Below are 71,438 nucleotides of genomic sequence, written 5' to 3' on the forward strand. Positions count from 1 at the left end.
GCCGCCCGTCAGCCAGGGGCCGCCAGTGCCGCCAGTCAGCCAGGGGCCGCCAGTGCCGCCAGTCAGCCAGGGGCCGCCAGTGCCGCCAGTCAGCCCAGCGCCAGCGCCGCCAGTCAACCAGGGGCCGCCAGTGCCGCCAGTCAGCCAGGTGCCGCCAGTCAGCCAGGGGCCGCTAGAGCCCCTCCGCCCGGAGCAGCTGTCCCTCTGTCCCGAGCAGCTGTCCCTCTGTCCCGAGCAGCTGTCCCTCTGTCCCGAGCTGTCTCTTAGGAGGGTCACCTATCTAGGGACGCTAAGGAGGTGGACAAAGACTATTATGGAGTGGGGTCCACGTCCAGCGCCAGAGCCGCCTCCGCGGACAGATGCCCACCCAGACCCTCCCCTATAGGTTCAGGTTTTGCGGCCGGAGTCCGCACCTTGGGGGGGGGGTACTGTCACACCCTGACCATAGTTTACTTTGTATATTTCTATGTTGTGGTTGGTCAGGGTGTGATCTGAGTGGGCATTCTATGTTTCATGTCTAGTTTGTCTAGTTCTATGTTCGGCCTGATATGGTTCTCAATCAGAGGCAGGTGTTCGTCATTGTCTCTGATTGGGAACCATATTTAGGTAGCCTGGGTTTCACTGTGTGTTTGTGGGTGATTGTTCCTGTTTTTGTGTTTGCACCAGACAGGGCTGTTTTGAGTTCTCACGTTTCTTGTTTTTTCGTTAGTTTGTTCTTGTATAGTGTCGTAAATAAAGTACAATGAACAACCACCACGCTGCGCTTTGGTCCGCCTCTACTTCACAAGAAGAGAATCGTTACAGTAGATAGTATTACAGAGTATTTTGTGTAGATAGTATTACAGAGTATTTTGTGTATATCGGTGACAAAAAGTTACAATTAAATCAATTTGACTACAATATTGTAACACAACAAAGTGTGGAAAATGTCAAGAGGTGTGAATACTTTCTGAAGGCGGGTTGACTCATAACCGTAGTCCCCGCGATATATAGCCTATCATTCTCATATTCTACATTGAGGTTTTCTTTCATTATTTTAGGCTATCTGCTATTTGGTGCGAAATGTAGAGTTGAAAATAAAGAGAAGGGAGGGACAGAAAAGTAATGTTTGGGAAATAGTTGGTGAAGTGGTAGAAGAGGATGCTAGCAGTGCCAGCTATAGCCTACAGATTCGACTGTCACAAGACAATGACTTCAAATAGGTTTCTGGCACGTCAAGGGAACTGTAACCTACTGTTCAGATGGGTTAAATGAAAACAGAAATCTGAACACTGAGAGTAGGTCTATCACCTATCACATAGCCTTAACATTAACTCTTGCAGAATTAAGCATTTCTTGCAATAAAATGATACATCAAATGTAGTCAACATTTTTTACTCGCGAACAGGAGTGGAAAAAGACGATTTCTTTATTTCATCATCTTGAGAGAATGCGAATGCGCAGTCCTCTGTAGAGGGGCTATCTTTATCAGCATTGTCATGACGTTGCCCTCTTTGGGTACAGCAAGCCCCATACCCCTCTCCCTGTCTCCCGCTTGCCTCCTTCAACTAGGCTGCTGTGGTCAGAGTGAAGTTTCATAGAGAACAAAGGAATTTCTTCCACCTCACAGAACTTGAGGTCCGAGCAACGCTTACGTTCCGGAGAAGGTATAAAAGATTGGTGAAGAATCCAGCTACGAACTGGTCCGTTTGTTACAACTTGGGGAAGCTCATGGGAGACGGTGCGGCCACATTACCATAACGCTGTTTATATAATAGCCTCAGATATGAGGTTTACATTTAATTGTTGTATAAGATGAATAAGTGAGTATGATACTGTTTGTAAAATTGTGTAATGTGATTTTGGACTGTTTAATTAAGGAAACTCCAATTTCCTTTTGAGTTTAACTAAATTAGGGGATCACCCATGAGCCCAGTTAGGGTCAGGCATCCTGGGACAGCCCTTTTCTGCAATTTCGAATAAAACCCACCTTTAAAAAATTCTAATCAGACCATGTTTTCCTCCATTACGAGGGGACAAAGGTTGTAGACCATTGCTGAGTTTTTTAACCATACCACGTGGTTAAACTCTTAGACTATCGATACCGACAGAATAAGAACAAGTCTTTGATATGAATTACTAGTCTGCAGCTAGGAATTCGGTATCATTGAACGCGAAGAACGACAACCGCCAAAACATCCATTCTATGGAGAGAGAGCGAGAGAGAGCGAGAGCGAGAGAGAGAGAGAGAGAGAGAGAGAGAGAGAGAGAGAGAGAGAGAGCGAGAGAGAGAGAGAGAGAGAGAGAGAGAGAGAGAGCGAGAGAGAGAGAGAGAGAGAGAGAGAGAGAGAGAGATTCTATGGAGAGAGAGCGAGAGAGAGAGAGAGAGAGAGAGAGAGAGAGAGAGAGAGAGAGAGAGAGAGAGAGAGAGAGAGAGAGAGGACAAACTCTCAAACAGAAACAAACGTTTAAAGTTATTTTAGGAAATGATAACTTTGAAATCTGAATATTTTCTGAATGAGTGAGCGTTCATGTACAAAGGATTAGCATTTCAATTGTTATAATTATCAACTTTGTAGTGTCTCATCTTAGTCGACCCCCACTTTAGCCCACTAGGGCACATTCTCCTATCATTCCTTGTAACTATCTACTGTTTGTTTATGCATTTCTGTGATTGTGTAGTTAGTTAATAAATAAATGATTTAAGACAATGGATCTATGGATGACTCATAGTGAAGACTGGGTTCATGCAGATAACCAACAATTTACTATGTTTGGAATGAGACTAACGTGAGGTAAAGTAAATACTTCATTAATCAGAAGACTATTTGATCAGATATAAAATATCTGAAAAGTTATTTTAGGAGATGATAACTTTGTAATCTGAACATTTTCCTTGGTGCCCCGACCTCCTAGTTAATTACAGTTACATGATTAATCAGTTTGATCGGGAAATACTAATTACAGAGAATCTTTGATAAAACTGAGTCTTCGATTTAATGATAGTAAAGACACGACAGCAAAATATCTGATATTGATAGTATTTCAACTACAATAAATATGCATCCAACCCGAACTGAAATCTTATCATAAACAAGTTAGGTCGTTTCACAGCTTTATATATCCTTAGAACCGGTCAAACTGAAGTCATTTGGCAATCGTTCTCGTTTTTTTTGTTAGGCTACTGCATCTTCTCTCCGGTCCGTCTTTGCTCGGTGAAAGAAGCAAATATTACAGAAAAAACTTCGGCGATGGCAATTAGATTCATTCTATCTATTTATGATGCTTTTCTGCTTCTCAGTGGTTTATTTAGTATTTTAGGGCAACATACTGTAAAATGACAGAAAATAAGCTGCGTGTATCTACTAATAGACTAGTTGTCTAACAAAACCCCCATCAAAATGTCATAAATTACAAGCAGAAATCATAATATAAGCAGAAATCACAACAGCAACAAAAAACGGTCAAAAAATCATTCTGCCATTTCTGACTGCAGCCTACACCACATTTTCTATATTAGCGGGTTAGGTTTGGGTACGGGCCTCCGATTTTCACTTTGTCACATATAGTTGCAGATGGGTTATTATCAATTGCGGGCGGGGTGCGGGTGAACGAACAGCTGATCTGCGCACCACTACTGTAGGCCTACATATAGCCTTTGCTCATGTATGGTTGAGTGGCGTAAAAAGTGGCGTTTCTGCCGTGCACAAGGAGGGGCGTGTCTGGGTTGTGTGTGGTTACAGCTGATAGTCGCATCCGCCGCTTCCTCCATCATCATCGATACAACACCGACAGTGGCTGAAGTCGATAATATCGAGAGAGAAAAAAAAATCCACTGACCACATCCTAGGGTCCTTCATAACCGACCGGAAAGAGGCCAAGGTTGTTTTCTAACGGACAAACGACTGTGGTGCTGAAAAGAGTACGTATCTTGTAGACAGGGCATACGGGTTTGCTGGGGGATACGGTATCCCAGGCTACATCAATGCGGCTCGGTCTATGACAAATACATGTCCGTTTGAGAAGGATAACAATTCCAATCTAATAACCGTGAGTGTTTCGGATTCAGTCTTGGTGCGATTCGAATGCTGATATAGTCGCGTTGGGATGGAGGGAGGAGTGAGAGAGTTGGATAGAATCGTGAAGTGCGGGAGTGAGAGGAGAGATCAGATCAGTAGAGAGACAGTGTGTTAGGCTGCTACTACAACTCACCACTGGAAGTAAATATTGTAACACATTGACACGGGAGGGGATTATGCCTGTGGCAAGAGCAACTCTCTCTCTCTCTCTCTTTTTTTTTCTCTCTGTCTCTCTCTTCCTCTCATATCAAGGCATTGAGGGCACCCGGGGTAGTGTGCTGTATGCCAACAAACACACATTATGTAGTAGGAGAGAGTTAGTGAGAAGGGCTGCACTCCTGCTTCCTTTTGCAGCAATCACTCCATCTAGAATGCATAGTAGATTGAGAGGTGCAATCGTAGCCAGCTGTAACCTGATGTAGCTGTCAACATCTGTAGACCTATACACAGACACAGACACACACACACACACACACACACACACACACACACAGACACACACACACACACACACACACACACACACACACACACACACACACACACACACACACACACACACACACACGTGTTGCACACATAAGTAACATAAACTCAGAAACAATTGTAATGGTAACTGTGTAAAATTGGATGTTGCATACTACAACACTATTTGACTGGAGCTACACTGCATTTCACTGTGTATAATTGTTCAGATGATCCAACTCCATTCATTGTGTAAATATTACTGCCCCTGCCTTCTTCTTCCATCTGGATGAACATTGTGTGTGAGGGTACTTATGAACAGAACATGTTTAACTACTCTCTCTCTCTCTCCCTTTCTCTTCAGTGTGTGTGCATCCGGTTCCCCCTTTAACCCATGATGACCGACACTGCTTCCCAGTGTGTGAGGCAGAGTGACTCTCTGTCCCCCTTAACTTCTCACCTCTGACCCCTGACCCCTCGCCATGGGCAGTGTGGGTAGCGGAGTGGCAGGGGAGCAGGAGTTTGCCATGAAATCAGTGGGCACTAGGACCACCCTGCCCCACTCCCCGGCCCTGTCTTGCCATTGCACCGCTGACCGTAGCTGCAGGACCGAACGACTCCCCCCAGAGACAGTCTCAGAGGGAACCGCTTCTAGTGACGAAAGAGGAAGTGTTAGTATTGGTACCGGGACTGGAACTGGGACTGGGACTGGAACAGACCGGCCACCGGACTCTGACACAGACCATACCACTACAAAGGCATCCAACTGTGACCAGGAGGATCCATGGGTGGGATATGGGAACGGAGCAGGAAGGAGGGAGAAGGAATGGGAGAGGGAGAGTAGAGGGAGGGAAATGGAGAGCAAAGAGATGGAGAGAGAAAGAGTATGGGAGAGAAAAAGGGAGAGGACAGAGAGGGATAGAGACAGGGTAGAGAGGGAGAGAGAGCGGGAGAGGGTTGAGAGAGAGAGGGAAAGAGAGAGGGTAGAGAGGGATGGAGAGCGGGAGAGGGTTGAGATAGAGAGGGAAAGAGAGAGGGTGGAGAGAGAGACACAAGGAGGTTTTGTGAGTCTGGATGTATGCAGTAACTTGGTGGGACTGGGGGGGAATGACAGTGGTACCGGGATGACTCCCCACCAACACAGAGAAACTGGAGAGAACAAAACCGACAATCACAACAACCCTCCAACCCACAACCCACCCAAAATCCTGCCTGTCTCTGGCAAACTAGAGCAGGTATGTTCCTCTTCTCAAACAAGTACTGTATGTGTGTAGCTATAGGGTCCTGTGGCTTATTGGCATATTGGGTTAGCTCACAATTACATCACATCGACACGTATACGCTGCTGTATCATTATATCATTGCAGTTACATTATGACTTCATAATTACACAGTTACATAAATACTTTTTTTTCTTATAACAACTGATGAAATAGAATGGTGAAAAGGTCTTACAAATAATTATTGGCATAGCATTTGACAATGATTTATATTGTCTACTGATTCAAGACAGTAATGTAAAGGCTTTAAAGTGTTGTATGCTAACAGTTTCCTTTCCAGTTTCTTTAGAACGTTCTTTACTGATATCCCTCTACGCAAACCGTTTTTCTCCCCTTTTATCTCCCTTTCTCTCTCTGCCTCTTCCTGGCCTTCAACCCTCCAGAAGAACTCGGGGCTGGTTCGTCCCTCTGCATTCAAACCAGTGGTTCCCAAGAGCTTTCATTCCATGCAGAACCTCCTTGACCCAACCAGTGGGGGTGGATGTGAGGGTAGGGGTGCGGGGGGGCAGAGAGAAGAAGGAGCAGGGGGAGGAGAACTAGTGGCAGTTCCAGAGGCCCTCCTCCTAGACCAGGACAGCCCAGGGATGGGCAGATGCCTGGCAGAGAGAGCAGGAGGGGGTAAGAGTAACAGAGGGGTCCATGGAGGGATGTCAGCTTCGGGGAGGAACTCTCTAACCAGCCTGCCCACATATGCAGGCTCTGGTTTGTGCTATGGGCCTCAAGAGGCCCTGGGGTCTCTCAGTGCTTCTACCAGCAATATCAACAGACTAGGGACCACAGCTGGAGCTGCAGTGGCTCTGGAAAAGCTGGAGCAACCAGGCTACCAGGTGGGTGCATTGCTTGCTGCTACGCAAATGGGATTTTTTAAACGTAATGAAAGCCACTGCAGTCGACTCCTGATGAGTGCTAACATCCTTTTAGTGCAGTGCAGCTCACCAGCAGCAATTCATGTACATTTGTTTTACTTTGTCTGGGTATCTGCATCTATCCAGTTTGGTACACTATCATACCAAAGCCACAGCAGGAGTGGATTGTATATAAATGTATGCAACTATTCCAGAATGGGCTGAGTGCCTCGTACAGTGACCGCTCCTCTTTAGTAAAGAGCTCCTCGTCCTATCAGCAGCTGAACCACCTGGGCGACACCCCAGCACCCCAACGTCCCACTCCTTCCTCTGATGATGTCATCCAAGACCTGGAGAACCGGCTCTGGGAGAAGGAGCAAGAGGTGAGAGCTGAAAGATAATTTTGGGGTCAATGTTCATGCGTGATATATTTTCATAGATTTCATGAACGTAGCAATTGTCATTGCTTTGGGTTAGTCCCAAAAATCCTGTCCTCCTCTTCTGTCCTCTTTTTCACCTCTCCTCCACTTTCCCAGGTGCAACACATGTGTCGTAACTTGGAGCAGAGCGAGGCCGCCATCGTCCAGGTGTTTGAGGAGAAGCAGCGTGTGTGGGAGAGACAGATGGATGAGCTGGGGCAGAACTACGCCTCTCGTCTGCAGCAGGTGACCACACATTCCACAGCAGCGGTAACCAATAACAGTCTACCAAATGTTGATACTCTCTTCCTCTGTGTGCAGGTGACCCGTCGCGCCCAGCGCTCCCAGAATGCCCTGCAGGCCCAGATCACCCGTCTGTCGCAGGACAAGCGACGTCTGCAGGAGGAGATGGCTGCCCTGCTGGCCCAGAGAGAGGATCTGGAGAGGAAGTGTCTGCACTTCAGGATGGAACAGACTGACATACTGCCACGCCTGGATGAGACCAAGTGGGAGGTGTGTTTGTGTGTGTGTGAGTGTGTGTGTGTGTGTGTGTGTGTGTGTGTGTGCGACTTTGTGAACAGCCTCATCATAACACTGACCTACTATGTGTGGTCCAGGTGTGTCAGAAGGCAGGGGAGATCTCCCTGCTGAAGCAGCAGCTAAGGGAGAGCCAGGTGGAGCTGACCCAGCGGGCGGCGGAGATGGTGGCCCTCAGGGGCCAGCTGAAGGAGGCCAATTCCCAGCTTAGGGACCGGGAGGAGGCCATGCTGGGCCTCAAGAACTCATATAGTTCCAAGAGCCTGGAGCTGGAGAGCTGCCAAGGAGAGCTGAGGAGGACGCTGACCGAGGTACCTATACCCTGTTAGGTTCTTATTTTTCAGTAAATAACCCACGGACACTAGAGAAGCTTTAACCAAGTTTAATTCTTCCCAAAGGTGCTGTACAGCTGTAATCAGACTGCAAAAATTTCTCTCCATCACAGTTATATACATCCTACTTAAAACACGCCCTCTTTCCAATCCTTACAGTTTATGCCCAACTGGAAGAAGGTAACCAGATACTAAACCCTGATTACTCCCTTAAGGGGAACTGACCTCACCCCTCACCTCCTGACCGTAACCCCTCCTTCACCTAATCCACAGATATCCATCTGTCTTCCCTATATCAACACGTCGCTCGCCTCTCCTCCATCGAACACATTCCAAAGCCTTCTGGCTTTCTACAGAGGACACTTAACTTCTGACATAAAACCCATTCTTTTCCACTCTTTCTATTCAAGGCTTCTTCTCTATCATTTATTTAATATCTCAATGTTCAAAGTTTAGCCGATTCCAACAACCCATACACATAGAAACCTGTAAGTCACCTATCTGATGACACTAACGTGTACACTACAGTAGATGAGTTATCCTGTCCGTTCAGAGTTAGGGATGGAAGTGAAACTGAACCATGCACACACATATTGACAGACTCATACTATTCCTCATTCCCTTTGTCAGGTGTCTATCCTGAGGGAGAAGCTGGGTGTGTTTGAGGCTGAGGTGCTGGGTCTTCAACAAGCTCTGTGGGAGATGGGCGGAGGGGTTGATCCTGCCATAACCCAAACCCTAGGAGCTGTGGGGCTACTCCCACCCTGGGGGGCTCTCTACTGCCCCCGCACTCCCCCAGAGCCCTCGTCCACCCCTCTCACCCCCACCTCAGATTCCCTGCTCAGCCTCCAGAGTGACGAGGCAAAAGCCCAGAGGCAAGAGGTGCAGAGAAAAGAGAGGCAGCAGCGTGAAGAGGCCCAGTGGCATGACATGCAACAGCGCCAGGAGGCCCACCAGCGCCTGAAAGCCCATCTATATCAGGAGGCTCATCTCCACCAGGAAGCCCAACTGCGCAAGGAAGCTCGACTTCATCAGGGGGCCCACTTGTGTCAGGAGGCCCACTTCCACCAGGAGGCCCAGCATAAGTGCCAAGAGACCCAGGTGGAATCAGGGAACCTGCGTGAGCAGCTGGATCAGCTCCAGGGGACTTTACGTCTAGAACGTCAACAGAGAGAGTGCCAGGCCCTTAGTTTCGACCAGGAACGAGACAGCTGGATTGACGAGAAGGAGCATGTGCTGAAATACCAGGCACAGCTTCAGGTCAGCTATGTGGAGACTCTACAGAAGAACCAGGCTCTGGAGCAACAGGTGGGACAGCTGGGGTCCAAACCCACCCCCACCTCCTCATCCTCCAGCTCCCCTCCCCCACCACCGGCCCTGTCAATTTTCCCTCCCATGCACTCAGTCCCTCTCCCTGCTCCCCTTGCCCTAACCCCCTCCCCACCGCCTTGTGAGGACATGAAAGGTTCCCCTTCCCTCCTCCAACTGCCCACCCCCTGGGCCGGACCCTCACGTCTAGAGAGGATAGAGTCCACTGAGATTTAGAGAGGCTCCATTTTATTTAATATCAACTTGATTACAAACTACACAATTGGATAGGCTGCAAGACAGATTAAACTACAACGCAGAACTGCACAATATATAGTGAAAACAACCAATGCAAACTGAACAGCAGAGAACCATACAATTGAGTTTAGACTATGAACACAAACTATAAAGAGCATAGAACTACAAAAAAAACATAAACTGAACTGCTACACTGTAGAATGCAATACAAACTGTCATTGACATGGTTTAGGTTAAATATTGAAATTCTTTGCCTTTAATGTAAAGTATCCAGGCAGTCTTGGTGGGAAGCAGTGACACTTAAAGGGAAGCAAGGATGGCACCAAAAGTTGCAAGACAATAACATTGTAGCTTGATAACGTTATTCCTCTGGAAGGTTTAGTGCCAACCTGGAGGGTAGTTTGCCAAATCGCATGTCTATGGTAATGAGACATTAGGTCAGGAGATAAGAAAATCATATTTTAAGAAGATTTTAGATGATAATCAAGAGTGATGTTTTGGAGAATGTGTTTGTCTTTGGCATTTCTGGGGTGATGATACTCAGGTGTGTGAGGGGATGTTTTGGAGAATGTGCTTGTCTTTGGCATTTCTGGGGTGATGATACTCAGGTGTGTGAGGGGATGTTTTGGAGAATGTGCTTGTCTTTGGCATTTCTGGGGTGATGATACTCAGGTGTGTGAGGGGATGTTTTGGAGAATGTGCTTGTCTTTGGCATTTCTGGGGTGATGATACTCAGGTGTGTGAGGGGATGTTTTTGGAGACAGTGGTTAAAATTGGGGATGAAGACTCACAAGTATTTTTTAATATGAGGAAATTAGGAAAATAATGGTAAAGTTGATTGGTAGTTGGTTGGTTCCGTTTCAGAAAATATCCTCAAATGGCTTGAGATTAAATGTAATTGACTTTGAATGGTTCTTAGTGTGGGGTAATTGGAGAGCCTGGCTCTCTGACACTGCAAACCGTCTGCGGTACCTAAAGATGAACACAAGGGGTCAGCATTAAGTTGTGTCAGGGCTAGAGCCCAACTGATTATATAGGTTCACTGATATTATCTGCCAATAGTGGCCTTTTAACACTATATTGGTATTGTCCGATAACTCCAACGATAACCGATATTCAAGAAATAGTGTGAAAGAAAAGGGAATCTAATGCATATCTGTTCACTTGCAGCCATTCTCATGGTGTGTCATTATTGTCACAATGTATGAAATCAACATTTAGGAGAATTCAGTGTGGAAAAATTACACTTTTTCATATTGTATCGGCATGTTTTGCAGCCCCCAAGCTCTTGTCAGGGCTCCCCACCATCAGAGAAAATGACTTGAAAATGACTTTATCCCATGGTCTGGGAAAGAGACATGGCAGCACGCTGGCTTTACTCTGATATTGTTGTTATTTATACTTTCAGATAATGCTTTTATGACCAAAAGTGGGATGAGAAAGTGACAATAGTGAGCAGAAAGAGAAAAGACAGAGGTCAAACTGCCTTCACATGTAAAGATAGACGAGTGAGAGGACTGTGTCCAGGCCTTTTAAATCAGCAAGGCTGGGTGCACATTTTTCAAAGTGGGATTCAGCTCATAGAGTTAGAGAGCCAGACAAAGAAAGACATTGCCTTCCCTAGATATGGTTCAGATTTACTGCACTATGTCCTGCTGAGGAGGTCAGACAGAATGTGGACATGTTTATTCCAGTATACCAAGATAGTAAGACACTACCTGTGAATTTTTTAAAAGATAATTGTGACTATTATCATCGTTATTATTCTTGTGAATCGGCAGAGTGTTACAAGCTTTTCTTTAATGTTTTTTTTACTGTATATATGAATGCTATATGACTCTACTACATGGTACAACCACATCAACCATCTCCAAAGCCATTGTTTGTTGACTTTTAATGTTGTTGATATCAGTGTAATTAATATATTGTTTTAGAGAGCGAATTGTTATTTACATTTTTTATATTTATGTTACTGTAATGGCTTGACAAAAGTCTTTCCTGGCTAAATCAAACTGAATCAATAAAGATGCAAGTAAATCAACATTATTTAGTCTCCAGTGCTTGTCTGTAATGGTTAGAATATCAATACAAAGGAAATAAAATGCTTCTCTCTTAAATATATACAGTACTTACATAAATATGGATGTGATATATCAGCCGGTATATATCAGTCAATATGCTTGTGGAAGGCTACCCGAAACGTTTGACCAAAGTTAAACAATTTCAAGGCAATGCCACCAAATACTAATTGAGTGTATGAAAACTTCTGACCCACTGGGAATGTGATGAAAGAAATAAAAGCTGAAATGAATCATTCTCTCTACTATTATTCTGACATTTCACATTCTTAAAATAAAGTAGTGATCCTACCTGACCTAAGGCACGGAATCTTTCATGGGATTGAATGTCAGGAATTGTGAAAAACTGAGTTCAAATGTATTTGGCAAAGGTGTATGTAAACTTCCAACTTCAACTGTATGTAGCTATAAAATATGAAACATCTTAATTAATGGGTGTCATTTGGCTCTGTACTTGTGCCCTCTGCAATGTCTCCAGTGCACCGGGAGCTGGTCTCCTGAGCCATCGTGCTCCCATTCCCTTTGTGGACTTCTGTTGCCTGGCTAGCCAGAGAGGCTACGTTTCTTGCCAGCGATGACGTTACAGCCTTGAAAGTGCAAGCTGTGCTCTGGCTGTCAGTGATGGGAGCCATCAGCTGTGATAGCCCTACATCCAGCAGAGCAGAGCTGTCTTTATACACAGCGATCACTATGGCACCCAGGGCTTTCTCCCCTCTGAAAACGTTGCTTTCTTGATGAAAGCAGATGACTGTAAGTTCCTTGTATGTGGCCAGAGGCTGCAGCAACTGATCATAGATTGTTACCGAGACCAGAATATGGCTGGGGAACTTCGACCTGAAAATTACGATTAGGATCTTTCTAATGATCTTGCGTAAAGTCTCTTGACTCATGACACTGGAGCTGTCCTCCTCTGATCCGCTCTGTGTGCTTGATCCTGGGGCCTTCACCCCATACCTATCTAGGTTTAGCCTGCACTGCGATGAAGTCCTCCATGTCTGGGAATATTGGCAGGTCCGCTACTGCCTCTGCTGCACAGCTAAGGGAGCTGGAGCTGCTCTCTACAGAAAGGTCAACGCTTCCTATCTGCTCTACTGTGGTAGAGTACAGCTGAGGTGTCGCCTAGATAGCCAGATATGCATTGTTTCTTGCCAGGGATGATGTTATGGTTTTCATAATGCTGGTTATCTTTTTGCTGTCAGAGATGGGAGCCTCCAACTGCTCCAGCCCCAGCCCAAGCAGGGCTGAGTTGTCCATATCAACAGCAGTGATAATGGTGTCAAAAACTCTGTCCCCTCCTAACACTTTGTCCTCAAAGGTTAAACTAGTCATTTTTCCTGACCACACAGTAAAACTCTAGTTGGGTCACATGTTTTTCCTGGTCAGGTCACGTGGTCAGAAACAACTCATGGGCTGCGGTCCAAACACTTAAAATACACACCATATCCCCTCAGCAGTGAAACCAAACATGAAGATATCCCGTGCTTGATATAGTGGACTGATATAGATGCCATTAGGCTATTCATTTTGGGTACCGTTAGGGATTATTTTTAGGTCCCAGAACCCAGCAATATTATAAAGCCAATATTCTATAAGAGGTGTTGGAACTCAAGCAGAAGAACATTTGAGGTGCCCAAGTCAAGCACTGATGATAGTCTATCTAATAAAGTTAAGGCACTGCTGCTCTTTCTGATTTAATCTCCTCCGTTTGTTACAACAAAACGATTAATTATGATCATTATTTTTATTTTACTGTTATTTTACCAGGTAAGTTGACTGAGAACACTTTTTCATTTACAGCAACAACCTGGGGAATAGTTACAGGGAGAGGAGGGGGATGAAGTAGCCAATTGTAAGCTGGGGATGATTAGATGACCATGATGGTATGAGGGACAGCTTGGGAATTTATCCAGGACACTGAGGTTAACACCCCTTCTCTTAAGATAAGTTCCATGGGATCTTTAATGACCTCAGAGAGTCAGGACACCCGTTTAACATCCCATCCGAAAGACAGCACCCTACACAGAGCAGTGTCCCCAATCACTGCCCTGGGGCATTGGAATATGTTTTTAGACCAGAGGAAAGAGTGCCTCCTACTGGCCCTCCAACACCACTTCCAGCAGCATCTGGTCTCCCATCCAGGGACAGACCAGGACCAACACTGCTTAGCTTCAGAAGCAAGCCAGCAGTGGGATGCAGTGGGATTTATCCATAGCAATGAAACAATGTGAAGAGGGCACGACAAAACCTATTCCCCCTCAGGAGACAAAAAAAGATTTGGCATGGGTCCTCAGATCCTCAAAAGGTTCTACAGCTGCACCATCAAGAGCATCCTAATGGGTTACATCACTGCCTGGTATGGCAACTGCTCGGCCTCTGACCGCAAGGCACCACAGAGGGTAGTAGGAATGGCCCAGTACATCACTGTGGCCAAGCTTCCTGCCATCCAGGACCTTTATACCGGGCGATGTCAGAGGAAGCCCTAAAAATGGTCAAAGACTCCAGCCACCCTAGTCATAGACTGTTCTCTTTGCTACCGCACGTCAAGCAGTACTGGAGCGCCAAGTCTCAGTCCAAGAGGCTTCTAAACAGCTTCTACCCCCAAGCCATAAGACGCCTGAACATCCACACACACACACACACCACTGCTACTCTCTGTTGTCATCTACGCATACTCACTTTAATAACTCTACCTACATGTACATACTACCTCAATTAACCAGTACCCCCGCACATTGACTCTGTATCGGTACCCCCCTGTATATAGTCTCCCTATAGTTATTTTACTGCTGCTCTTTAATTACTTGTTACTTTTATCTCTTATTCTTATCTACATATTTTTTAAACTGCATTGTTGGTTATGGGCTCGCCAGTAAGCATTTCACTGTAAGATCTACAACTGTTGCATTTGGCACATGACTAATACAATTTGATTTGATTTGACATATGTAACCCCCAAGCGCTACACCAAAGAGAATTAGCTTAAATAGTGTTTACAATATGTGTGTTTGTTTTAAGTTGATCACTTCTGTCAGATAGGTTGCCTACAGATAAATGAAACAACTAGGAGAGAGGCGTTACACAGTTTAATTGCAATATTTTTTTATTTGAGAAAAAAAATTGGGGTGAAAAACAAAAAGCCATACATTAGATAATAGTGAATAATAATGCCAAGACAAGTGTTATGATATGGTAGCCTAACCAACCTGATGGTGAATACCTATCTATAGCATACCATCACACTTTAGCTCCTTTGGGCAAGTTCTGTAGTACCATGGAGAGGCAAGTTCTGTAATACCATGGAGAGCTCCCGTGGTGCTTAATTTATCTATGAGCTTGCATTCCAGCCAGCTTCCTGGTCATCACTTGTTACTACAGCCACAAATGTCTAAACCCCGCCTATTTCAACTATTTATTTTCTTGAAATGCGATTTTAAACCTAACTCTAACCTTAACCCTAACATTAACCACACTGCTAACCTTATCCCTAACCCTAACATTTAATTAAGACCAAAAAAGCAAATTTTCATGAATTTCATGAATTTTGTTTCATGAATTTCGGGGATTTAGACCATTTTGACATTGTGGCTGTGGTAACAAGTGACAACTCACGTTCCTCGATCGTGTTTTATGCACTGTTCCCATTGGTTAAAGAGAGCACAGGTAACACCCCATGCCGTACCTAATTCTAAACAGAAACTGTCACTCATTGGGATTCCTATGTTGCGAGCTGGCTGGTGGGGAAGCGAAGTGGCAATAGTCATCTGTGACAACGCTACAGGGGAAAATACGTGTTATTTCGGGGATTTTGCACATACGCTCGTTGAATCACCGTCTGCATGTTGTCCAGTCAGAAAGGTAAGGGGATATGGGTGTTTCGTTGTGTCTTATGCAAGTGCATATATGACAGGTTGTCCAACAGGCTTATGTAGCCTATGCAAATTGAATAGCAATATTCTGGGGAATGCATTCTCACGATGTTTATGTCTAGATGACACCGCTTCTGGCTGGTTGGTTGCCTATACACTACTGGGAATTTAGCAAAAGCCAGAAGTTAGGCCTATGTAATAGCATTGACTTGAGGCACACTGTGCCTTAGATAACGAAGATTAACTGAGCATTACTGATTAGACTGATGCTCTAATGTGGAGGGAGACTTTGTGTGTAAAAATATGATGATGGGAATATTTGATTCAAACCTACCTCATGTGGAATCAGGAATGAGGATGGGGTAAATTATTTGTGTGGTCTTTATACCTGATTTGTGAACAAAATAGTGCAACTGCCCTGGTAGAAAACATGGGTTGTCTGAGACATCTAAGAATGTCTTATTCATCCTGCTTAGCTAAAGCTTAGTTGTTAGGTCTGTGGGTTAAAAAGATGCTTCTGATCCACCCCATTATAAATACATAACCACTGCAGTGAATAGGACTACTATAAACACTAACACGTAGGTAACCTATACTGTCGTGTGACGTAGAGGGAAATTGTCCAGCAGACTGTGTGTACTGTTGTGTGTCTGTTAGGCAAACTGTCGGCTGTTTCCTTTGCCTTTGATGCTTCATCAGTCGGAGCACATTAAACATTTCTCTGACATGTCTTGGATAAAAGCTGCTTTGAAGTGTTCAGATTAGATAATAGAGGAGGCACAATGCAGCGGAAATGGCTCTTGTCACTGTTCAAAGAACGTAATGGGCCAAACGTCGGCTTCATCCTGGATTCATCTTTTATCCAGACGCAAAGCACTATGAAATCAAGGCACTTCATCATTTCTTAATCCTTTTTCATTTTTTATATTTTGTAGATCATTGCATTTATTCAAAAATACACCCCAACGAGATTCATGATGAGGTATAGACCATAGAGCTGAATAGAACATGTGTAACAGTATAACTTCAGTCCGTCCCCTCGCCGGGTGCGAACCAGGGACCCTCTGCACACATCAACAACTGACACCCAGGAAACATTGTTACCCATCGCTCTACGGCCCTTGCAGAGCAAGGGGAACCACTACTTCAAGGTCTCAGAGCAAGTGACGTCACCGATTGAAAAGCTATTAGCACACACCACCGCTAACTAGCTAGCCATTTCACATCCGTTACATATGCTAAATGTAATGTAGAATATCATCTTCTTTAATCTGTTTTCATTGCCCTGGCTGGAACTCACTACCGAATGTATGCTTTGATGAGGCATCATGTATAGGATACTGATTATTGGACTTACTTGGTACTTGGTACTTAGTGATATCTCGTCCAAGTGATTTTATTTGGTGTGTGTGTGCTCCCCGGAGTAATTATAGCGGTGTGAAAACACCTCTCTCCATGTGTACAGCGTCATGGTAACTTATTTGGCGCCCTGAGGATATGTGTGTGTGTGTGTGTGTGTGTCTGTGTGTGTGTGTGTGTGTGTGTGTGTGTGTGTGTGTGTGTGTGTGTGTGTACACATATGTAGGCCAGAATAACAGACTCGCCTCTTACAGAGGGCTTTTTCTTTCTCTTCCATCACAAACAGGGCACAAAACCAGTGTTTCCCCTAGGAGTTTCCAGCAGTGGTAGCAGAGTTAGGCTACTAAATGTATATTTGGGAAACACTGAAAGAACATTTGTATTTGTATTTATTAAGGATTTCTATTAGCAGCTACTCTTCCAACATTTAGGCAGTTATATACAACTTCAAATATTACATGGCATTACAATTCAGAAAACTTTACCCAATACATTTAGAATGTTCCTTTTAGGCCATTACTCCACTATCACATATTTACAATACAACATTTATGTATATGTGTGTGAATAGCGAGTGTCTTATCATGTGTAGCGTAGCACCCCGTATTATCGGCATATTCGGCATATTCAACTACATTGTTGGTTAAGGGCTTGTAAATAAGCATTTCACTGTAAGGTCTATCTATACCTGTTGTATTCGGCGCATGTGACAAATACAATTTTATTTGATTTGTTTAAGAAATATATTACCTTCAACAGTGTTATCTTGTGATCAAGCCATCAATGTTTTGTGATTATTGGTATTATCGATTCATATTAGTGATTATTGGTTAAAATGTTAGCTAACGGGTTAGTAATTAGCATGTTTGACATTTCAGTGGAAATACTACTACTATCAGCTTTTTGATAAGCGGTTTAGCAAAAAAGATAAGTCCCGTATTATCGGCATATGGTCACCATTTATTGGCCACCTTACTATTTTGTTCAATTACAAGATATACCCGTTTAATTATGTTACCAACCTCGTATCCGAAGTGTTTACTGGATAGTTGACTAGTTGGCTAGTCTTCTGGTAAAAAAAAAAAAATACTTGCCTAAAATCCTATATTTCAGAGGTAAAAAGTTGGATATTAAATGATGTGTGGTCTGTCGCACAGTCGATTTTTACAATATAGAGTGTGTCCCACAAAATGTGTATATATATAACTTTTTGAAAACTCTCAAAACCTAATTTTGCAATAAAAATTGATGGTCAGCTAGCTAGAAGGGTTTATTTAGTCACAAAACTTACTGTTATTTTCCAGTCCATTTAAATGTTGAACTCGAGGTGATTTAATCCTCTAATCGCTACAGAGGGTCTTTTTTTTAAAAAATTTTTTAATTTTACCAGGCAAGTCAGTTAAGAACAAATTCTTATTTTCAATGACGGCCTGGGAACAGTGGGTTAACTGCCTGTTCAGGGGCAGAACGACAGATTTGTACCTTGTCAGCTCGGGGGTTTGAACTCGCAACCTTCCGGTTACTAGTCCGACGCTAGTCCGACGCTCTAACCACTAGGCTACGCTGTACCGTCTGAAGTTAGGGGTGTCCGATGTGGGGGGAAAATTAGCTATGTGTGTGTCTGTGCCTGTGTGTGTGTCTTCGCAGTCCCTGTTGTTCCAAAAAATCTTCTTAGGGATAGTCCCCTTTTTTTCAATTCTTGCCTAAATGACATACCCAAATCTAACTGCCTGTAGCTCATGCCCTGAAGCAAGGATATGCATGTTCTTGGTACCATTGGAATTGAAAACCCTTTGAAGTTTGTGGAAATGTGAATTGAATGTAGGAGAATATAACACAATAGATCTGGTAGAAGAAAATACTAAGAAAAAAACAACCTGTCTTTTTTTACCACCATCTTTGAAATGCAAGAGAAAGGTCATATTTATAGCCATCACTCTGGTTGTAATTCCGATAGTGTCCACAAGATGACAGCAGTGTATGTGCAAAGTGTAAGATAGATAACTTAAAAAATGACTGTACAGCAAGACGTTTAGTGTCAAGTCCTCAGGTACATTTGGGCAAATCGTGAATGAGACATTCGCATTCATATTACATTTTTCTGCAAGAATATCATCAAATCTGTATACTTGGACTTTGAATTAGCTTTCCAAGTATTAGTAGCCATATTATAAGTTCAACATTTGCAAAAAAAAACAGTTTTCATAACTTCATTACTCTGAATATTCTTATACGTTGTGTCCAAAAGGTTAGCGCCTACATTTTGAGACGGGGTTTCCGGATACTACTGTAAAGCCCAGCTCATTGGCTATATAGCTAGCTTTGTTTGACCCCGATTAGTGCTTATTTGACAAAGATACAGTCCTTCAAGGGATGGCTGCCCGCGTCATCTACGTGCCATGAAGGTGTCGCTCTCTGACCAAATATGGTGTCCTATAGGATATACTACAGCCCTAATGAAATAGTGAAGTCTTGTTACCTTCTAGGATCTCTGAGGAATACATACGGATGTGATTTGACTCGTTCAAATAACGTTTAGGGTGAGATTTTCACAGATTCCTTTCTTCGCAAATTGAACGAGTGGAAACACAAAATCGATCACACGTGCTACATAGACCTTTTTAGGATATGAAAAATAATTTTATCTAACAAAACGGCACTTCATGTTATCTCTGGGACTCTTTGGATTATAAACCAGAGCAAGATTTCAGAATATAAGTACACATTTCACCTTCAGAGGTGAATTTATCAAACCTGAAAAAGTTTTGTTCTTAGGAGCTCTCCTCAAACAATAGCCTGGCATTTGTTCACAGTAATAGCTACTGTAAATTGGACAGTGCAGTTATATTAACAAGAATATAAGCTTTCAGCCAATTTAAGACACTTCTATGTACCGAAATGTGTTGTTACTCTAAGATCTGTGATCTTGATATAACGTGCTGCATGAGTTACAACTGAACGCCAATCCTTAAATAAGGTGTATTTGTATCCGTTTTTTAAATCTGATTCTACTGCTTGCATCAGTTAGCCGATGTGGAATAGAGTTCCATGTAGCCATGGCTCTATGTAGTAGCTGTGTGCTAGTTGTTTGTAACTACCCTGGTAGAATGACTGATAACCTGAACCAGATTGCAAGCACTAGTTACAGTTTAAAGCTTTTTCTTGAGTGGGCAGCTTGATGAAAGCCTGTCGCTATTTAAATCACCCAGGAAATATACCTCTCTGCTGATATCACACACATTATCAAGCATTTCACACGTGTTATCCAGATACTGACTGTTTGCACTTGGTGGTCTATAGCAGCATCCCACCAGAATTGGCTTAGGTGAGGCAGATGAACCTGTAGCCATATTAGTTCAACAGTATTTAACATGAGATCCTCTCTAAGCTTTACAGGAATGTGGTTCTGAATAACACCTCCACCTTTGGCATTTCTGACTTTTCTGTAGATGTTATAACCATACATTGACACTACTGTATTATCAAAAGTATTATCTAAGTGAGTTTCAGAGATTTTCAGAATATGAATGTCATCTCTTACTAGCAAATAATTAATTGTATGAACCTAGTTTCTTAAGCTACATATGTTAATGTGGGCTATATTTAGCACTTTTCTGGGATGCTTGATTGTATTCATTGCTTTACTGGGAAGCTTAGCAGAAGTAGACATGCTCATGTTTTTTATGTTAGTGTCTGGTGAGCTGCACACAGTGGACTTCCTACTAAGGCACAGCGCCTCAGTGCTAACAGTATAACTCTAGTTCATAGGCACATGATTACTGTGTGCAATAGCTGTAGGATCAGCAGAGGCATTCAGGGCATTTAGAGGGACATAAATTAGGTTACTTATGTTGTGTATTTTAATGCCCCTGGGATAATGTACATTTTATAAAGCATTATAAAACTCAGCAACACAATGGTAGGGATTAACTGAGCTGGGCTTCATACTGGCTTCCTAAACTCAGCCTCATAATGCTTTGAAAGGATACAGGAACCCACATTTTTTGGGTGGATCCCATCCTCCTTATAAAATAAGCTTTGTTTCCAGAAGGTATATCAAAATTGTCAATAAAAGTTACACCCACAGAGCTGCAATAGTCTTGTAGTCAGTTATGGAGGGATAAAAGTCTGATGAAACATTCAATGCCACAATTGTTGGTGTCAAGCAGAGACCCAATCAGTTCTTTAAAATCCATCTTTAGCTGTTCTGAGCTGCCCTTCATAATGTCATTGAATTCCACATGAACTATGATAGACTCAAGCAGCTTACCGATGTCCTGTTGCAGGTTTAAAATGTTTGGGAGAAGCTTATTGCTGTTCTGTTGGAGGTTTAAAATGTTTGGGAGCAGCTTATTGATGTCATGTTGCAGGTCTAAAATGTTTGGGAGCAGCTTATCAATGTCCTGTTGCAGATTTAAAATGTTTGGGAGCAGCTTATTGATGTTCTGTTGCAGGTTTAAAATGTTTGGGAGCAGATTATTGATGTCCTGTTGCAGGTTTAAAATGTTTGGGAGCAGCTTATTAATGTCCTGTTGCAGGTCTCAAATGTTTGGGAGTAGCTTATTGATGTCCTGTTGCAGGTTTAAAATGTTTGGGAGTAGCTTATTGATGTCCTGTTGCAGGTCTAAAATGTTTGGGAGCAGCTTAATGATGTCTTGTACTCGTGATCCTGGATAGCACAACGTTTTTGCTCCAGTGACTGAGGCATTTCTCATCATTGAACTGCCCAATACAATGACCCGAGAACAGAATGGAGAAATCCGCCCATTTCTAACCCTCACACAATTCGTTGAACCCTTCACAGGCCAATGAGAAGAAGGACAGCATATGTCCTCTGCTCCTGACAATAGGTCTACAGCAGGCATTTGATCACAAATAAGGATGAAACAGCCCATAGAGAGGAGGTCAGAGACCTGGTCGTGTGGTGCCAGAACAACAACCTCTCCCTCAACGTGATCAAGACAAAGGAGATGATTGTGGACTACAGGAAAGGGAGGACCGAGCACGCCCCCATTCTCACCGATGGGGCTAGTGGAGCAGGTTGAGAGCTTCAAGTTCCTTGGTGTCCACATCACCAACAAACCATTGTGATCCAAACACACTAAGACAGTTGTGAAGATGGCACGACAAAGCCTATTCCCCCTCAGGGGACTGAAAAGGTTTTACAGCTGCACCATTGAGAGCATCCTGACAGGTTGCATCACTGCCTGCTATGGCAACTGCTCGGCCTCTGACCGCAAGGCACTACAGAGGATAGTTACTATGGCCCAGTTCATCACTTTGGCCAAGCCTCCTGCCATCCGTGGACTTCTATACCAGGCGGTGTCAGAAGAAGTACCTAAAACTTGTTAAAGACTCCAGCCACCCTAGTCACAGACTGTTCTTTCTGCTACCGCACAGCAAGCTGTAACGGAGCGTCAAGTCTAGGTCGAAAAGGCTTCTTAACAGCTTCTACCCCCAAGCCATAAGACTCCTGAACAGCTAATCAAAGGGCTACCCAGAACCATCTATGTATAGTCACTTTGTCTCTACCTACATGTACATATTACCTCAATTACCTTGAGTAACAGGTTCCCCCGCACATTGACTCTGTACCGGTGCCCCCTGTATATTGCCTCGCTATTGTTATTTTACTGCTGATGTTTAATTATTTGTAACTTTAATTGTAACATTTTTTACTTACATTTTAGACCTACTTCACTTTTTTCCTTAAAACTTCTTAAAGCATTGTTGGTTAAGGGCTTGTAAGTAACCATTTCCCTGTAAGGTCTACACTTGTATTCAGTGCGTGACAAATAAAATGAGATTTTATAAAAAAAAATATTTAACCTTTATTTAACTAGGTAAGTCCGTTTTTGATTTGATTTGATTCAAGTTCAAATCTTATTCTGATCAGCTCTTCACCCCATCCTGCGGGGACGGGAACTGGGTTTAAAAATACAAATAATATATAAATATAGGACAAAACACACATCACGACTAGAGAGACAACACAACACTACATAAAGAGACAACAATGTAGCAAGGCAGCAACACATGACAACACAGCATGGTAGCAACACAACATGACAACAACATGGTAGCAACACAACATGGTAGCAGCACAAAACATGGTACAGACATTATTGGGCACAGACCTCAGCACAAAGGGAAGGAAGGTAGAGACAACAATACATCACGCAAAGCAGCCACAACTGTCAGTAAGAGTCCATGATTGAGTCTTTCTGATCCTAACTGATCAAACTCCTCTATCCTCTGAAGGTGTTTCATATGATTGTTCTAATCAAGTTTGCTGGGTTATTGTTTACGTCCTCTGTTCTTTATCTGGAATGTTCCTCGAGATCTGGTCATTCTGATGGTGTGGAGGACCACTTGTCTGCTGCTATTGGACTGGTGAGTTGACATGTAGCCTCCTCTCCACATGGCTTGTGAATGTCTATTGCCGTGCTGATTTCATCCGATGTAGGTAGTACCATAAAAAAAGGTAGCATCATTTAGCTAGACAGTTCTCTCTCTCTCTTGCTCTCTCTCTCTCTCTCTCTCTCTCTCTCTCTCTCTCTACATAACAGTGGATGGTTCATTATCATGGTCCAGTCAACAAAGTTGTTGTGAAGATGGGGAGGGGTAGCCTATGTCTGTTATAAAAAGATCTTCTGCGTTTTTGTTGTTCAGGCTCTGGTCTTGTCCCATCTTGATTACTGTCTGGTAATATGGTCAAGTGCAAAGAAAGACCTAGCAAAGCTGCACCTGGCTCAAAATAGAGCATCACGCCTTGCCCTTAACTGCACATACAGAACTAACATCAACAACATGCATGCCAGTAAAAACAGCACTGATAACATCCCAGGCCTCGTGTACCTCACAAGGCCTGTAGAAATGCCCATATAATGTTGCTTTGGCCAGGACTCCGTGACTCAGAGCAAAGGGGTGGGAATTAGAACATTGTATGTGTGTATAACCCCAAGAGGTGTGTGTCTTTAACCCCAATAGAAGGGGTTATAGCATTAGGGGGATTGGGGTCAGTCCTTTTTGGAAATGTGAAATGTTTGTCCAACTGGTTGAGGGTTGACAAGAGATAAACTGCTTCTCTTCTATTTTTTATGAGTATTTTCAGAGTGTCTGCATAATCAAACAACTTACAGCTCAGACACCCATACATACCCCACAAGACATGCCACCAGGGGTCTCTTCACAGTCCGAATTCACGGCAACAAACAATATTACACAGAGCCATGATCACATGGAACTCCCTTCCATCTCGAATACTCAAGAAAACCTCAAAATTACTTTTCATTTTCAATTTAAAGTTTGATTCAGTTTTCTTGTTTTTAAATCAACAAACTAAACACATTCCACATTCCCAGATGTGGCAGACATACATAATATAATCCAATAAAAAACAAACAAACAAACTTGCAGCAGCACTATCTGTGGTCATGTTATCTATGTCCAGCTTTAGCTGAGACAACGAGCAAATTATTAGTTTTACAGCACCTTACACAACATGTATGTACACACATATTTCCTTAGTCACCCCATTCACTCTGTCATTTGAAATATAGTTGAGTAGTGGAGACCAGAGTCTATCAAACCTGGGATGTCTGTTGTGGAGGTCCTAACTGAGCTTTTCAAAGGAAGAAAGTCAACAATCTGTTCAATCCACATTTTAAATGTAGGAGAGGAATTAGAAGTATGTGATAGTCATAAACAAATGTTCTCTGTCTGAATCAATCAATCATTCTTCACAAAAAAATACAGTTTTATATCTTTATGTTTGAAGCCTGAAATGTGGCAAAAGGTCGCAAAGTTCAAGGGGGCCGAATACTTTCGCAAGGCACTGTAGGTTCCACTTTCAGAGGTACATATTTTACAAGCAGGATAAATGTCTGTATTCATTCTATGGAATCTCACTGGGGTATGATCACATTTTTACAAAAATTTGTAATTATAATCTTTCATTTTTATATTAGTAGCAGTATATCCTGTCGCAAAAACATCAGCCCATAGCTCATCACTGACAAAGGTCCTTTTCCCAGATTACTTTCAAAGGAGTAGCCCATATTCTCAGAAAGGAGTCTGTAGATATATGAGAATTTGCCTTTGATGGATTGTGCTGTAGCAAGAAGGGTCTCAACTTCATTCAGCTGAGCTCTAAACCTCCCCTTGGAAGTGAATGAGGAAATTACGTGTGTAATTTGAAGATAAATATTTTTAAAAATTATCCTGGCACATTGAATTCACTGCAGAGCTCTTGAGAGTATTTCAGTGTAGTTATGTTCTGATGAAACAGGTCTGAAAAGGTCCTGATCCCTAGAGGATGCCAAAGATGAAAGTTGGCATCTCTCAGGGTTTTTGGCAAGTCTGGCTTGCATTCATTCTATAGGCGAGTGAGAGCATATCTGGGAGGAAATGCCAAGGTATTTCCTACAGTCCTTCCATGCTACTAGGGTTTTGTAAATCACAAAGGTTTTGGGTATGTTTCCCACTTCACTAAAGTTATTAATTAATATAATTGAGCATAGGGGCAATGAAACACAGGATTGGGTTCTGAATCTACTTTGAATCTTGCAGCCGAAACGCGTCAGAGTTTTTAAACTTTGTTTCCATTGAACATGCCATACAAATAAAGGCATGCTAATTAAATATATGAAGAGTGCTTTGGTCCTCCTTTCTTTTTGATGACCACAATGAATCTGGTCTGTTTGTGATCCATGTTGCAGATTTGGGCAGACCTGTAGTACAATTGAAAGCAGGGAATGGCAAGACCACCATTAGCTTCCGGTTTCGATAGAGTGTAGAACTTAGGTTCCTAGGTTTTTCATTGCCCCATATAAATTTGGTGATACTTTGGTTGTTTGTTTTGAAAAAAGAAACTGGGAGATACCATGGGAGCATCTGAAATAAATAGTTAAATCTAGGGAGGATGTTCATATGGATGACATTGATTCTTTCCGACTAAACTAATTGGGAGGGAGATCCAGGTTCGGAGATCATTCTTGATTCGATCCAGGAGTGAGAGATATTTTTTCTTGAAAAGACAATTCAGATCTGGTGTTACAAAAATTCCAAGTTTTGAAACCCCTGTGTCTTCCATTGCAACAGCCAGAGTGTCTTCATTGAGCTGGTGAGTGGAAGATTGATAGGGCAAACAATGGACTTGTTAAAATGTATCTGAGCAATTGTGTCTGAATTGGGAGGGAGGGATTTCTCAGGGTTGGATATGTAGAGCAAGACATCATCCTCGTTGAGCGACATCTTGTGCTGCAGGCCACCTGCAGAAACCCCTCAACTCTGCTTAAGCCTCTGCCCCCAACAAGTAGAGCAGGGGGGACAGCGAGCATACTTGTCTTGTGCATGTCCCAAAGGGAATCTGGCAGAGTTCAGACCGTTAGTAGACACCATTGCATTTGGATGAGAATATAAGTCCTTAAACCATCTAATGAAGTTTGTGCCCATATTGAACTTTTCTAAGACTGAGAACAGAAAGCTCCACTCCATCCTGTCAAACACCTTCTCAGCATCCAGTGAAGCCAGCAGGACAGGGGTGTGGAACACCTTCTCAGCATCCAGTGAAGCCAGCAGGACAGGGGTGTGGAACACCTTCTCAGCATCCAGTGAAGCCAGCAGGACAGGGGTGTGGAACACCTTCTCAGCATCCAGTGAAGCCAGCAGGACAGGGGTGTGGAACACCTTCTCAGCATCCAGTGAAGCCAGCAGGACAGGGGTCTTCTGTGTGTTTACTTGATCAATAATATCAAAAAGATGGTGAATGTTATCAGAAGAGAATCTGTCTCTAATAAATCCAGTTTGGTCCGCTTTTATTATTTTGGGATGAACAGTGTTTAGTCTTTTGGCAAGCAATTTGGTAATTCTTTTGTAGTTGAAATCCAACAAGCTTATGGTCCGGAAGGACGAACAAGATAGAGGGTCCTTGTCTTTTTTGAGCAACACTGTAATGTGGGCTGTGTACATAGAGTCTGGGAGAGCTCCGTTTTAGCAAAAATCCTCCAGCATTGGCATGAAGATAGGGCTGAGCTGGGGCCAAAAAGCTTTGTAGAACTCTCTGGGGAATCCATCTGGGCCTGGGGACTTATTAGGTGGCATGGAGGTAATTGCCTCCAGGATCTCCTCAGGAGTGAAGGCGGAGTTGAGATTTTCTTGGTTGGTCTCTGATAGTTTGGTAGCGAGATTTCCTCTATGAAGGAATGGAGTTCTGCATCTGTATGTTTTCTCTCAGAAGTATAGAATTTGCAGTAAAAATCATGAAAAGTTAAATGTATCTTATTTGGATCAAATGTGACCTTGTCATCTTCTGTTTGGATTACTCATGATTGTACGCTTTGATTGCTCTTTTGTGAAACGGTATGCAAGCAATCTGCTAGGCCTACTGCTATACTTATGCTATTTCTGTTTCGTAAAGAAAACGTTTTATTTTATGTCTCGAGTATAGTCCAGGTTTAGTTTGGCTGGCTGCTTTAAGTTGACTCCAGGAGGCGCTGTCTGGGGATTGTTTATTTACTTTTTTGCAGCGTTCCAGCTCCCTCTCAAGATCTAACCGGTGCTTCTATTGCTTTTTCTTAGAGGAAGCATATTGTGGCCAGAGAAACAGGAGAATCTTTGTTGTCTTGTGTGTAGCTGTCTAACCATGTAGTGACCAATGTACGGAATGGTTTATTTGATAAGATGAAGGTGTTGAATTTCCAGCCCTTTGACCTTGGTTGTTTTTACAGTGGACAAAGGCATGTTCTGAAAGTGCTATGGGTCCAATTGTACAAGTGGCAGAATTTATGAAAATGTTTGGGATGAAAGTGTAATCTATACGAGAGTAGGTGTTATGGATATTTGAGTAGTGTTTATAGCCCATAGATAAGCCATTAGTCTCTCTCCAGATATCTATCAGTCCCAACTTTTTAGTAAGAGAGTTCAACATCTTTGCCGATCTAGGGTTTGTGGTGGGGACTTGAGATGATTTGTCGAGAGTTGAGTTGAAGGTACAATTAAAATCTCTAGCCAGCACTCCAAAGGAAACATACAGGGCTATTTTTTTTTGTTGACATGAATGCAGCAGTATCTGTGTTAGGGGCATATATATTTAAGATAGTAATTTATTATTTGAGTAAATCTCCCCTCTGGATCAGATATGTTTTTGTACATTTTGAATGGAACATGCTTATGGTTAGGTGTAGCTGTGCCTCTACTGTCAGATTTGAAATATTAGAAATGCACCTGTCCCACCCAAGCTCTGTGGAGTCTAGCATGTTTGGCATCACAGATGTGTGTCTCTTGAAATAGCGCAATGTCTGATTTTTCCTTTTTGAGAGCATATTTTATATTTTTCTGTTTAATTGCATGACCGAGCCCATGGAAGTTCCATGTCAGTAGATTTAAGGTACTAGTCAACGTCATCGTACAGTATTCAAACTTTAGTGCAAGTCAGCTCTGCGTATTCGTCGATAATAGTTACAGCTGCGATCACATAAAATGTAAATAAATGGTGTACATAAAATAGCAATCTCTGAACACCCCAGCCGAGTTCCCAACAACTCAGTCACAATTCGGTGTTCCAAAAAACGGGAACAGTTCGCCACGCACAACGTCTCCCGAGAGAGAGAGTAAAAAAGTCTCATCCTCTGCATTAAATGAGTGACAATGTAGCCCCCGTCCAGACCACACGAAAAAAGAGAGGGAGGAATAAAGTACATAAAATCAATATCCCAGCCTACAAATACATCCCCCATATGATATAGGCCGAATCATTTGGACTTAAAACACAGAAATTTGTGAGCAAAGATTTAATAGAACACAGTTATTCCTTCGCTCCGATATTCAAGGTCCTCTGTTTTCTTATCCAGATGCTCTATTTGCTATTGTTTCCATGGCATCTGCCAGTGAGCCTCATCCAGATACTGCACATGTATGGTTATCTTGTTGTTGATGTCAGGCAAGGCATTTTCCAGGGTTGTCACCTTGCCCCCAATCACACTGAGCTGAGAGTTAATGCCCTCTAGTTTGATGTTGAGTTCTGTACGTTGGGGCCTCAGCCCAGAAAGGATGTCTTCAAGAGAGGATTTTTTTTTAAAGGCACACGTAGCCTACATCTCAATACATGCACATAAACTATCCAGGTCAAATAGTGGAGAGGCGTTGTGCCGTGAGGTGTTGCTTTATCTGTTTTTTGAAACCAGGTGGGCTGTTTATTTGAGCAATATGATATTGAACTGAGTTCCATGCAATAATGACTCTATATAATAACTTAATCCAGAATAGAGACAAACATGCTCACTGTCCATCACCAAGCAACCAAGTGGAGTTGTCAACCATACTCTAAACACAAACATTTCCAATTGATTTACTGAGGTGACTTTTTATATAATCTGTACTCTCCAGTGTATTAGCTGCTAAATAAAATGCATAAACAACTCATTTTCAGTGTGTGTGTGTGTGGGTGTGTGTGTGTGTTTGCGTGTCTGCCTATGTTTTGCACCACATGTGCCATGTCTGCACGCTCACATAAAAGGCTAATTTGCAGAACAGTGTTCGCTTTGTGCTGTAAAAGCGGAGGCCTCTTCTCTCTTGGCGAGTCCTTTTAGCCTCCCTCAGATCAATGGCTAGATATTCATGCCAGAGAGACACAGGAAGGCAGGGAGGTGTTTGAAGGTTGGGCAGACGGGAGAGCTCACAAAGGGAATCACTTTGATTTGCTATGCTCCACCTCCACTACTCCCCTTCAGTCGAAACAAGTGATATCCTGTATTGCGATATCACTCATTATAATGAGGTGTTTATATAAGATTATTATTATTTAGATTTAGATTGGTTATGAATGCGGAATTGTACGACAGTTGTATATCCTCGAAATTCAAACTAAGATAGTCAATGCCGAGGATTGGACTGAAAACCTTCATATACAGGCATCCCTCATCTATTGACTTGGTGATTCCGCTTTGTTTTCTCTGTCTTCCCTCAGCAGCCTCCACTGACATTTAGGTAAGGGTAAAAGTGACTAGGCAATCATGATAGACAATAAACAGAATATCAGCAGAAAATAGTGAATATAAAGAAAATCCCTTGAATGAGTAAGTGAGTCCAAACTTTTGACTGGTACTCTATGTACTCCTAAACAAACTAATTATGCACATGCACTTATACTGTTTTGTTTGCTCAAACACCCCACCCCTGCTCACACACATGATTAACAAAGCCGGGATTTAAAGATGTAGTAATTGTCTTCATTAATCCCTACAGTGTGTCAGAGAGAAGAGAGGAGAGAGTGGGAGAAAAGTTCATTATTCAACTGACTTCATTGTTCAAGAGAGGGTCAACCTCATGGGGCATTTAAGGCAGTACCCCATGACAGCACCTTAACGTCAGTCATATCCCCTTACTCCATCCTCCCCCCTCCTTCCCCTGCCTCCCCACTACTCCCCCAAAAGTGGGCTATATATAGAATCAAAGAGCCAATTAAGAGCCAATGCAGCAGCACTGATGTGAGGGCCAGTGGACTGAGAAACTGTTGCTCGCTCTCGAACAACTAACAGTCTTTATTAAGCCATCCTCTGTTTCAAGGAACTGTCAGGGGTTCACCTTGAGGTCATGATAGGGGCTGTACCAAATGTTTGATGTATTATAATAATTGATTATGCTTATTTTGTATTAATAGAAGGGGAGGGGGTAAAATACCCCTCCCTCCTTACATTTATAGGGTCCTAGACTACAGATTAACAATATATATATTCATTATAAAGGTTTAATATTGTTCCACAGTCTTTTCTAATCTCTGCCTCTTATAAAGAAACTGTCTGAGAAATGTGTGACTGTGAGACAGAACCATGCAGGGGAGTGTAAGAGATAAGAGACTAGTCAGACATTCCACTATAAATCAACTTGGACATTTACTGCTGAGCTTTTAGATAACACTAAAACTATTGTTTATATAGCTGTGTAGGCATGATTTTGGTCTCATGAGTGGAAGGTAATGACGTAGGCAGTGATATCACTAAGATATATGACTGTTGGAATAATAAAACAACTCGGACCCTTTTCTATTTTGCAGAACTTACTCGGAAACATGCGTGCTATGTTCCTGTTGTCAACTTCTGTCTGCAATTGCATTAATAAAGGTTTTTGAATTATTGAATTAAAGATATTGTCTGAATGCTAATTTCACCAATGAGCCAATGATTGACAAGGAACAAGGAACGAACCCCAAAATAATGATTTTGAGGAACAAGCTGTGCTTACAAACATTCTGGAGATACCTTCCTTGAACATTCTTGAGCTACGGATCAAAAACCAACATCAACTGCCTTGGTTAAGGCAGTATTTTCATACTGCAATCCATTGAAGGTCTGGAGAAATAGACTAGTAGCCTCTGTTTTGGGTTGGATCCTGGCTGTGACCCCAGTCACCCTAGGGTTTCTTCGGGAGAGTTGGGATATGCAAGAAACACATTTCCAATTCACACATGAATGAAATAGGACAAATATAAGCACCCGCCAAATTATCATAAACTATTTATTATCTGTCATTGTATGGACACTCGGTGAAGCAGCAAAGCTCTCTACATGGACCCTATGTATAAAGGTGAGATTCCCACATTTAACATGTTTTTGGTGCGATCGTGAATACAATACAAGAAATTTGCATTTTGCAGCGCAGATAATGGGTTTGACAGGATGAATTGACCAGGGCTCTGGGTATTTCCCTCATCAACACAACAAGTTATTGTCTGTGTCTTCATCCATAGGTGCACCAGAACCCCTTCCAGCCATGAGCTAAGCCCTCCCTATCCTAGGCATCCTGGGTAGGATGACGGCTGTGTGCCCCGCTGGGGTGGGACCTGCTGGGGCTACAGTGGTGTGCTCCAGGGGGTCTGGGACTGGGGTTTTGACTGGGAGCACAGCGGGTCAGGACAAGAGATACGCACGCTGGAGCCGCTTGGAGAGCTCGAACATCACTACAGATGACGAGGGGGTCCCTGGCCACCGCATCACCCCCCTGGAGAGGCTAAACCTGGACATGTGCCAGGACGACAGGTAGGGCAAGGATGACAGGTAGAGGAAGGATGACGGGTAGGAGCAGGATGACGGGTAGGAGCAGGATTACAACGCTCTCTAAGAAAAAAACATGAAAGAAGATTAATTACCACATGTATTGTTATTCTGGATCATTTGTAAGTGCTGTTTATTTTATTAACAGGGTGGTCCGTGAGCTTACCTTGGGCCGGCGTATCAGCTTCTACAAGGTCCGTGGAGAGATCGGATGTGGAAACTTTTCCCACGTCAAACTGGGGATCCACGCCCTCACAAAAGGTAAGGAAGACACCTGCCAGGCAGGAAACACATTAACTGATATTTAACATAACACACACAGCCCTGCTATACTACAGATGCTCACCAAACCTTTGAATCTTCGAATTATGCATTCATGGACAATAAAAAAGTGAAAAGATATGTAGGCCGCTTGGCCAATCTTCACTAAATATGCTGGCTTGAGTTAAATATTTATTGGAATACCCAGCTCCTCTGCTGCAGCAAAATCTCAAAGCGTAGTGATGACTGACAAGCTGTTTTCATCAATGAGCTAATAATACATTTCCTTGGATAGCTGTTTGCTATTGAGCCAGTGGTTTGCCACTGGGCACAGACGTCATTTCAACATCTAGTTTTGATTTAGTTTTGGTTGAGTTGTCTACTAACGTGTATTCAATATGAAATCAACAAAAAAAATCTACGGATTTGGGTTAAAACGTTTTTAAAAATACTAAATTCCCTTACGTTGATAACTTTTTGGAATACAATCAGTTTTCCACATTAATTCCATGTCATAACATAGATTTTTTTAATGATGTGGAAACACTTGATTCAACCAGTTTTTGACCCAGTGGCCTGTAGTCTGAATCTGCCACAGAAAGACAGCCTGTCTGACTGCTGCCCTGGAAAATATGGATTGATTAGAGATCTTGTGTTTGCCTAGGTATGGATGGAATTCCTGCATGCTTCATCAAAGACTGAAGTGTGTTTTGTGTGTGTGCGTGTCACGACTTCCGCCGAAGTCAGTTCCTCTCCTTGTTCGGGCGGTGTTCGGTGGTCGACGTCACCGGTCTTCTAGCCATCACCGATCTACCTTTCATTTTCCATTTGTTTTCCCACACACCTGGTTTACATTCCCTCATTACTTGTCATGCATTTAACCCTCTGTTCCCCCCATGTCTGTGTGTGAAATTTTTTGTTATATAGTGCTTGTGCACTTTGACTGGTTCGCGACGGCTTATTTTGTACCCATATTTTGTTGTTCTCTGTGCTGTTGGTTTTGCTTATTAAACTGCTCCGGTTATTGCCCAGTTCTGCTCTCCTGCGTCTGACTTCCCTGAAGCCAGTCACGAACCCCTTACAGAATTTCACACCCGAATATGGAGTCAGCAGGAGCTAACTACCCACAAAACCCATGTGGCCAAGACCTACCTAAGTATGGTTCCCAATCAGAGACAACGATAGACAGCTGTCCCTGATTGGGAACCATACCCGGCCAAAAACAAAGAAATACAAAAACATAGAAAAAAGAACAAAGAATGCCCACACGAGTCACACCCTGGCCTAACCAAAATAGAGAATAAAAGCCTCTCTATGGCCAGGGCGTGACAGTACCCCCCCCCCCCAAAGGTGCGGACTCCGGCCGCAAAACCTGACTCTCAAGGGGAGGGTGGGCCCTCTTTACGGCGGCGGCTCTGGTGAGGGACGGAGACCCTCGCAGCGGGCCCCGGACAGAAGGGCGACTCTGGCTGCTCCGGACAGGAGGGCGACTCTGGCAGCTCCGGACAGGAGGGCGACTCTGGCAGCTCCGGACAGGACACAGACACAGGACTCACCAGGCTGGGGAGACCTACTGGAGGCCTGGTCCGTGGAGGAGGCACAGGATAGACCGGGCTGTGGGGGAGCACTGGAGATCATGTGCGTAGCCTTGTTACCACTCTTCCAGGCTGAATGCCCACTCTAGCCCGGCACGTGAAGGGAGCTGGAACAGGCCGCACTGGGATCTCCTGGCGAGCTGGGGAAACCGTGCCCAGAGTCGTTGCTGGATATCCTGGCCCGAGGAGACGCACTGGAGGACTGGAGAGCAGGGCTGGCACCGTCCGTCCTGGCTGGATCCTCACCCTAGCCCGGCAGATGCGGGGAGCTGGAATGTAGCACACCGGGCTAAGAACGCGTACTGGAGATCTGTAGAGCCAAGCTGGCACAAGACGTGCAGGGCTGGGGAGGCGCACAGGAGGCCTGGTGCGTGGGGCTGGCACAGTCTTCACCAGACGGCTAGCACGCACCTCAGGACGAGTATGGAGAGCTGACTCAGGTGGCATCAAATCGAGGACACGCTCCGTCGGGTGGATGTCGTGCCTCATGCACCAAACCAGCAACTCTCTCATTACTCTCTCCTCCAATCTCCCCATTAACTCCTTCACTGTCTCTGCTTCACTTCCTTCGCTCACCTCCAATTTCACCCTGGCTGGCTCTGGTTCCATCCTCGGCTCCGCCGACCGTCCCGTGTGTCCCCCCATTTTTTTTATTGGGGCTGCCTCTCCTGGCCACTCTGCTTGGTCCTTTGGTGGTGGGTAGTTCTGTAACGGCTGTTCGAAGAAGAGGACCAAGGTGCAGCATGGTACGTGTTCATGATTTTTTATAAAACTGAACACTAGAACAAAAAATAACAAAGCGGCACAAACTAAATAGTTCTGTCTGGTGCAGACACACAAAACAGAAAATAACTACCTACAAAACCCATGTGGGCAAGAGCTACCTAAGAATGGTTCCCAATCAGAGACAATGATAGACAGCTGTCCCTGATTGAGAACCATACCCGGCCAACAACAAAGAAATACAAAAACATAGAAAAAAGAACATAGAATGCCCACCCTAGTCACACCCTGGCCTAACCAAAATAGAGAATAAAAGCCTCTCTATGGCCAGGGTGTGACACAGTTTGACACATACAACAACACAGAGTTACACATGGAATAAACAAACATACAATCAATAATACAGTAGAAAATTATATATACAGCATGTGCAAATTAGGTAGGATAAGGGAGGTAAGGCAATAAATAGGCCATGGTGGCGAAGTTATTACAATATAGCAATTAAACACTGGAATGGTAGGATGTGTAAAGGGGCAAGATAAATGAATAAATACAGTATGGGGATGAGGTAGTTTGGATGGGCTATTTACAGATGGGCTATGTACAGGTGCAGTGATCTGTGAGCTGCTCTGACAGCTGGTGCTTAAAGCTAATGAGGGAGGTAAGAGTCTCCAGCTTTAGTGATTTTTGCAGTTCGTTCCAGTCATTGGTTTCAGAGAACTGAAAGGAGAGGCGGCCAAATCAAGAATTGGATTTGGGGGTGACCAGAAGGATATACCTGCTGGAGCGTCTGCTACGGGTGGGTGCTGCTATGGTGACCAATGAGCTGAGATAAGGCGGGGCTTTACCTAGCAGAGACTTGTAGATGACCTGGAGCCAGTGGGTTTGGCGACGAGTATGAAGCGAGGGACATCCAACAAGAGCGTACAGGTCGCAGTGGTGGGTAGTATATGGGGCTTTGGTGACAAAACGGATGGCACTGTGATAGACTGCATCCAATTTGTTGAGTAGAGTGTTGGAGGCTATTTTGTAAATGACATCACCGAAGTCAAGGATCGGTAGGATGGTCAGTTTTACTAGGGTATGTTTGTCAGCATGAGTGAAGGATGCTTTGTGGCAAAATATGAAGCCGATTTTAGATTTCATTTTGGATTGGAGATGTTTAATGTGAGTTTGGAAGGAGAGTTTACAGTCTAACCAGACACCTAGGTATTTGAGGTTGTCCACATATTCTAAGTCAGAACCTTCCAGAGTAGTGATGCTGGACAGGCGGGCAGGTGCAGGCAGCGATCAATTGAAGAGCATGTATTTATTTTTACTTGCATTTAAGAGCAGTTGGAGGCCACGGAAGGAGAGTTGTATGGCATTGAAGCTTGTCTGGAGGATAGTTAACACAGTGTCCAAAGAAGGGCCAGAGGTAATCAGAATGGTGTCCTTTGCATAGAGGTGGATCAAATAATCACCAGCAGCAAGAGCGACATCATTGATGTATACAGAGCAAAGAGTCAGCCTGAGAATTGAACCCTGTGGCACCCCCAATGCTGATGGAAAATGCAACAGGGACAACCAGGCCACTTCAACCAGAGAAAAATCTGCAGATACTCTCCATTGCATAGGCTTGCTACTAGCTATGTTAATCAGGGTCTGAACATTTCCTAGGATATTGAACAACATTCCACATCAACTGAATATTGAATATAAACATTCCATTACCATAGTGACAGAATGAAACAGAAGTTTGGAAAGTTTCAGTCACTTATTTTTATTTTTTTATTTAATTTAACCTTTAACTAGGCAAGTCAGTTAAGAACAAATTCTTATTTAGAATGCCGGCCTACCAAAAGGCAAAAGGCCTCCTGCGAGCACGGGCTGGGATTTTTTTAAAAATGATATAAATATAGGACAAAACACACATCACGACAAGAGAGACCGAAGACAACAACATAGCAAGGCAGCAACACATGACAACACAGCATTGTAGTAACACAACATGACAACAATATGGTATCAACACACCATGGTAGCAGCACAAACATGGTACAAACATTATTGGGCACAGACAACAGCACAAAGGACAAGAAGGTAAAGACAACAATACATCACACAAAGCAGCCACAACTGTCAGTAAGAGTGTCCATGATTGAGTCTTTGAATGAGGAGATTGAAATAAAATGGTCCAGTTTGAATGTTTGTTGCAGCTCTTTCCAGTTGCTAGCTGCAGCGAACTGAAAAGATCAGCAGCCCAGGGTTGTGTGGGCTTTGGGGACCATTGACAGAATGTGACTGGCAGCACAGGTGTTGTATGTGGATGATGAGCGCTGCAGTAGATATCTCAGATAGGGGGGAGTGAGGCTAAAGAGGGTTTTTTAAATAAGCATCAACCAGTGGGTCTTGCAACAGGTATACAGAGATGATTAGTTTACAGAGAAGTATAGAGTGCAGTGATGTATCCAATAAGGAGCACCTTATCTTACAGCAAAAAAAGAGCTTCTGGATATCAGGACAGTGATCACTCACCTCGGATTAGTCAAAGATTTTTTCTTCAACAAGCAGGATACACAGGATGTACTTCAGACACTCGACAAGGCCAAAATCCCTGTCATTGGCAAGAGAAAGAGACAGGTATAGAGGACACAGGGCGGGGTGCCTCGTAAGGATCTGTCGACGGTGAGTGGGAAATCTGCCTTTACCATCAATATTACTTGCCAACGTACAATCATTTGACAATAAATTAGACGAGGTACGATCACGAATATGCTAACAACGGGACATCAAAAACTGTAAAATCTTATGTTTCACCGAATCATGGCTGAATGACGACATGGAAAACATTCAGCTAGCAGCACAGGCTAGACAGAACAGCACACTCTGGTAAGACGAGGGCTGGCTGTCTGTGCATATTTGTTAACAACAGCTGGTGCACAAAATCTAAGGAAGTCTCTAGATTTTGCTCGCATGAAGTAGAGTATGTCATGATAAGCTGTAGACCACGCTATTTGCCAAGAGTTTTCATCATTTTTTTCCGTTGATGTTTTTTTACTACCACAGATGGACGCTGGCACTACTCCCTTTGTAGTCTGAAATAGTTTGCAGGCCCTACCACATCCAACGAGCGTCGGAGCCGGTGTAGTACCATTCAATCTTAGTCCAGTATTGGCGCTTTGCCTGTTTGATGGATCATCGTATGGTATAGCAGGATTTCTTATAAGCTTCCAGGTTAGAGTGACGCACATTGAAAGTGGCAGCTATACCCTCTACCCTCTACCCTGTAATCCATGGCTTCTGGTTGGGGTATGTACGTACAGTCACTGTGGTCACTGTGGGGACAACGTCCTCGATGCTGAGTCAGCTGTATAAGGAAATAAGCAAACAGGAAACTGCTCACCCAGAGGCGACGCCGTGAGCTGCCCAGTGACATAAGCCTAACAGATGAGCTAAATTACTTCTATGCTCGCTTCGAGGCAAGCAACACTGAGGCATGCATGAAAGCATCAGCTGTTCTGGACGACTGTGTGATCACGCTCTCCGACGTGAGTAAGACCTTTAAACAAGTCAACATTCACAAGGCCGCTGGGCCAGACGTATAACCAGGACATGTGCTCCGGGCATGTGCTGACCAACTGGCAAGTGTCTTCACTGACATTTTCAACATGTCCCTGATTGAATCTGTAATACCAACATGCTTCAGGCAGACCACCATAGTCCCTGTGCCCAAGAGCACTAAGGTAACCTGCATGAATGGCTACAGACCCGTAGCACTCACGTCCATAGCCATTAAGTGCTTTGAAAGGCAGGTAATTGCCCACATTAACACCATTATCCCAGAAACCCTAGACCCACTCCAGTTTGCATACCGCTCAAACAGATCCACAGATGATGCAATCTCTATTGCACTCCACACGGCCCTTTCCCACCTCGACAAAAGGAACACCTATGTGAGAATGCTATTCATTGACTACAGCTCAGTGTTCAACACTATAGTGCCCTCAAAGCTCAGCACTAAGCTAAGGATCCTGGGATTAAACACCTCCCTCTGCAACTGGATCCTGGACTTCCTGACGAGCCGCCCTCAAGTGGTGAGGGTAGGTAGCAACACATCTGATCCTCAACACTGGAGCCCCTCAGGGGTGCGTGCTCAGTCCCCTCCTGTACTCCCTGTTCACCCACGACTGCATGGCCAGGCACGACTCCAACACCATCATTACGTTTGCGGGCGACACAACAGTGGTAGGCCTGATCACCGACAACGACGAGACAGCCAATAGCGAGGAGGTCAGAGACCTGGCCGGGTGGTGCCAGAATAGCAACCTTTCCCTCAAAGTAATCAAGACAAAGGATATGATTGTGGACTACAGGAAAAGGAGGACCGAGCACGCCCCATTCTTATCGACGGGGCTGTAGTGGAGCAGGGTGAGAGCTTAAAGTTCCTTGGTGTCCACATTACCAACCAACTAGAATGGTCCAAACACACCAAGACAGTTGTGAAGAGGGCACAACAAAATATATTCCCCCTCAGGAGACTGAAAAGATTTGGCATGGGTGCCCCTGCACATAGACTCTGTACCGGTACCACCTGTATATAGCCTCGCTATTGTTATTTTCACTGTCATTTAAAAAAAAATGGTTGTTGTTTTCTTTACTTATCTATTGCTTACGTAATACCTATTTTTTACTTAAAAATTGCACTGTTGGTTAGGGCTTGCAAGTAAGCATTTCACTGTAAGGTCTACACCTGTTGTAATTATGCGCACGTGACAAATAAACTTTGATTTGATTTTATCTGAATCTGGGTTAGTTTGGCAGCTGGGGTGAAAAAGGTGCGATTACGATAGAGGAAACCAAGTCTAGATATAACTTTAGCCTGCATCTCTGATATGTGCTGAGAGAAGGACACTGTACCATCTAGCAATACTCCCAAGTACTTGTATGAGGTGACTACCTCAAGCTCTAAACCCTCAGAGGTAGTAATCACACCTGTGGGGAGAGGGGAATTCTTCTTACCAAACCATAGGACCTTTATTTTGAAGGTGTTCAGAACAAGGTTACGAGTAGAGAAAGCTAGTTGGACTCTAAGAAAGCTTTGTTGTAGTGCATTTAACAGAATAACCGGAGAGGGGCCAACTGAGTATAAGACTGTATCTGCATATAAATTGATGAAAGAGCTTCTTACTGCCTGAGCTATGTTGTTGATGTAAACTGAGAAGAGCGTGGGGCCTAGGATTGAGCCTTAGGTTACTCCCTTGGTGACAGACAGTAGCTGAGACAGCAGATTTTCTGACTTTATACACGGCACTCTTTGAGAGACGTAGTTAGCAAACCAGGGCAAAGACCCCTCAGAGACACCAATACTCCTTAGCCAGCCCACAAGAATGGAATGGTCTACCATATCAAAAGCTTTGGCCAAGTCAATAAAAATAGCAGCACAACATTGTTTAGAATCAAGGGCAATGGTGACATCATTGAGGACCTTTAAGGTTTCCATAACCTGAACGGAAACCAGATTGCACACCAGAGAGAATACTATAGACATCAAGAAAGCCAGTCAGTTGATTATTGACAAGTTTTTCCAACACTTGATAAACAGGACAAAATAGAAATAGGCCTATAACAGTTAGGATCAGCTTGATCTCCCCTATAGATTATTGATGAACCGTGGCTGCCTTCCAAGCAATGGGAACCTCCCCATAAAGGAGAGACAGGTTAAACAGTTTGGAGATGATATTGGCAGCAACCTTAAAGAAGAAAAGGTCTAAACCATCTGACCCAGATGTTTTTTTAGGGTCAAGATTCAGGAGCTCCTTTAGCACCTCGGAGTCAGTGACTGCCTGTAGGGAGAAACTTTGTAGCGGGGCAGGGGAAAAAGAGGGAGAAGCATCGGTTGATAGTCGCAGTAGAAGGGGTGGGAGATGAGGAAATGTTGGACAAGCAAGGAGGCATGGCTGAGTCAAATAGGAATCCTGACTTAATGAAGTGGTGATTAAAGAGCTTAGCAATGTGCTTCTTGTCAGTAACAACCACATCATCAACATTAAGGGACATGGGCAGCTGTGAGGAGGAGGGTTTATTCTCCAGGTCTTTAACCGTTTTCCAGAACGTCTTGGGGTTAGACCCACAGAGGGAACTGCTCCTTAAAGTAACTAACTTTGGCCTTCCGGATAGCCTGAGTGGACTTATTTCTCACTTGCCTGAACGAGAGCCTGTCAGCCAGAGTATGCGTGTGCCGAGCCAAGCGTCTTCGACAGAGGGGATGAAACTGATTCTATACCATTTTACAGAAGCCAGGTCATGAACGAAGGCTTTCTCATTCAAGTTTTTTAGCAAGCGTCTAAAACAAATCAGGACAGGTCGTTTCACTGAGCAGCCATTACGAACACAGGCTAAAACAGTGAGCACTATGATCATTACAGAAAACACCAGACTGATATATATCAGGATTATTTGTGAGGATAACATCACAGGCTCCCGAGTGGTGCAGTGGTCAGAGGCACTGCATCTCAGTACATAGAGGTGTAAGTGTCACTACAGTACCTGGTTTGAATTCAGACTGTATCACATCGGGCTGTCTCATAGGGCAGCGCACATTTGGCCTGGGTTTGGCTGGGGTAGACTGTCATTGTAAATAAGAATTAGTTCTTAACTGGCTTGCCTGGTTAAATCAAAAAAGGAGATTATAATCTGTGGAGTTATATTTTGTGGGATTGGTAATAGTCTGAGAAAGATTTTAGGGAGTCCCATTGCTCTAGGACTTGGTCAGGTGGTTTAAGCATGTCCCAGTTTAGGTTACCTATTAGGACAAATTCAGACTTAATGTAAGGGGCCAGGAGAGAGCTTAGGGCAGGTAGGGTACAGACCAGAGCTGATGGAGGACGATGGCACCCAGCAACAGTCAACAAAGAGCTATTTGAAAGTTTAATGCTTAAAAAGAGCAAATCAAATTGTTTGAGGACAGACTTGGTGGAGATAACCAAGCACTGAAGCTGATCCTTGGTAAAGATTGCCACCTTTGGAAGATCTGTCTTGTCGAAAAAGTTTATAACCAGAAAGGTTAAAATCAGTATTCAAAACACTCTACCACGTCTCAGTAATGACCAACACATCTGGATTGTAGCTGTGAACCCACACTTTCAATTGATGCATTTTAGGTAATAAGCTTCTAGTGTTAACATGCAGAAAATCCAGGTTTTTACGAGAGCAAAAATCAGTGAAGCAGATATGATAACAAGTCAGAATTGGGGCTAGCAACAGTAGATGGGCCAGGGTGTACATACACGTTTCCAGATATCATCAACAGTAATATTATGACATGTGTTTATTTATGTTTGGCTTGAAACGTTATAGAATGGACATGTTTTATCAGCCACATAGCTTGCTAATGCATAGAGATATATAAATATGAAGTGTGTGTTGACATCCACAAAATATTGAACCGTTTTATCTATAGAGAATAAAACACCATAAGATAAAACAGGAATATCTCTTTATTTTTGCCTAACTCTTCTCTCAAGGCCTGCCTTTTATTTCTACATTCTATGTTGACCTTAGGTATATAGCAAAGGCTTAACGCTGACCTCAGGGAGAGTAGCTGCTGCATCAGGAACAGCTAATGGGAATCCTAATAAATAAATTAACATTTCCCTTTGTCCTCCCTCAGACAAGGTGGCCATTAAAATCCTGGATAAGACCAAGCTGGACCAAAAGACCCAGAGGTTACTATCCAGAGAGATATCCAGCATGGAGAGACTGCAACACCCCAACATCATACGCCTTTACGAGGGGGGTCACACGCACGCACGCACGCACGCACACACACACACACACACACACACACACACACACACACACACACACACACACACACACACACACACACACACACACACACACAGCCTCCCAGACCTTGTTAAACATCTATTACTGATAAGTAATGAGTTACACAAAGCATGGTCAGAAACTAATGCCATCAGTGCAGTGCACTTTTAAACAGAGTAGTGTCATTAAACAGAGTAGTGTAATTAAACAGAGTAGTGTAATTATCAGTAGATGCCTTGATCATCCTCTCTGTTTCTTCCTGGTGGGTGGCAGGTGGTGGAGACATTGTCACGGTTACATCTGGTGATGGAGTATGCAGGCGGAGGCGAGCTCTACACCAAGATCAGCACAGAGGGGAAACTGTCCGACATAGACAGCAAGATCGTCTTCTCTCAGATCCTCTCAGCTGTCAAACACATGGTATTTTTCTGGAAACCACGTGTTTGATATCATTCCACTGATTCCGCTCCAGTTATTACCACAAACCTGTTGTCACGACTTCCACCGAAGTCGGTTCCTCTCCTTGTTCGTGCGGCATTTGGCGGTCGGCGTCACCGGTCTTCTAGCCATCGTTAATCCACTTTTAATTTTCCATTTGTTTTGTCTTGTTTTCCTACACACCTGGTTTTCATTTCCCTCATTAATTGTTGTGTATTTAACCCTCTGTTCCCCCCATGTCTTTGTGTGGAATTGTTTGTTGTAAGTGCTTGTGCACATGTTTACTGGTGGGTGTCAAGTTTTGTACCCATGTTATCTATTTCTTTATGCCGTTGGTTTTGCGATTAAACTGCTCCGGCTATTACCTAGTTCTGCTCTCCTGCGTCTGACTTCCCTGCCACCGGTTACGCACCCCTTACACCTGTTCTCCCAAATTAAGGTGCCACCAACCTCCTGTGATTGAATGTCATTTAAAGAGTGAGATGTATTTACAGTATATACCGGTGTATTAACCAGATACATCTTTGACCTGCCCCACAGCATGACAACAGCATCATTCACCGTGACTTGAAGGCAGAGAACGTCTTCTACACCTGCAGCACCTGTGTCAAGGTGGGAGACTTCGGATTCAGCACGCTAAGCCGCCGCGACGAGACTCTCAACACCTTCTGCGGCTCCCCGCCCTACGCCGCGCCAGAGCTCTTCCGGGACGAACACTATATGGGCATCTTCGTAGACATCTGGGCCCTGGGCATCATGCTGTTCTTCATGGTGACAGGAAGCATGCCCTTCAGGGCGGAAACGGTTGCCAAGTTGAAGCGCTGTATCCTGGAGGGGGCCTATGTGCTGCCCTCCTGGATACTGGAGCCCTGCCAGAGGCTGATCAGAGGCATCCTCCAGCCTCAGCCCTCAGATCGCTGCAGTGTAGAGCAGATAATGGGCTGTGAGTGGCTGCTGTGTGTAGACTTCCCCCGGGCCATGGAGCCCTTTAAACTGGACCCGTCCTATCTGGCCGAGAGCACACCTTCAGAGTTGGAGGAGGATGAGGCGGAGGTGAGGGGGGCACTGGAGACACTAGGGATCACCACGGAGCATATCTTGAATAATCAGGGGAAGGACTGTAGGAGTTCTATAACAGGTGTTTATAGGATTCTGTTGCACCGTGCGCACAAGAAGCGGGCAGTGGAGAGCATGCCTGCAGTTATGCATGTGGTCGGGGCCAGAGTGAGTAAAAAGGACCGGCTGAAGGCGTACCGCAGCTTACAGCACACCTCCAAGCTCTGTGTGATTCTGTGATGAAAAGCCTTTACTCCTATAGTTGAACTTTATTGTATTTTTTGTCAAACGATTAGAATGTATGTTACTGTGAATGAGGAATGAGATGGTGAATTTTAAATCACTTTGATTTCTGCCTTGAATGTTGATCGGCAAAACATTCATCTCAGATACGCTAAGAAAGACAAAAAAAGTTTTCAAGTTGGGATTCAAGTGAGTATTTGTCTTTGTGAGAATATACTTTAGCCTGGGTGCCAGTCTTTCCCTAATTTATCTCACAAGAAAAGGCAAACATGTAACATATGGTTATCCAGCAGACATTTTTCTCCAAAGGAACCTGGGCGATTCCAGCATTATGTTCATAATACTTGCTCACAAAATCACAACTTAAATGTCTCACAGAATGGACAAACTAAATATAAATACAATTTTGATGTGTGTGTCTATATTACCCACCAGGGGGAATGTACAGTGCCTTGCGAAAGTATTCGGCCCCCTTGAACTTTGCGACCTTTTGCCACATTTCAGGCTTCAAACATAAAGATATAAAACTTTATTTTTTTGTGAAGAATCAACAACAAGTGGGACACAATCATGAAGTGGAATGACATTTATTGGATATTTCAAACTATTTTAACAAATCAAAAACTGAAAAATTGGGCGTGCAAAATGATTCAGCCCCTTTACTTTCAGTGCAGCAAACTCTCTCCAGAAGTTCAGTGAGGATCTCTGAATGATCCAATGTTGACCTAAATGACTAATGATGATAAATACAATCCACCTGTGTGTAATCAAGTCTCCGTATAAATGCACCTGCACTGTGATAGTCTCAGAGGTCCGTTAAAAGCGCAGAGAGCATCATGAAGAACAAGGAACACACCAGGCAGGTCCGAGATACTGTTGTGAAGAAGTTTAAAGCCGGATTTGGATACAAAAAGATTTCCCAAGCTTTAAACATCCCAAGGAGCACTGTGCAAGCGATAATATTGAAATGGAAGGAGTATCAGACCACTGCAAATCTACCAAGACCTGGCCGTCCCTCTAAACTTTCAGCTCATACAAGGAGAAGACTAATCAGAGATGCAGCCAAGAGGCCCATGATCACTCTGGATGAACTGCAGAAATCTACAGCTGAGGTGGAAGACTCTGTCCATAGGACAACAATCAGTCGTATATTGCACAAATCTGGCCTTTATGGAAGAGTGGCAAGAAGAAAGCCATTTCTTAAAGATATCCATAAAAAGTGTTGTTTAAAGTTTGCCACAAGCCACCTGGGAGACACACCAAACATGTGGAAGAAGGTGCTCTGGTCAGATGAAACCAAAATTGAACTTTTTGGCAACAATGCAAAACGTTATGCTTGGCGTAAAAGCAACACAGCTCATCACCCTGAACACACCATCCCCACTGTCAAACATGGTGGTGGCAGCATCATGGTTTGGGCCTGATTTTCTTCAGCAGGGCCAGGGAAGATGGTTAAAATTGATGGGAAGATGGATGGAGCCAAATACAGGACCATTCTGGAAGAAAACCTGATGGAGTCTGCAAAAGACCTGAGACTGGGACGGAGATTTGTCTTCCAACAAGACAATGATCCAAAACATAAAGCAAAATCTACAATGGAATGGTTCAAAAATAAACATATCCAGGTGTTAGAATGGCCAAGTCAAAGTCCAGACCTGAATCCAATCGAGAATCTGTGGAAAGAACTGAAAACTGCTGTTCACAAATGCTCTCCATCCAACCTCACTGAGCTCGAGCTGTTTTGCAAGGAGGAATGGGAAAAAAATTCAGTCTCTCGATGTGCAAAACTGATAGAGACATACCCCAAGCGACTTACAGCTGTAATCGCAGCAAAAGGTGGCGCTACAAAGTATTATCTTAAGGGGGCTGAATAATTTTGCACGCCCAATTTTTCAGTCTTTGTTTTGTTAAAAAAGTTTGAAATATCCAATAAATGTCGTTCCACTTCATGATTGTGTCCCACTTGTTGTTGATTCTTCACAAAAAAATACAGTTTTATATCTTTATGTTTGAAGCCTGAAATGTGGCAAAAGGTCGCAAAGTTCAAGGGGGCCGAATACTTTCGCAAGGCACTGTAATCCCCAAAAAATGGACTTCTAAATATTAGCATGTTGGAGAAATAAAGCAAATAAGAAGTGTTCTGGATGTTACATGAAACGCACAACCCACTGGGTACAGACATCAATTCAACATTTATTCCACGTTGGTTCAAAGCCATTTCTTTGAAATGATGTGGAAACAACATTGATTCAACCAGTGTGTGCCCAGTGGTAAGCTTCTTGGAAAGATTAAACACATTAGCAAACTTCTGTGAGTTTGTAAGTCTTAGGTCAAAACATGGATAGCCATTTTGAAGGAAAGGTTTGGCTGAACATAAAAACAATAATTTTGAAAATATTACAATTTTCATGATTAGCTTAGGGTGGAAAACTTATCGTTATGGATGTTACAGAGTCTGAAGTAGACATTCAAATCTTAAAGATTTCTTGATCAAAATCTATCCCAACACATTTGTTGTCATATGGAATGTTTTTAAAATGTCAGCAGAAGGCATAGTACATTGGGATTGCGTAATTACAGGTAACTTGAATAGTATAGGCAGCACCACACCCTAAATGTAATTATTTTAAGGTAGTTTAAAAGAATACCCTTTCTGGTAATTGTGTGTATATACAGTGCCTTGCGAAAGTATTCGGCCCCCTTGAACTTTGCGACCTTTTGCCACATTTCAGGCTTCAAACATAAAGATATAAAACTGTATTTTTTTTGTGAAGAATCAACAACAAGTGGGACACAATCATGAAGTGGAACGACATTTATTGGATATTTCAAACTTTTTTAACAAATCAAAAACTGAAAAATTGGGCGTGCAAAATTATTCAGCCCCCTTAAGTTAATACTTTGTAGCGCCACCTTTTGCTGCGATTACAGCTGTAAGTCGCTTGGGGTATGTCTCTATCAGTTTTGCACATCGAGAGACTGACATTTTTTCCCATTCCTCCTTGCAAAACAGCTCGAGCTCAGTGAGGTTGGATGGAGAGCATTTGTGAACAGCAGTTTTCAGTTCTTTCCACAGATTCTCGATTGGATTCAGGTCTGGACTTTGACTTGGCCATTCTAACACCTGGATATGTTTATTTTTGAACCATTCCATTGTAGATTTTGCTTTATGTTTTGGATCATTGTCTTGTTGGAAGACAAATCTCCATCCCAGTCTCAGGTCTTTTGCAGACTCCATCAGGTTTTCTTCCAGAATGGTCCTGTATTTGGCTCCATCCATCTTCCCATCAATTTTAACCATCTTCCCTGTCCCTGCTGAAGAAAAGCAGGCCCAAACCATGATGCTGCCACCACCATGTTTGACAGTGGGGATGGTGTGTTCAGGGTGATGAGCTGTGTTGCTTTTACGCCAAACATAACGTTTTGCATTGTTGCCAAAAAGTTCAATTTTGGTTTCATCTGACCAGAGCACCTTCTTCCACATGTTTGGTGTGTCTCCCAGGTGGCTTGTGGCAAACTTTAAACAACACTTTTTATGGATATCTTTAAGAAATGGCTTTCTTCTTGCCACTCTTCCATAAAGGCCAGATTTGTGCAATATACGACTGATTGTTGTCCTATGGACAGAGTCTCCCACCTCAGCTGTAGATCTCTGCAGTTCATCCAGAGTGATCATGGGCCTCTTATCTCTGTCTTCTCCTTGTATGAGCTGAAAGTTTAGAGGGTCTTGGTAGATTTGCAGTGGTCTGATACTCCTTCCATTTCAATATTATCGCTTGCACAGTGCTCCTTGGGATGTTTAAAGCTTGGGAAATCTTTTTGTATCCAAATCCGGCTTTAAACTTCTTCACAACAGTATCTCGGACCTGCCTGGTGTGTTCCTTGTTCTTCATGATGCTCCTCTGAGACTATCACAGTGCAGGTGCATTTATACGGAGACTTGATTACACACAGGTGGATTGTATTTATCATCATTAGTCATTTAGGTCAACATTGGATCATTCAGAGATCCTCACTGAACTTCTGGAGAGAGTTTGCTGCACTGAAAGTAAAGGGGCTGAATAATTTTGCACGCCCAATTTTTCAGTTTTTGATTTGTTAAAAAAGTTTGAAATATCCAATAAATGTCGTTCCACTTCATGATTGTGTCCCACTTGTTGTTTATTCTTCACAAAAAAATACAGTTTTATATCTTTATGTTTGAAGCCTGAAATGTGGCAAAAGGTCGCAAAGTTCAAGGGGGCCGAATACTTTCGCAAGGCACTGTATATATATATATATATAGTCAATATGTGTTATTTCATAGTTTTCATGATAATTCTACAATGTAGAAAATAGTAAAACTAAAGAAAAACGCTGGAATGAGTAGGTGTGTCCAAACTTTTGGTTGGTACTGTATATATATATATGAAAGCAGAACTAGGTAATAGCCGGAGCAGTTTAATCGCAAAACCAACGGCATAAGGTTACGGCATAAAGAAATAGATAACATGGGTACAAAACTTGACACCCACCAGTAAACATGTGCACAAGCACTTACAACAAACAATTCCACACAAAGACATGGGGGGAACAGAGGGTTAAATACACAACAATTAATGTTGTAACCAACGGTTACTTTACCAGTATGAAAACTATGAAATAACACATATTGACTCATGTCGTAACTTAAAACAATTTTAACAAATCAAAATACATTTTATATTTGAGATTCTTCAAAGTAGCCGCCATTTGCCTTGATGACAGCTTTGCACATTCTTGGCATTCTCTCAACCAGCTTCATGAGGTAGTCACTTGGAATGCATTTCAAATAACAGCAGTGCCTTGTTTAAAGTTCATTTGTGGAATATATTTTCTTCTTAATGTGTTTGAGCCAATCAGTTGTGTTGTGAGAAGGTAGAGGTGGTATACAGAAGATAGCCCTATTTGGTAAAAGACCAAGTCTATTATGGCAAGAACAGCTTAAATAAGCAAAGAGAAACGACCGTCCATTATTACTTTAAGGCATGAAGGTCAGTCAATCTGGGAAATGTCAAAAACTTTGAAAGTTTTTTCAAGTGCAGTCTCAAAAACCATCAAGCGCTATGATGAAACTGGTTCTCATGAGGACCACCACAGAAAAGGAAGACCCAGAGTTACCTCTGCTGCAGAGGATAAGTTCATTAGAGTTACCAGCCTCAGAAAATGCAGCCCAACTAAATGCTTCACGGAGTTCAAGTAACAGACACATCTCAACATCAACTGTTCAGAGGATACTGCATGAATCAGGCCTTCATGCTTGAATTGATGCAAAGAAACCACTACTAAAGGACACCAATAATAAGAAGAGACTTGCTTAGGCCAGGAAACACGAGCAATGGACATTAGACCGGTGGAAATATGTCCTTTCATCTGATGAGTCAAAATTTGAGAGTTTTGGTTCCAACCGCCGTGTCTTTCTGAGTAAGTGAACGGATGATCTCTGAGTGTGCGGTTCCCACCGTAAAGCATGGAGGAGGAGGTGTTATGATGTGGGGGTGCTTTGCTGCTGATACTGTCGTGATTTATATAGAATTCAAGGCACACTTAACCAGCATGGCTACCACAGCATTCTGTAGCGATACACCATCCTATATGGTTTGCGCTTAGTGGGACTATCATTTGTTTTTCTACAGGACAATGACCCAACACACCTCCAGGCTGAGTAAGGGTTATTTGACCAAGAAGGAGCGTGATGGAGTCCTGCATCAGATGACCTGGCCTCCACAATCACCCGACCTCAACCCAATTGAGATGGTTTAGGATGAGTTGGACCACAGAGTGAATGAAAAACAGCCAACAAGTGCTCAGCATATGTGGGAACTCCTTCAAGACTTTTAGAAAAGCATTCCAGGTGAAGCTGGTTGAGAGAATGCCAAGAGTGTGCAAAGCTGTCAACAAGGCTACATTGGCTACATTGAAGAATTTCAAATATAAAATATATTTTGATTTGTTTAACACTTTTTTGGTTACTACGTGATTCCATATGTGTCCAAACTTTTGACTGGTACTACACACACACTACTGGTCAAAAGTTTTAGAACACCTAATTCCATATGTGTTATTTCATAGTTTTGATGTCTTCACTATTATTCAACAATGTAGAAAATAGTAAAAATAAAGAAAATCCCTAGAATGAGTTGGTGTTTTTGACCGGTAGTGCATATCAAAAGTAACCTTTACCAGTTGAATGTAGAATATTTTCTGAAATATTGCAATACAATATGCAAATGTAACAATATACATGTGCCAATCCACTTTTCTGAACACTTGATGAAGTCAGTATTTTTGGGTGACTTTCATTTGAAAAAGACACCAAGACTATTCATAGATTTTTGCTAAATTCTTCTCATCTTTCTATCTAGAAAACAGTACTGAAATGTATGAGAAATGCACTTTAGAATATATTTTCAGAGAGAATCTTAGCTAGAACACATAATTTTCAAGATCATTTTCGACAACAAATGCTTCAGTAAAAATCTGAAGAATACATCTGAGAACAAGCACACAAAATGTGGGATATGCACAAGCTTCTGAAGCTAAGACAATGTACATCAATATTCATCACATCCACAACAGTTACGTATATCACATAATGCTAAAAAAGGATACTGACAATGATGCCGCAATCAACCCCATAAATCTGATGCTGCAATTTCATAAATATATACATATTTTGACTTAACTAGGCAAGTCAGTTAAGAACCAACTCTTATTTACAATGACAGCCTACCCCAGCCAAACCCAGACTCCCAATCACAGACAGATGTCATACAGCCTGGATTTGAATCAGGGTTGGTAGTTACACCTCTTACACTGAGATACAGTGCCTAAGACCACTGCGCCAATCGGTAGCCCAATCAACTACATGAAGTGACTGAGCCTTGGTAACCCAGATGTAGCATTGTTGAATGCAGAGTCCAAGCTAATGAGAATGAAGAATGTGATGATTTCTGTCTTGAATGTTCTATTGCACTTTTCCATGCCTTTGTTTTTCTATCCAGTTACATTAAGCCAGCACCATGACTCAATAGAAAATGTGATCTTCTATTTCATAAATGCATGTCAATATAATGCTTTGCACTCATTTTCCAGGAATCATGATATAGCCTGAGTGCCGGTCTGTTTGCGCTAAAATGCTTTGGCTTGACGATGAATAATGTAGTTGCCAAGAGCACAAACAGATCTGGGACCAGGCTAGAGAACTCCAGGTCAATGGTTGAAATTAACACATTGGCCTATTGGCCTGGTTGGGTTGAAAGTTACTTCGTACACCATACCTGTCAACTCCAAGGATTAGATTTTTTGATTGTCATTATGCCATATTGTTGCCCTATATGTCTTGTTAAAATATTAAATACAATTATGAAATGCTACGTTTGTTCTCTTGTAATGTTTTGATAAACTTCACTTGTGTTTTTTACTAAACTTTTTGTAAAGTTCCTCTGTGGTTAATGGGTTTATATTATGGAAAATAAAGATGCTGTACGTACCGAGATAAGAAACGACCCTTGTCTTACTTTCACTTTAATAACCACAACAGGCCTTAGTCGAATTATGTCGGCTGTAACCTGTGAATGAAATTGAGGAGGACATGAAGCATAAGGACAAGGAATGTGATGATTTCTGTCTTGAATGTTCTATTGCACTTTTCCATGACTTTGTTTTTCTATCCATTTACATTAAGCCAGCACCATGACTCAATAGAAAATGTGATCTTCTATTTCATAAATGCATGTCAATATAATGCTTTGCACTCATTTTCCAGGAATCATGATATAGCCTGACCATCGATTCTCCATAAGGACAAGGGCGAAATCTTACGCACGCTAATTTGTATGCCCTCTTCAAACATTTCAATATTTTCTGAAGAAACTAAAATGTCGAACATGAGAAATGGCATTGTGTCATATCAACATCAAATTCATGAGCAGCACACACCATACTACATTTCCCATAAGGACAAGGGCGAAATCTTACACACGCTAATTTGTCTTTACTGATGACGCAATATCTGTCTTGTTGGAAGGTGATTTAATCTGGAAGAGTGTACGAGACAGAAATTTGGAAGAGACAACAAAAAAAAAAATTGCACTGACTCACACGAATGCTATCCTCCTATCTTATCAGGCTGTATATTGAGAAAGGTAAGAACATTTGAGGCATGAGAAATGAATGCTTTTTATTTGATTCGTAAACGAAAACATACAACGACCACGCCCTCTAAGCAACATTTGTTCATAGGAATCTATCGTGTTTGCTATCTAGCTAAATTAACGCGTTAGCTGCTGTCTGATTTTTTTTTTTCTTAAAACAAACCATCTCATTGTTATATCTGGGGCGGAGGTGTGCAGTTAATTATGACCATCGATTCTTCATATTTAATGGAGATGTAATTTATCAAATTGGTTGGCAATGGAGGATGTATTGCATTGGCTGGTCAGCTATGCAGAAAATCATATTTTTTCAAACAAACTCTTGATTAGCTACATTAGCTATCTTGCTAGCTAATCTGATTGCCCAGTGCCTACCTACTAGCTAACTACTCATCATTGTGTCTGTCACTGTCAGTGCATCGTGTCTGTGCAAACAATGCTCTTGTAGCTAGCTAGGTAACGTTAGCAAGATAAACTACCAGGACAATGACAATGTAACGTAAACTGGATACCCAGCTAGCTAACCTCCAGCCTACTGGGCACAGAAACTGGTGTTACAATAGTTTACTAGCTCGATTGACAGCATTATGGTATGTAGCTAATTAATTTGAAATGTAACTACTTTGTCTATATTTGAAGTGCAGTGTTCTATACTAACATTTGTGAGCTCACTCGGGCTTGTTTTGTTGATTCTCGTGTGACAAAAGGGGAAAGTGGGCGGGGCGAAGTATAGGAATGAGCTCGTTCATGGCGTGATGTCTAGAAGGGATACAGCTTTTGTCAAAATGTACTTTTCGTAGCAGGTTTAGGAGAATTTACGCAGCAGGTTAGAAAAAGGGTAAAGAGTTAGCGAAAATGTATAAAAACAACGTTTGACGTAAAATTTGACAAAAGCTGTATCTCACCTAGACATGACCCATTCATTCATCTGCTGTATACTGTGTGGCAACTGCCAAACGCTAGGACGTGGCAACTCTCAATGCAATCTCTTTTAAGAATACCTCCTGACCAGAAATTACATGTAACGATAGTTATAATTCATTTATATGGTTTAGGGTATTCCTATTTACCTATTACTTTAACAAATAAATTAGTTCTGTCTCAACATTGTTTTTCCAGAATTAATTTATTTATTGCTGGTTGTGTTTGCCAGATGTCAGTCACTGAGGATGTTCCTGATATGGATGGGGCGGATCTTCTGGGGATCCTGTTCCAGGAAGGAGAGCCGGGAGCTAATGACCCCTTCTTCCCATATGGAAGTGGGCTAGAAAACTGGCTCTCTGAGCAAGATGTATGTCTCCCACTCAGGAATAACACTGTTTTATGTTTACTAACCGATAATAGTTTGATGATTGGCAGGAAACAAACCTTTAATTTAATTGCATGTTGTACTAGTAAAGCAGAAGTAGTTTATTATCAAATTACATCAAAATGTGACATACTTCCTTATTTTATAGCAGGTAAACTCTATTTCACAATTGTTCTTTGTGGGATAAACAAGTAATCTTGAATCGAATGGACACTAACTTCCTGCTGTATTGTAGATGCTGACAGGCATGGACACTGAGGACTTCCTGTCCAGCTTGCTTGAGGGAGAAAACAACATTGCCACCTCCTGTCCCTCCCAATCTCCACTGGGCAGCGATAGCGGCATCTCTGACGACAGCAGCACTGGCGGCATAGTCGGACAGAATTTCCTGGCCTTCACCAGCTCCCATGGGAGTGACGGTGACCCTGCGCCCAGCCCAGGGTACTCCCTGTCCAGCCCAGACTACTCCAACAATCCCCTGATGGCCCTGGAGCTCCAGGCTGAGTACCCTCAGGCCCTGACCGTGCAGACAGACCACAGCTACTATCTGCTCCAGGAAGAGGACGTGGATGCTCTACAGAGCGTGAGGGCAGAGAAGCTGGATATGGATGTCTTTATTGATCTGGGTAAGTGTTGATCTAGACCTTTACACTTGGCTAACAGGTTCATAGCTTTGGGTGGTATGAAGGAGTAGTTGCATGACAATGAAATGTCTATTGACAGTTCAATTAATTGGATAGTTTGTTGGTAGTTTGAGCATCTGCAGACTAACTCTAGGGGGCTACACATGACATATGAAGGGGTTCCCAGGTGTCTAACCTTACACTGCCCCCAGCCCAGCTGGTCATGAATCCTGAAGAATGTAGCACGCCAGCCAATCAGCAATCAGATGTTCAGTTAGGTGGTGCCGGTCTTTATTTTCCCCATGCTTTTGAGATTAAGTTCAGACGATTTGAGTTCAGAGTCACTTGACTCATCCTTGGATTAGAACATTTCACAGAAATATCCTTGTAATGTTCCATAACTTTACTGTTCATGTGAGACCATAAAGATCTGGTGTTGTTCTCTCGTGTTCATCAGACGACCTGGACAGTGAGGGGATGGAAATGGAACAGGATTATTCCAGTGAAGAACTACCCTGCGCTTTTTCCATAGGGGACTCGACACAGGACAACCAAGCGGATCTGGTGAGTTTCACATCATCAAATGGGTATTATAGATGAGAAAAGCAGAAGCACTATTGTCAAACCCAAAGATCAAACAAGTATTTAATAGGCTTGTCAAACTTATTCTCATTGTTTTAATAAGAATGGCATTAACTGTGCTTGAGTACATGAACAATTAAAATTTCACAAGACATAATCTTAGTTTTGGCGGCACCCAGTGGCAAAGTTATGTAACTGTGCTGAAGATCTGTTGAAGGCCTCGTCTCTGAAAAATGTCTGTTTTCTTCCCTTCAGTTCCAGTTCAAGAAGATCGTCCTGACTGATGAGGAAAAGAGACTTCTTGCTAAAGAAGGAGCAGCCATACCGTCTTGCATGCCTCTTACTAAGGTAATTTCCTCCAGTTATTACAAGTGGTTGTTGACACTGGAGACCACCGAAACCATTGAGAACTTTGGTCCAAATGCCCATACACTCCTTAAGAATGACAATGCCAGATTATGGTGTTATCCAAGGACAGGGCAGACGATGACTAATGAGGTTCACAACGGAGATGTGACACTAGCTACTTTGTAGCTACCTTAGTACTGAGGCTGCTAATATCAAGGGATAGCCAATGACTAGTGAACAGAAGATGTCTTTTTAAATTATTCAAATGACTCCTGCAGAATCAATTCCAATCACACTAAATGAGAAACCTTCCCAGACAACTTGTTTGTCTCTAGCAGTGAGCCCGCAGACTGCTCCTCAGCACTGAGTACATTACCATGTCAAGTGAGTAGTCTGTCTCTCGCTGTCTCAGACTGAGGAGAGGACACTGAAGAGGGTGAGGAGAAAGATCCGCAACAAGCAGTCTGCCCAGGAGAGTAGGAAGAAGAAGAAGGTGTATGTGGATGGCCTGGAGAACAGGTCAGAGAGAATGGATGGAGAGATCTCTGAAAATGAAATCAAAGGCACACGCAGTGCATTAGTCATTATATGATTTAAACTATTTCACTTCACCAATGTTTAGCCTGCTGTGTCTTCATTGGGTCAAAAGGTGTTTGTTTTAAATAAAGTTTGGTTGGTTGACTGAGTGTATTGCTGATTGATTGGTCCCTAGGGTTTCCATCTGCACTGCTCACAACCAGGATCTGCAGAAGAAGGTCCAACTGCTGCAGAAACAAAACATGTAAGACGCCACTACTGCCATTACCATGATTATGGAACCACTATTCGTATGTATGATGCACATCTGAGAATGAATGAATTACGTTTGTAGACGATTCTGATGGTTATTATTATTCTCCCCTGTCTAGGTCTCTAATAGAGCAGCTGATGAAGCTGCAGGGCATGATGAAGATGTCTACCATGAAGACAACAACCACCAGCACATGTGTCATGGTAAGAGGACTAACACACAGAGTAGAGCTTAACCCTCACACCACTTCATGGCCCCTGTTTTGCATGCTGGGAATTATAGCTTGTAGTAATTTGCTGGTACTGAAAGAATCTCACACAAGTTTGTCTGCAGATGTATTTGGTTGTCAATATTTTCCAAATTGAAGTTAAACCTTGTTAACTGAGGTGGCTTGCTACATCCCGTTCTTTCAGGGTGCCAGCCCAGCCTGTATGGTGACATTATTATAACTGATTTGGACATTATAGTAATATCAACCCTGATTGAGGCTTGATTATGTTTTCATATGATGCTCCAGATGGTTGTAAGTGTCTCCCTCTTTAGGACCAGGAGAGCCTGTACTGTACTAGTGTACTATTGAGGCTAAAGCCATTATTGTCCCACTGCCAAATAATGGTATGTTGGAACAATAAACCAACATGTACTTATGCTTTAGTTAATGAAGACTGGAGCCTTGCTTGGGTCTCTAATGAGAAGAATGATATTCTTATACAAGACAATGTTATTTTAGCATAAAAACGAATGGAAGATATAAAAAAGTTACGCAAATACGTCTTGCATAATTATTTGTAGACGGATGTATCTCATGTATTGGGTTTGTAAGTCTAGGTTGCACACACATTTGTCAGCTTTCTTACAGTTTTCTCTTCTCTCTGCTCAGGTGTTCCTGCTGTCTTTCTGCCTCATCGTCTTCCCCTCTGTCAACCCGTTTGGCCGCAGCCCTGGACAGAAGGAGATATACACCCCCTCCTCCGGTAAGTTAAAAAAACAAGGATGGTCTGAAATGATAAAGCTATTTAATAATAATATGAACAAAATGTTATTCTGTTCAAAATAGCTCTTCTTTTTTCTTTAAAGTAATGTTATGTACACAACAATAAATAACATCTAAAATTCATCAAATATTCCCTTTCTCTTCCCGTTATTAAGACGAGTAATGTATTTAAGATTGGAGCAGATGTTAAACCTTTCCCCTCTGTAGTTGTCTCCAGGACCCTGCGCTCTGTTGCTGTTGATGACACCCCAGACCCTCTGCCCCTGGATTACTCTGAGCCTGGAGAGGGAGTAGATGACGCTGAGCCTCGCAGTCTCCTCCTAGTGGCCAAGGTGGAGAACACCAAGGCCATGTTCACTGGCGGGCAGAACCACACACCAGACTACCAGAAAGTGGAGCAGTCTGAGTCTGAGAGTGGGTTTAACAGCAACTCGTCTGCAGACTTCTCCAGTCCTGGTCAGGCCGAGCTGAAGCCGGGGGCCGGACCCGTGGCTGGGGGCCTGCAGGAGGGATCCAGGAATCCAGTGGGAACGGCTGTGGCTTATGAGGTTCCAGGGACCAAGGAGAACTGGACTGACAGGAAGCCTACATCTATCATTATACAGCAACACCGCTCGGACGAGATGTAAACAGAAGAGCTGGTGGTGAATGATCTAAAAAAGGGAATGGTGGGAGAGGGTTATTTTAAAGGTTTCAGTTATTGATCATGTTAATTGAAAGTTGGTGGATGAAGAGAAAAGGGTATTGGGATGTTTTTTTATTACAGTATCCTCTGTCTCTACCTGATTGTCCTCCTCCTCCTTGTGATACTACTGTTCTTCTTGGAGCACTTTGTTCTAATGCCTTGTTCAAGTGCTAAAATGGACTACTGAGATTTCCATTGTTATGCATAGTCATCCTCTCATCGAGGGGTAAAAGCGCACTATGAGAATGAGTAGTAATGTGTAGACATCCCATGATTGCTGAATACTTTCTAAAACCTGAATTCTCTATTGAAAAACAAAACAAACTGACAACAGTTAATTCTGTCCACCTGTATGGTGCATCTCCAGTAGGTGTATGATATGTACCTTGCTAGCGATTTACCAGTTCCTTTCATAGTGGTGTTAAGTTCTCTGTTAGTTTGAACAGTCAGCATCCATAGTATAAATGCATTCTCATGATTCTAGATCAAAACTGTTGATCTGTATACACTGCTTTAGCCATTGCAGGACATTTGGCCATTTTAGATTTTGTTAAATATATATGTATTTCCCTTGTAACAAGGGTATTTGTGCTTTCTTTGATTTGTTTTGTGTACAAATTTAAATATGTCATAGTGCTCTAATTAATCCCCATTTTCAGGAGCCAGTTGCTGAACCATTTTTCACTAGTTTAGACCTTTTTAGTTACGAGCTGTTTCAGTCCTTTATCCAGTGGTTCATAGTCTGGGCCTGTTTTTACCCCTGGTTATCTTTCAAGTCTGTGTCATATGGAGAGGTGAACATTTAACATGTTAATTCAGTGTTGCAGTTTAACTATACTCAAATGTAATGACCTGTCAGTCCATTCAGCGAGGCATTTATGTTAGTGTTAGGGTACATTGTGTATTTTCTGGGTTATCAGTAATTTATTAAGTCTAAATGGTATTGGAACATTTGGTTATTTTTGTACCTATCAAAGAGATTTAATTTGGCTTAATCGGGTTAAAAGAAATCACTAATCCCGGTTTGAAATGTAAATCGGACGGAATGATTAATGTACGTTTTCAACTCTTATTGTTTGACACTGATCGTCATTAAAAGTCCCTTTTTTAATTCAAATGATCTCCAGTTTCATGCTGAGTTGGGTGCTGTTCGGAAGGGCGCTGTTCAGTGGCAGTGGTGCTGAAACTGCCGATCAGGTAGGCCTTCTGTCCGTGGTGCTGCAACGTTGTTTAGCCTGTGTGTGCCATTTTGTAGGGGAGAACTGGGTTACCACAGGTTAGACATTTTGTCTTGGGGCTTCCCCCAATGCCTAGTTGATTTTGTTGGATCTCTTCCACAGGAGGACACGAACCGGAATCCTGTCCCCCGGCTCTTGCCTTTTTTATGCAAGCCACCCCACCTCAGTAAAAAAAAATGTAGTGGCCCCCTTTAACGGTGGAGAGAAATGTACATTTTACAGTTAATTTCCTGCAATTCTACTCATTTTGGCACTGGGTTTAGAGAAAGCTTTGCAGTTTTAAAGCCAGTTTCCTGAAATTCTACACATTTTGTAATGACTCATGCCAATTATATGTGTGAGAATGTTTGTTTAACAAAATCAATGAGGGCCCTCTGCAAGTCATGGCCCCTGGGCATGTGCCGTATGGTATTCGGCCATAATTACTACAAGTTTACATAGCTGGCTAGACTAACTACCAATCCCCCCCAAAAAAAATGTTAGCTGAAATGGCTAATTGACTGACTCAGTTACTGACAAGATAACTGCTGATGCAATACCACATTTTGAAATTGCACCTGGTGTATACTCTTCTTACTCTCAATAGTAAATTGAGATTAAGCCAACTGAAGTCCATAAGTGACTGCTTATGCCTGGAACCAGGTGTGGAGGCAGGAGGAGACGTTATGTTTAACCTTCAGGCTACCTATCACCACCTGGCTTCTATTTGCTTTTTGGGCTGCTAATCTCATGAGGGCTTTGAATTGACATTGACAAATTGTTATTATTTGATGGTTCCATTTTTGTTTTAGTCAATTGGGAAATAAGAGTTATTGGGCCAACTATGTTTTTAAGTTAGACATTCAATTCCATTTTTTAAACACAGTATACATGTTGAAATTCTTCGAACAAATAGACTGATATTGAGGCTATCATGTCAACGGCTGCCATTCATCATGCCAAACATTTTCAAGTTTGGTTTGACCATGTCAGCAAGGGATTGCAAGAGCACAAACCGATTTTGGACTGCTAAAGCTGGCCCAATTTTCAACATTTTTAGGCTACTTCACTTGAAAGGTGATGGAGTGATGAAAGGATCTATGATGGTGGATGGAGGGATGAAAGGATCTATGATGGAAGGATTAAAGGATGTATAATGGTGGATGGAGGGAATTAAGGATAGTGTGTGGTAGCATCATTGATTCAACACTCATAACAAAAGAGAGAATAATAGCACCTGATTATCCCTTTCTGTAAGGAATATGACTTATAATGGAGTGTCATCTTGACTGGTTATATAGGGGAATGGTCATTCTCATGTACTACCACCAAGGGGCGACTTCTGCACAGTTTTAGCATTATGCATTCTTTGACTAATACCCAACGCCGTGTAAAGGGTGGCCTGCCCATGTTAGCTTATATTGTATATCAGATCTGATAATAGTTACTGTGTTATAACACTTTATTATAATAACCATAAATTAATCCTATGTATTATCTAATTTTCTATTGGTGTGCGTTTGAGAAGCCTAATCAGATTAAATGTGCGTAGGCCTGTAGCCTCTGGTAGACTAAGCGTTTGGAGGCAATCGCAGAGACAACTGACGATGCACTCTATGAATAGGTTAGGCTAAATTAATATTTATAAAGAAAACATAAAAATAGTCCTAGTGGAGTCCCTATAGGATTAGCCCTAAATTGCATTCCAATTTCAGTGTGCCAGAGCTACTAGTTAGGGGTCGATTCCATCCACAATGCTGATTATCAGCTTTGTAGCGTGATTAACATTTACAGGAAATGTTCCCGCATTAGCGGAGACTGCATTCACGGTAAATGCTGCATATGTCGGAAATTACCTTTAAATTTCAAGCATGCTATTAATGCTGAACTTTGGCGAGCCAGTGAGATTTGTCTGTCAAGTCTTTATTCATGCTCTGACAGATTACTGAAAAGAGTGTGGATAGGTAAAACGTATCAATCAAACAATCAATCAGAATGATAAAAAGCACCACTCCTTATGAGCGCATGCATCTGTCCGCATCGGTTTCAGTTGCCTCCCACCACACACACAACACACACACACCCTGCCTCCACCGAGCCCCGGTCCTCATCTTGAAAGAACAGGAGGCAGGTGGGGCACGCGCCTATTATTCTGTCAGAGCCGCCTTTGTCTTGGCGATAAATCGCCACGCGCCAAGAAGGGCAATTATATGCTTGCTCCCTCGGACGCGAAACAAAACACAGGCGTGTGCCGGGTGCAAGCTGTTGTCTTCGGCTTGTCATTGTCCAGTGAAAAAAACGTTTATTTTTCAGTAAGCGCCACTGCTAAGATTTGTCTTGGAGCCAAGAACAACTTTGTGGAACTAGATATGGCATGCCTTTTATATTTGAAGTTGCTGTAAGTAGCCTATATCAACATCTTTACAACGTTTGGTTTTAGTGCAATCGTTAAAAAAATCGTCCATGACCATTTGCATAAGTAAAAGCATTGCACATATAAAACAAGGTGGAGGCTAAGGGGCACTAAAGTGCACACATGTCCAAGGAGTGCATAACAATTATACAACTCAACAAAATATAACAGGTTAGAAGGTTGAGTCAGTTACAGCTCCTCGAGGCTAGTTGCTCTTTGCGGTGATTTGTTTTCAAATCGACAGAAAAGGGGGACTTTTAGTTTTTCACAGTACTGATGTAGACATCAAGCCAAGAGTGAGGTGGGGGAGATTTCTTGTAATCCTACCCCCACTTGGGGTCGTCAAGAAACGCTACTGTAACACGTTGGAGTCGTCACATACCCAAAGCACATCACTACAGTCAGGAGGGGAAAACCACGCCTCTTGCCGAGAAATTCCGCTGACCTGATATATAAGCATTGAAGCACTGCCATACCTCAGAATAACGCAAGAACTACTGGAGAACAACGAATCTGTATATATCTGTCTATTCTTTAACAATCCCGATACACACTTGGATTACAATCATGACACTGGAACTAGAAGAGATCTTTGGACAGGAGAGCGCACTCGACGCCACAGATAGGTAAATGCACATTTTAACATTCTTAATAAGAATGCAAACCTAGGCTACTGTAGTCGGAAATGTTTGATAATGTGTTACTTACTATGTAATGACTTTATAATAATACCGGTGTCTTTTTTTCGTCTTCAGAGTGCAAAGTGCAGGCACAGCCCTGGAGGAGTTGTTGGTGTCTGCAAAGAAGCAGGACTACCTTACCGTTGGAGTCTATGAGTCTGCCAAAATTATGAATGTGTAAGTACACTCCTTTTGTTTTATATGTCATGCAGAATAATTATTCATGCACAGATATGCTACATAGCCAAGTCTACAATTGCATAGGACCGGCTTCTAAACAGCTAATATTGTTTATGCCAACAGTGATCCAGACAATGTGGCATTCTGCGTTCTGGCGACAGACGAGGAGTACGAATGCGACATCGCTCTCCAGATCCACTTCACCCTCATCCAGGCTTTCTGCTTCGATAACGACATAAACGTGGTACGCGTTAACGATATCGAGCGCCTGGCTGAACTCGTGGGCACAGAAGAGGCCGGCGAACCCAAGGACGCACATTGCATTCTTGTCACGGTACGTCCTGATCTACCGTTTTGATCACGAGTCACCCAGTCAGCATATTTTCCCCATGCGCATAGTTATTGCGTATAACAGTCGCCCTGTGCGCTGTCAACGCAATCTGTCAATGCAATCATAATGTCAATCATTTAATCTAATTCGATATTATATAGTTTAGCTGTCTACCTGATGTCATTGTCATGATTCTAATCATCTCTCTTTCTCACAGAGCCCTGGTGCTGAGTCATGGAAAGACCCTGCTCTGGACAAACTGCATCTGTTTTGTGAGGAGAGCCGCAGTGTGTATGACTGGGTTCCCACCATCACTCTCCCTGAACGCTGAACAACCAACCCTCTGCATGCTTCATTTGTTGATGATGAAGATGATGAAAAGAGCATAAAATGACCGGAACCTCAGGGTTTGAAGTCTGCCTATTGGAATACACGGCTGTGGCTGTAACCCAGGACTTAATGTGCAGTCTGGGATGGCAGTGCAGTTTCTGGATTACCCCGTGGAGGGGTCAGGGCTCACATGTGGACTGGCTCAGGTGTCTGTGGACTGGGTCCTTGTCATGTCATTAAAGCCTTGACCAGGGTGAGGAGTTGAACTGGACTGGACTCTGCAGTACATAGATCATGATCCTATAGCTGCTCTGACAAGGGCCAATGGTAAGGGGTGAACTGAGGAGATGGTCAGAGAAAGAAAGATAAGGGAGAAGAAACGGATGAGTGAAAATTTGTAACATGATTGGATGTAAGGTGGTGGCAGAAAGACACGTGAAAGAAGGTGAATAACACAAGAGAAAGGAAAATATTGGACTTTTCCAAAGCCAATGGGCAATGCTCGGATTGAAACTCAAACATTCATTTTCTTAACATTATTATTTTCTTTATTATTTTTGCTGTCAAATGATGCAAAAACACATGCAACATTGTTCTGTTTGTTATGAAACTGTAAAAGCATTTTACACAATTTCTTAATAAATGCTTTAAACTTTACTCAAGTTCTGTGCAAAAGTTATTGTCCTGTGCCGTCATCACCAGGGATGAGCAGTTTGCACTCATTGAACCCAGTCTCTGATAGAGTGGAATCTGATAGGATGAACCTGCTGCAGAGTGGCTTCTGATTGGACAGAGATAGCTGAGGCAGGAAGTGTGGCACAAAGAACCCCAGGCTGCCGCAAAGAAAGCAAGAAAGAGAGAGAGAGGGGAAGGGGGTGGGGTGACAGAGAGAGAGAGTAACAGAAGGAGAGGGTAAGAATGGTAGAGGGAGGGAGTAAGGGAGCACGGTTGCAACACAATAGCAGTTCAGATACATGCTTTTTCAGACAGACTTTCAGACTTTCCCATCCCATATACCAGCTGCTTACTGCGACAGCTTGCACAACCGCCGGAGCCAGGAACCAGGGCTGGGGGCCAGCGGGCTGGGGGGTTAGAGGGCTCGGGGAAAGGGGCTTGGGCCCAGGCCTCTCTTTTGTCTCTAGAGCATGATTTCTGCACTGTCAGCGAGGGGCTGGTGGTGCGTATGTGTGTGGCTGGGGAGTATTGTGTGTCCAGGAAAGTGTGCAAACTGGATTTTGTGAATAAATCATGTAGTTAACTTGCAAACACTATCTATAACTGACAGGGATTGAATGCTTTTAGGAAATAGCAACTCACACTTGTACATCCTGAGTGACAGGTTTCACAGACGCTGTAGCTATTGCAAAAGAAAAATGAAATCAAGGAAAGATTCAAACTTTTTCAAGAGGGAAAGTGAGTGTAGCTCTGAGTAATCAGCACGTTGTTCCAGTAAAACACACACCTTGACATGACAGGAAATGATATTTAGAGTCACGATTGGGGCTTGTTACTTGGAAAGCAGGCCAGGCGGTCACAGGAAAGGTAGTTGAGGTGTGGGCTTGAGCTGACGCGAAACAATGTTCCACATGAAAGAGTCTGGCTATTTCGCATTATATGCTAGGTAAACAGAATTGCCTTGGCTAGTAGCTTTTCATTGATTACTGTTGGAAAGCTCCCTGACCCAGTTTAGATGGGGGCGTATGCGATTGCCTTTAGTAAAATGTTAGATCCAAGGAGAATAAGCTACCTTTCTTGGAAATTAGACAGTATCTTAACAAGACCTATCAAGTTGAAATGGAAACAAAGGATCACTGCTACTGTTGTTGGCTGAGTGGAGAAACGGATCCTTTGTGCCAAGAAGAAAAATGTGTCTGTTTGCCTCCTCTTTTTACAGGTGCATCATGTGGCCAGTGTGGGGAAGAAGTGTCTGTTGGCTGGAATATAGAGCTCCAGCTGGAGAACAGACAGACAGGCTGTTTTTGTGGTTTACTAAAAGGTTCCCTCCTCGTGCTGCTTTCCGTTTTGTTCCTCTAAACCCCCTGCAGCAACAGGCACCCGTTAAGATAGACACATACTGACTGTCTATGCTGAAATCTGTGCTAGATGGAGAGAGAAAATTAAGAGAAAGTAAAACAGAGATGGAGAGTTATCAGCCAATTGGTTAGTCCAGAAACTGTTCAGGGGTCAACTGTAATACTGGTATGTATTCTTGGCTAGGTAGAGCACCCTGGTTCTTCTCATATGTGCTTTAGCCAACTTTACTGACTATTGTTATCATGCCATTCTTGTGAGATCGGTTAGGCTAAAGTACATAGACATCTGGGAGCAGGTAGGCAGACAGGTTAGAGGAAAAAGTGGCTTCCCACTCCCTGCTCCTCCTTCCTGATATTAAACACCAAGCCAGTGGCATTCCAACTGTCCCCTGGTTTAATGCCATGAGGCTGAGCTCATGCTGGCTGGTTATGTGCTGCTAATCTACGCAGGTGTCCCATACTGTAGAGAAGGGGCTGTACTATGGAGCTCTGCTTACTGGCATACAGGCCCTGGTTCACTCCCCTGCTCCTTGTTTTGGATAGGGAATAATGATTTCACTGTTAACATGGTGGGGACTGGGGAGTCTACTTACTTTTCACTGTCTGGTTCTAAGTAGATGTTTTCTTATTTAATACTTATTTTACCGGGTAAGTTTACTGAGAACACGTTCTCATTTACAGCAACAACCAATTGGAAGCTGTGGATGATGACGACCAGATTGGTAATTTAGCCAGGATATTAGGGTTAGCACTCCTACAATAAGTGCCATTGGCTCTTCAGTGACCAGAGAGTGTCAGAACACCCATTTATCAGACTACTGCCCTCCAACACCAGAAGAAAGATTGCCTCCTACTGGCTCTCCAGCACCACCTGGTATCCCATCCAGGACCAACCCTGTTTAGCTTTAGAGGCAAACCATGAGTGGTATGCAGGGTGGTATGCTGCTGGTCAGATTTAAAGGTAGAGGTATAGGTAGAGGTAGAGTTAAATGTATAGATAGAGGTAGAGATAGAGGAGGAGTTATAGGTATAGTTGGAGGTATAGATATATGTAGAGATATAGGTAGACAGTAGTTAGAGGTATATATAGAGGTAGAGGTATAGGTAGAGGTAGATGTATCATTAGAGGTAGAGGTATAGTTAGAGATAGAGGTAGAGGTATACAGTAGTTAGAGGTGTATATAGAGGTAGAGGTAGAGGTATGCAGTAGTTAGAGGTGTATATAGAGGTAGAGGTACAGGTAGAGATATAGGAAGAGGTATATGTAGAGGTATAGGAATAAATAGTGGTATAGGTTTAGATAGAGTTATAGATAGAGGTAGGGGTATAGTTAGAGGTATATATAGAGGTAGAGTTAGAGGTAGATGTATAGTTAGAGGTATATGTATAGTTAGAGGTATATATAGAGGTAGAGGAATAGATAGAGGTAGGGCTGTATTTGACCTGAAGGGAGGAGGACCAAGAGCAACAGTGGGAGGAGGAGGAGGGAGGGGGCATATGAGAATGGACTCATTGTAATGGCTGAAATTGAATTAATGAAATGTAGGCAAACGTGGTTTCCATATGTTTGATGTGTTTGGTACCATTCCATTGATGCCATTCCAGCCATTACAAGGAGCGCACGCTCCTATAGCTAATTTCCCACCAGCCTCCTCTGGATGACACATACTGAAGGTCTTGTATTAGATCATGGTCTTTGGTCTAGTCTTCATTAGTGGCCTCCAACTGCGGACAAGCAAACAGCAAAATGCATGAAGAATGCACACAGCATAACACAACCTCAAACAATCTCACTAGCAACTAAACAGTACACGTTCACATTTGAAGTTTGTTGTAGTGCATTTTATACATGGTCCCAACCCATTTAACACAGATCTAAAACATTTAAAACAACTAAAACATAATGGTATGAAACACAAAAAAATGTGAAGCATTGAGATAGACATGTCTTACTGTGAACCCAACCCAGCGTAGGCCAGGTCCTAGTACCTTGAGGTGCTGTCAGGCCTTGAGGTGCTGTTGATCACATTAGTCTGGGGTCCAGGCCTCTTCCCTAACGTATGCTGACATGAGATAATTGTAAATGAGAGAGCGCTCCTTAAATATCCTAGGGAGGCCACACCGCCAAGCCACAGCCTGGTTTAGCCTGCCTCTCCTGGTATGGGCACACAGCTTGGCAGCAGAAGCATGGAGAGGTTCGGGGAAATGGAGACATAACTGAGATATACAGTATAGTTTTGCTAACTGAGTTTTATACTGTTCATGGGTGCTAATGGAGTTGGGTGGTGCAAACACGTAGTTGGGGGCAAGCAGTTATTTTCGTGAAGGAGAAAGCGCCAGCCACAATGCAGAAAACAGCAGCCTTTTCCTTAACCCCACCCTACACCTCTCCCCACATACAACCCATATTTGTCAGTTTATCGTGGATGCCAGTCATGCCTTGGCAGGGATATGCTAAGCATTCTCCCAGATATGGGATGCAGAGCAACACTTAGCATAAATTCTCACACATTACTGACATAGTTGACCTTAGCCCATCAGGAACACATGTCTCTAGGACATTCCAGGAATCCCTAGTCCCCAGCCACTCATGGCCATAGGTGTAGGTCCTGGGGTGTAATGCCATAGACTGCTGTTGTAACGGTTGACCATGAAATTGGCTCATCCACATACTGTAGAAGACAGCTGCCCTGCAGATGCAGTCTGTTGATTCATTTGCATATTCATTTGATGACAGGTTCTGGTGTCTGGGTATTCAGACTTACAGGCAGGCAGATTGGCTAGTTTAAAAACTGGTGGGATGGAAGGAAGAATAGATAGATACATTGCATTCGGAAACTATTCAAATCCGTTGACTTTTTCCACAGTTTGTCACGTTGTTACGTCTTATCAATCTACCCCATAATGACAAAGCAAAAACGTTTTTTTTTTGACATTTTTGCTAATTCATTTAAATTTAAAACTAAAATATTACATTTACATAAGTATTCAGACCCTTTACTCAATACTTTGTTGAAGCATATTTGGCAGCAATTATAGCCTTGCGTCTTCTAGGGTATGACGCTACGAGCTTGGCACACATTTATTTAGGGAGTTTCACACATTCTCCTCTGCAGATCCTTTCAAGCTCTGTCAGGTTGGTTAGGGAGCATCGCATGAACAGCTATTTTTAGGTCTCTCCAGAAATGTTCATCAGGTTCAAGTCTGGACTCTGGCTGGGCAACTCAGGGAAATTCAGAGACCTGTCCCGAAGCCACTCCTGCGTTGTCTTGGTTGTGTGCTTAGGGTTGTCCTGTTGGAAGGTAAACCTTCACCCCCAGGTCCTGAGCACTCTGGAGTAGGTTTTCATCAAGGATCTCTCTGTACTTTGCTCCGTTCATCTTTCCTTTGATCCTGACTATTCTCCCAGTCCCTGCTGCTGACAAACATACCAATAGCATGAGGCTGCCACCACCATGCTTCACCGTAGGGATGGTATAAGGTTCCCTCCAAATGTGACGCTTGGCATTCAAGCCAATGAGTTCTACCTTGGTTTCACCAGACCAGAGACTCTTGTTTCTCATGGTCTGAGTCTTTAGGTGCCTTTTGGAAAACTCCAAGTGGCATGTGCCTTTTACTGAGGAGTGGCTTCTGTCTGGCCGCTCTACCATGGTTGTCCTTCTGAAAGGTTCTCCCATCTCCACAGAGGAACTCTGGAGTTCTGTCAGAGTGACCATCGGGTTCTTGGTCACATCCCTAGGACCAAGGCCCTTCCCCACCAATTGCTCAGTTTGGACTGCTGGCCATCTCTAGGAAGAGTCTTGCTGGTTCCAAACCTCTTTCATTTATGAATGATGGAGGCCACTGTGTTCTTGGGGACCTTCAATGCTGCAGACATTTCTTGATACCCTTCCCCAGATCTGTGCCTCGACACAATCCTGTCTCTGAGCTCTACGGACATTTCCTTCGACCTCATGGCTTGATTTTTGCATAAGGCTGTAACTTAACAAAATGTGGAAAAAGTCAAGGGGACAATCATGCTACTCACAACTGCTATCCAGGAGTTTCATCCTGTGGGCTACATTTTCATGATCAGTGGTTTTACGTTTGTGTCGGTAAATTTAATAGTGAAAGAGAAAATATTTCTGCATTTCCCGCTGTGTAAACACATTGCAAATAGGCTCAGGATAACTCCTCCTGATAAAGTTGGGTAGCTGATATTCAGAGCTTAAATAGCGAAATTGAGTAGTCACAGGAATCAAGACTAATTAAGCCAACGCAACGGCCTGTTTTACAAACAGTGGGCTTACCACGCAGGCCAACACGGTTGGCTCCACCCCAGTAAGGACGTATCAACACAGATGTCTTTTGGACGTCTTTTTTTGGTCCTGTCCGGACCGGCCATCTTTTGTTTTTTTTGTGTTTTACTAACGGTAGGCCTACCAGATAGATGGGCATTCCTAAAATGTAATTTCAGTTGACACTGTAGGCCAGGGATGGGCAATTCCAGTCGTCTAGGGCCTGGTTGGTGTCACACTTTTGCCCCAGCCCCAGCTAACACATCTGACACCAACAATCAACTAATCACGATATTCAGGTTAGAATGCAGTTTGTTTCATCAGGTGTATTAACTAGGGATGGGAAAAAAGTGTGACACCACTCCGCCCCCGAGGACTGGAGTTGCCCATCCCTGCTGTAGGGAATTAGGGGAGCGATGATGCACTGGCTCCTCACACAAACAGCTTATTTTTCATCAAGAGTGTGACAAGAGTGGACTGTGAAAGCATGCAAAATAGATTGATGTACCACTGGGCCATCACATATTGTGTAACAAAGTGTGGAAGGGTGTATGATCTTTAGAACATTCCCTCCTGAACCATGGTTACATGATTACATTAATGATGCTAGGCCCCACTTGCCACGTGAACAACATCATCTCTACAGGTCAATCACCTTTCAGAACAGTCCGTGGACTAGCACATAGTACTGTGAGAGGACAAGCAAACAGAAGCTGTGTTCATACTCACACACTTCTTCCCTAGGGAGAACAGTGGACTACAGTTATCACCACGAGCATAGTGACGTTTAACAAAAACAGTAAACTAGTGTTGGCGCCAAAGACAATATCAAGATACATAGAATAAGTGTTTTTATTTGATAATTTTCTCCCATGCATGACTTAATAACAAAGTGTTTAAGAGTCGAGAGAGACGTGTGAAACATTTAGAATTCCATCATCCCCCAAAAGATAAACTGAGGATAACATTTGGGTTTTGCTTATAGGGTAAAGTATGGGAGAAATGTTTTTCAGGTTTTTGGAGGAAATGATGCAATTGCCCCTCTTGGTTACACATGTGCATTTTCCATAGCAACAGATCACATTTGCCCTAGTAACATACCAAGGTGTCCCTAGCAACAGTGCTTCATCTTATTCTCTCTCTCTCTCTCTCTCTCTCTCTCTCTCTCTCTCTCTCTCTCTCTCTCTCTCTCTCTCTCTCTCTCTCTCTCTTTCTCGCTCTCTCTCTCGCTCTCTCTCTCGCCTTCAGACAGCACAGCTAGTTCAAGCAAAACAAGCCCGGTGTTTATGGTTTCTCTGCTGCTAATGAAAAACAAAATAAGCTCTTTTTGTTTTGATGGTGTTACTTAATCTGTTGGGAAGGATAGAGAGGGGGAGGGGCTGAAGTGGTAGCAGCCAATCAGATCACAGAATCAGGCTCTGACAAACTCAAACACTGGTTGTTTGCTGTTGGTAACAGAGATGCGATTGGCTCAAAATGGTCTTGCACAATTGGATAGGTGTCCCAAAGTGTGTGGGTATTTTGAGCACTGTTGTGATTGTGTTTATCTAATGCACTGGTGTTTAACACAACAATGACTTGCATGGCCTATGGAGCCAGAATGTCCTGTCAATGGCAAAAGCATTGGGCAGTCTGGAGAAGATGTGACGTTAGTGGTCGTGTGGGAGAGAGTGTGTGTGTGTGCACGCGTACGTGTGTGTGTGCATCTACTGCATACCTCAACTGACGCATGACCACTATTGACTTTTCATCTCTCTGCAACACAAGGTCATGTTGCATGGGGCCTCCCTCTAAACGTGATCTCTCGTGTTCGTGTTCCAGTTCCCGTCAATATCCAACAACTTCGCACAGCCATTGAACAGGACTGGAACAACATTCCACCGGCCACAATCAGCAGCCTGATCAACTCTATGCGAAGGAGATGTGCCAAATGGTGGACACACCAGACACTGACTGGTTTTCTGATCTCCGCCACTACTTTTTTAAGGTATCTGTAAGCAACAGATGCATATCTGTATTCCCAGTCGTGAAATATATAGATTAGGGCTTAATTTATTTATTTTTAATTGACTGATTTCCTTATATACAGTAGGAACTGTAACTCAGTTAAATAATTGGAATTGTTGCATGTTGCATTTATATTTTTTCTCAGTGTATGTATGTGACTCGTTTCAGGAAACTAGGCATATGTTGCGCATCACTACTTCACAGGAGAGGCATTTGAGCGTAAATGTCTTCTGTAACATTTTAACTTTAATTTTCTTTAATAACAAACTTGTATGCCATCTGTAAATACAAATACAAATTACGAGTTGGTTTAGCCACGGAGAAAGTCAGGAACCTTCACACTAGCCATGATTGGCTGAGATCATGGGTGGGTTGGGGATGCCGAGAGATGAGTTTGGATTCGTCTGCTATGTAGGACGCTTCTGTCTATAACATAAGCTGCTCAGTATGTGTAGGTAATGCGGCTTTCTAACGCGGTTTCTTTG

At 43.0% G+C, this 71,438-nt stretch overlaps 4 protein-coding genes across 9 annotated transcripts; all 4 read left to right on the forward strand.

Annotated features, from left to right (window-relative positions):
- Positions 1–5,455: 5,455 nt before the first annotated feature.
- Positions 5,456–11,545, forward strand: LOC110536338 (leucine zipper putative tumor suppressor 3-like). 6 transcript variants are annotated; one of them, XR_002475408.2, is made up of 7 exons: positions 5,456–5,758; positions 6,187–6,630; positions 6,927–7,031; positions 7,185–7,580; positions 7,685–7,915; positions 8,567–10,174; positions 10,239–11,545. XR_002475408.2 is itself a non-coding variant. In XM_021622079.2 (7 exons), exons 1-7 carry the CDS (start codon positions 5,648–5,650, stop codon positions 9,479–9,481), a joined length of 2,127 nt encoding a protein of 708 aa, XP_021477754.2. In that variant the 5' UTR covers positions 5,456–5,647; the 3' UTR covers positions 9,482–11,545. The 6 variants fall into 6 exon arrangements, 3 of the variants coding, with proteins under 3 accessions (XP_021477754.2, XP_021477750.2, XP_021477751.2); XR_005034733.1 differs by having other exon boundaries at positions 8,567–10,110; XR_005034732.1 differs by having other exon boundaries at positions 8,567–9,991; positions 10,056–11,545.
- An 11,598-nt stretch (positions 11,546–23,143) lies between these two features.
- Positions 23,144–44,494, forward strand: LOC110536339 (serine/threonine-protein kinase NIM1-like). The gene is made up of 6 exons (XM_036936246.1): positions 23,144–23,198; positions 31,552–31,840; positions 32,004–32,116; positions 42,086–42,205; positions 42,515–42,663; positions 43,222–44,494. The coding sequence occupies exons 2-6, from the start codon at positions 31,614–31,616 to the stop codon at positions 43,975–43,977; spliced, it is 1,365 nt and encodes a 454-aa protein (XP_036792141.1). The 5' UTR covers positions 23,144–23,198; positions 31,552–31,613; the 3' UTR covers positions 43,978–44,494.
- A 7,491-nt stretch (positions 44,495–51,985) lies between these two features.
- On the forward strand, positions 51,986–58,605 carry LOC110536340 (cyclic AMP-responsive element-binding protein 3-like protein 3). Its single transcript, XM_021622081.2, has 10 exons — positions 51,986–52,145; positions 53,308–53,445; positions 53,699–54,089; positions 54,544–54,650; positions 54,924–55,016; positions 55,429–55,535; positions 55,729–55,797; positions 55,925–56,009; positions 56,687–56,780; positions 57,008–58,605. The coding sequence occupies exons 2-10, from the start codon at positions 53,308–53,310 to the stop codon at positions 57,427–57,429; spliced, it is 1,506 nt and encodes a 501-aa protein (XP_021477756.2). The 5' UTR covers positions 51,986–52,145; the 3' UTR covers positions 57,430–58,605.
- Positions 58,606–61,255: 2,650 nt separating this feature from the next.
- On the forward strand, positions 61,256–63,293 carry LOC110536341 (growth arrest and DNA damage-inducible protein GADD45 gamma). The gene is made up of 4 exons (XM_021622082.2): positions 61,256–61,741; positions 61,871–61,972; positions 62,099–62,309; positions 62,524–63,293. The coding sequence occupies exons 1-4, from the start codon at positions 61,683–61,685 to the stop codon at positions 62,635–62,637; spliced, it is 486 nt and encodes a 161-aa protein (XP_021477757.1). The 5' UTR covers positions 61,256–61,682; the 3' UTR covers positions 62,638–63,293.
- Positions 63,294–71,438: the final 8,145 nt, after the last annotated feature.

Source organism: Oncorhynchus mykiss, chromosome 11, assembly GCF_013265735.2.
Source record: "Oncorhynchus mykiss isolate Arlee chromosome 11, USDA_OmykA_1.1, whole genome shotgun sequence".
Classification (NCBI taxonomy): Eukaryota; Metazoa; Chordata; class Actinopteri; order Salmoniformes; family Salmonidae; genus Oncorhynchus; species Oncorhynchus mykiss.

Bases quoted from the DNA above. Each gene is read 5' to 3' on its own strand.
- LOC110536338 (XM_021622075.2), top strand. From the start codon at position 5,648: ATGACTCCCCACCAACACAGAGAAACTGGAGAGAACAAAACCGACAAT. The intron at 7,581-7,684 runs GTGTGTTTGTGT...TGTGTGGTCCAG, and splicing joins TGGATGAGACCAAGTGGGAG to GTGTGTCAGAAGGCAGGGGA. The intron at 7,916-8,566 runs GTACCTATACCC...TCCCTTTGTCAG, and splicing joins TGAGGAGGACGCTGACCGAG to GTGTCTATCCTGAGGGAGAA.
- LOC110536339 (XM_036936246.1), top strand. From the start codon at position 31,614: ATGACGGCTGTGTGCCCCGCTGGGGTGGGACCTGCTGGGGCTACAGTG. The intron at 31,841-32,003 runs GTAGGGCAAGGA...TTTTATTAACAG, and splicing joins GACATGTGCCAGGACGACAG to GGTGGTCCGTGAGCTTACCT. The intron at 32,117-42,085 runs GTAAGGAAGACA...GTCCTCCCTCAG, and splicing joins GATCCACGCCCTCACAAAAG to ACAAGGTGGCCATTAAAATC.
- LOC110536341 (XM_021622082.2), top strand. From the start codon at position 61,683: ATGACACTGGAACTAGAAGAGATCTTTGGACAGGAGAGCGCACTCGAC. The intron at 61,742-61,870 runs GTAAATGCACAT...TTTCGTCTTCAG, and splicing joins GCACTCGACGCCACAGATAG to AGTGCAAAGTGCAGGCACAG. The intron at 61,973-62,098 runs GTAAGTACACTC...TTATGCCAACAG, and splicing joins TCTGCCAAAATTATGAATGT to TGATCCAGACAATGTGGCAT.
- LOC110536340 (XM_021622081.2), top strand. From the start codon at position 53,308: ATGTCAGTCACTGAGGATGTTCCTGATATGGATGGGGCGGATCTTCTG. The intron at 55,798-55,924 runs GTAAGACGCCAC...TCCCCTGTCTAG, and splicing joins CTGCTGCAGAAACAAAACAT to GTCTCTAATAGAGCAGCTGA. The intron at 56,781-57,007 runs GTAAGTTAAAAA...TCCCCTCTGTAG, and splicing joins GATATACACCCCCTCCTCCG to TTGTCTCCAGGACCCTGCGC.